The following is a 72,089-nucleotide window of genomic DNA, read 5'->3' as shown; positions in this document are numbered from 1 at the left end:
CTTAAGAAGTTAGATGTAACTACAGGGGTAAAACATTTGGACCCAACTGTACTTACGAGCAATTTGTGAAGGGTCAACACACTGTTGATTGATTATATTCAAAGGACATATAAATATATTTATAATATGAAGAGTGAAACTGTTGGTCTTTGGAGTGATCGACAATTAATGAAGGTTATTTAATTTAATTAAAAAGTTTAATTAATTAATCTCGTATCATTGGAGCTTCAATCTATAGGTCTATAAGGTCTCTTGTTAACTCAATAAGAATTAATGAAAATCAAATTAATTTTGATTAAATTGAATTGTTCAAATTAATTAAAATAAATTAATTGTATATGATACAACTAATATAATGTATATGATATATTATAATATAAAGTTTTAATAGGAAAAATAAATATTTGAATATGATTCAAATATTAGGTATATGAATATGATTCATATAAAAGCTATAAGTTAAAATTAATATGAATATGATTCATATTAATACTATAGGTTATATTGAGAGATTGTAAACTATAGGTTATATTATATATGATATAATAAACTAGGGAAATTTCACAAAATAACCCAAAAACCAAAAACTTTTCTACTACTGACCTTTTGCCCATGCGAAATTCCATTACTCCCAGCTTTAAAAATCCTTCAGACTGTTTGCGCGCCTCTACGAATACTTTACAACGGTAGATCCTTTCATTTCTTTCATTTCCTTCTCAAAGCATTTCTCTTCGAAAAATTTTCTCTCAAATTTGCTCTCGTTTTCTCTCAGAACTTTAGCCTCACGTGTTTCTCTTCAAACTTCAATGCCACCGTCGTAGTGATTCTAAAGGTATGAAACTCTTCTCTTTGAAGAATACATGTTGATATTCAAGGTTTGACTATCTTTTAGGGTTTAATTGTGTATTCGTTCATAATCGATTGTTAAGAGAATACTAAGCGATCAAATAGAGAATACTAAGCGACCGTATAGGGAATATTGAGTGAGCATTTAGATATTACTAAGCGATCGGATAGAGATTACTAAGCGATCGAATAGAGAATACTAAGCGATCATTTAGATATTTATTATGTGATCATTTAGGTTTATATCATGTGATCGTTTAGGTTTATATCATGCGATCATTTAGCTAATTGTTATGCGATCATTTAGATATTTATTGTGTGATCGTTTAGGTTTATATGCGAGCTTAGATATCTGTTATGCGATTGTTTAGTTTCCATTATGCGATCGTTTGGTTTTTTTTGTGTGATCGTTTAGGTTTTCTAGACGATCGTTTAGATTTTCTATACGATCGTTTAGATTTTCTTGTAATGTACACAATTGTCAGATTGGTAAAATGGTGATTGTTTACTAATTCTTGTAATGTACACGATTGTCAGATTGTTAAGATGGCCATCCCTACTGAGAAATATTTCCCTGCTACTGTCGCTTTCCAAGTCCACAAAATTGGCCCTATGATTAAGAATAGGTTGACAAAAGAACATATGAGACTATATAGGAAAACGACCTTTGGTCCACTATTGGATATAGATATTGGTCCAAAGTGAAATCCTGAGTCTGGTTATTAGTAGAAGTCATTAGGGTTTGCTAGGGTCATAAATGTTTAAGTATGTACTCTTGAAATTGACATTAAAAATTAATTGTAATATACAGAGTTGTTATCTGATGAGTTGGTTTAAGGATGGAAAGTAGGTGTCACAAAGGTGGTGTCTACTGTCTTCACATCTCCTTTCGGGTTAAGGTGAACTCGAAAGGGGTGTGACAAGTTGGTATCAGAGTACAAGGTTCTAAAAAACCTTGAAAATATATTTATATATATAATAAATATAGATAAGTTTTTGGCTAACTCATAATAGGCCTAGGAAAGAGGGTTATGGAAAACCCTAGAAATGATAGAAGTGGTTAACGTAGAAATGTAGGGAAAAAATGAAAGTAAAATATAGAGTCATAAAGGAATGACTCAGAATGAGATAAACTAAATAGAACAAATAACCTGAAATGACTTTCGATGTAGGAAGATGTATCCGAGTGGCAGACCTTGGTGCGACAAGAATCCAAAACAAGTGACGCTACCTTCAGTACCGACTCTAGAGGGAATAGAGGAAATATCGAAATTAACAATCCTTACTTTGACATCGATCTGGGACACCAGATCATTAACCTAGGAGTAAGCACACCAGAATCCAATAAGGGATCTAAATGCTCAAGGTGTGGAAAGAATCATAAAAATCCATGTTTACTAGGAACTGGTATATGCGTTGGTGGGCACATTAGGAAAAATTGAGTGTACTTTCAATGAAAGACTAAGGAGAGACAAGAATAAGTTTTGAGAGAAAATCAACTACAACAAGCTGCATCTATAAGCAGCACGAACAAAAGATTTATGCTAGAGACGATGTCGGATAGAGAAAAGAAGAGGACCAATACGTCAGGAAGCTCTGGTCATTTGGTAGGCTCTATTAGACACTCTGAAACTGACGTTCCTCGTAGGACAATAATCAAATTTAAAGGCAAATCTCCATGTGAGGTTTGTGTTAAATACTAAAAAAAATTTTGCCTATTCTACCAACAAACCGGACATGCTCAGGGAGAATGTCCTTGGAGACAAGAAGAAAAACCTGAAACAATTACTAAAGAAGCGGTCTTCAGAAGATTAACTATTAAAGATTAGAAATAAGAAAACATCAGAGGATAAAAGAGGGATCTGAAAAGAGGAATAAGATGTAAATAGTTGTAAATAGATGTAAATAGTTGTAATTAGTGGTAAATAAATAACAAACCTTGTTAATAAATAACATGAATCTTGTATAATCAATGCGTGGTAAAGTAATTGAGTATAGTAGGATTTACATTTAACCAATATTTGGCTACCTTGTAGAAATTATGTTGAGAAGTGGGAAACGTCGGAACCAACCCAACACCGGTGGGTCTGGGGAAGGAAGTGAAGAGGAATCTAGTCATCTCAGGAAAGAACTAGGGAAAAAGGGTGACTATTAGAAAAATTCGTTCATCGGCTACATAAAAGCCTAGGAACCATACAATTTGACCCTGAGAAAAAGTATGGTATAGAACGCTTAAGTGTGGATTAACCAATTAGAAAAATGTTTTAAAGTGATGCGTTGTCTCGAGGATCGAAAGGTGAATCTTGCAACTTTGCTATTACAAAAGAGGGCAGAAGACTGGTGGAAAGTAGTAGAAAATCGAAGAAGGGAAAAATGTGAAACCACTTGGGAAGAATTCGACTAAGCCTTTTATGAGAAATTTTATCCCCAATCGTTATGTGACGTGAAATGAAATGAATTTCTATAGCTCATACAAGGAAATATGACTATAGTAGAATATGAACTAGAGTACACCGAACTCTCTAAGTATGCTTTGAGTATTTGTAGAGGAAGAAAGTGAGTGTTGTAAAAGATTTGAAGTAGGGTTGAGGAAAGAAATTAGGACTTACGTGACAGCAAGCGCTGCATGAGTGGAATTCTAAAAATTAGTAGAAGCAACCATGAGAGTTGAGAGAAGTATGACGATAGACGAACAAGGACCGGAAGGTAAACCATCAGTGAACAAGCTGGATAAAGAAGAAAGCAGAAAGTTTGCTCCAAGGGTAGAAAGTAAAGGATTATTTAAGTGGAAGGGAACCCCAAAGTTAGGATCAAGTTCGGGAGGAGTAAATCACTTGGGAAAGTCTTTCAGAAAAACTTATCCAGAACAACTAAAAGAATCTGTAGCCAGTGCTAATCACAGACCTTGGTGCACAAGTTGTAATAAATATCATTGGGGAAGATGTCCAAAGAAAACACATACTTGTTATAGGTGCGGACATGTAGGACATTTTAAACGAGAGTGTCCCCAACTAGTAGGCATAAAGAAGGGAACATTTTGCAAACTGTCAACCAAGGGGTGAAACTTTCAGGCCTAGGAGGAGGACGTGTTAGTGTGACAAAATAGAAGGAGATAGGAGGACAAAACCAATCTCAAGGAAGCTTGTATGCTTTTAGCCAACCACAAGATGAAGAGATGCCAGATATCACAAAAATTAAGGGCAAGACTCCAGAAGTGTAAATTTGAACCAATCTTGCAACAATTTTTATTTATAAATAAAACTTGTTGTTTATGTATACGTAAGTATTCGTCGAATTTCGAGGCAATTTTTTTTAAGAGGATGGTAATTTTAAACCCTCGAGTTTTGTAAGATAAATCAAGCCAAACTTGGACATTAAGATTAAATAGGTCTAAATTGAGTTAGGACTATAAGAGGGAAGATTGAGAATAATTGAAAAATGGAAAATTACTTTAAGGGTATGAAGCTCACGTGTGAAGGTGTAGTAGGCTTGGTTAAGAAGGAAAAAAAATTGGTTAAGTAAAGAAGCCATATGTTGAAGGTTTGATGAGGTGTGCAGTGGACTAAACATTTAGAGGTTAGTAAGCACAAGTTAGGCATGGAGGTAGGTGTTGGAATGGCTAAGCATTGACCAAGGGAGAGAGGGCTTTGTGTTGAAGCCGTGCGTTGGCCAAGTAAGGCTATACGGCCAAGGGAAGGGTTGTGCATCCGAATGGGGTATGTAGCTAAGTGTGGGTAGATTTTGGGTGAGGTATGCGGCCAAAAAAGGTGGATGTGTTGAGTAGGTAAGCTTGGGGAACAAGTTGGGGTTGACAGCAAATTAGAACATGTGGCTGAACCAAGTGAAGTTTGGGCTAAACCTAGGCTGAGGTAGACGCATGGTAGAACATGCAAGGTTGGGAAGAACACCTAAAAAGGAGGCTATGCATTGGCCTATGCAAAATGACAACACTTCAGCTAACATGCAGGGAGGTGTCAAGGGAGATGCGTTGGCACATACATGCTAAGGGCAATTAGACATGCACGAATGGTGAAGTGTCAAGCATTGGTGATTTTAGGACCACTATAAATAGGGCAGCTAGAGGATGTTAGTTCTGACAACCCACTCGTGCAAATCCAGTAAAGTGAAGTGTTGAGACAGGAGTGTATTAGGAGATCTTAGGCTGCCATTTAATTTGGAGAAATGAGAAGTGGGGAAATTTCGTTGGAAGGCAGATAGGCCTTTTATTTAGAATTATGAGGGCTATTAAGTAGAATATACGACGATTATACTAAGAATTCATGAGAAAACGAGCTTGCGTCGATCGACATTAAGAATCTCGGCTAACCCACTTTTATGCATTATTATGCATTCAATTGTTTACTTTTATAGCAAATGCAGAAATTGATCGCGTGCAGTGGATCTTGCCATCGCAGAGGCATCGCATATGCTTGACGCATGGATGTTATGGCCATCAACTGCATGCATTCATTGAAGGGAGATTGCAGCTACAGAGAAATAACCATAATAGAGGGATGAACGCAAGGGTGGTGGAATGCGTTGACACTTCAGAAACCAAGCATGAATGCATATCTCGAGAGTGTCAAAAGGTGACGTTAACATTTCACCTACCACACCGTTAGCAGCAGAGATTCAGAAAAGAACCATCACGCCGCGAGTATCAGATTCAGAGTAGGTCCATTAATGTTGTCGGCGATCAAGCTCTATAAATAGAAGTCGTAGAGCAGAACTTCAAATTATCCAAGGTTTTCCGCCTGAGGTTCCCTGCCTTAGGGCAGATCTTTGTGATCCATATTAAAGCGTGAGGAGACATTCTTGAGAGTTCTTCATCCCTTCAACCATTCCGAGTGACGACCGAAGCCTTTGTAGGAGCTAGATCTCGAGAGAGTCTACTCTACCGCCCATCCATGGCACCACCGACAACCTTGACACACATCTGATGGAAGCAAGATATGTTTCCATCTGGCCCTTCATTTCTCTTCTATCTTTGTATTGTATTACATTGTGGCTTAAGAGATTAATACATTTTTGTGATCAATGCATTTCTATATTTTCCTTCGATTCCATCTCCATCTTCATTTACTTAGTATCCTTTATTTTCATTGCAACACTAAGTGAGACTGCTAAAGTATCACATACTTAATCATGCGGTATAGGGATATAAAGCATGTAGCAAACCACAGAGAGGTGTGTGTTGCGCGAGTGTTGTGAGAAAATCCTATTTGCTTAATGTGAAGCTGTAGCAACACTTTTCTATAAGCAAACGCAATGATTGTCTATGAGTAGATCAGTAACAACCAACTGCCCGGGAGGGTAAGTAGTTGATCTCATTAAGTAGTGTAAGCGAGTGTTCACTAGAGATAGGAATAATCTTACGTCAACTATGTTCTATGTGATTACCTTGCCTTATGTATGCATCCATCACCCCTTTAAAGCTGCTCAAGAGAAAGTCTAAAGAAAAAACCTAGGCTTGAGAGAGCTAGGTTAGAATCTAGGCTTGAGAAAGCTAGATTAGAATCGTACAAGCAAGAATGGAGACTTAGGAATAAGTTCTGTTTGCTATTACACATCGCATGCGTCTTCATCAAGTGTGTATAGCATGATCGCATAGCTTGCGTTGGCTGGGGTTACCCTTGCAGTCAAGCTTATGGATATGGTGAAGACATCTTCGCCATTTTATCTATTTTTCCATGCATTTTACTACGTGTTAACAGTTGCCGTGTCTCTATCTCTCACAGTCATACTTCCACTGCTTAATCTGTTAGTTAGGAGTAGGAGTAGCGCAGAGCCAGTAGCCCTCGACATTCTTTTATTCTTCACTGCAAACACACTACCGCATAACATTTAGCTACAAGTCCCTGAGTTCGACCTCGGATCACCCGAGAAACTTGCGATCTCGTTATACTTGGCAAAAGCGCAAGAAAACTTGTGATAGGAACGCATGGTCATCGCATATGAGATTAACGCATACTTTCCATTCCAACGCATGACCACCGATGCATGAGAAAAAACGCATAGCCTAAGACATGCATCGCATAAATGCGCTCCCATATTTTCATCATCAAGTTTTTGGCGCCGTTGTTGGGGACGTGGCGCTCCCAAGTGTTATTCTACTTAAAGGTTCTTTTCTTGTTATCTTGTACGCATTATCCTTTTGAAATTCTCTTTTACCCACTTGCCTACCTTTATGATGCATCTATGATGGTACGTATAATTTACTACATCTGCTAATTAAATATCGCAAGGCCCACCTCACTTCTAATAGCTTCTTCAAAATTTGACAATCTAAGTTTCTGCTCAAACATTTGTTATCGCATTCCTGTTGAGTTTGTCTTTAGCTTGTCGGCGAGAGCGCTGCCAGTCTCCAAGTTTGAGGGTGGCAGCAATCCCGGAGAAATGCATTCACTATATTACGATGCTATCCAAAAAAAAAATCATAACGTTGCGATCGGATCCTACTCGTAGTTGGATATCCGCATGACACACGTAGGGGCAAGCCAAAACGAAGGTAGAAATCGTGATCAACGCATAAATAAAATGATTGCAACTCCGCTGCCAAATGGGCATGAGTTTAGACTGAGAAAGCGCGCCTTGCTCGTAGTTGGATGCTCGCATGACACACGTGGGGGCAAGCCAAAACGAAGGCTAGGCACTTGGATCAGTGCAAGGTCATAGAAAGAATATCTAAACTATGCAAGAATAAAAATCATTTGAAAACACCTCAGTTGAAAAAGTTTTTTTATGAAATAAATCATGCGATGCCCTAGAAATAAGTAAAGTATTTTTGAAGGTTAAACTTGCAGTCCCTAAATTTTAGAAATATTTTAAGAAGAGACCTGGATAAGAATTAAGGAGATTTTTGTACATAGGATTTGAATAAGGCACCTTGAGAAATCTAGGAAAGAAGAAGGTGGTAGACTTTTTAGAGAAAATCTTTAGTTTATGCTTGAGGACAAGCATTGTTTTAAATTTGGGGGTGTGATAATGGACAGAAATGCACGTTATTACAATGCAAAGATGTAAAACAATGTAGGATTGTGACGGTAAAAATATGAGTGTCCAAAAGCAATAGGTTGAAAACATTGCGGTCGCATGTGTCCATCGCATTAAAGCAGCTAATTTACGTATTTTGTGCAGGAAAATGCATTGGCGCAAGGCAGAATTGTGATCCAAGGAATTCAGCATCCGAGCGCATTAAGAGATTGCGACCGCAAGGCTATGCGATCATATGCATTCACAAAGATCTGCTCAAGAAGGTGGCCGCATAGAGATGGTGCATCAAGGTGAAAACTTAATAAATCACGATGGGACAGAAAGCTGATGATGGCCGAATCCAAATTTAGTTGACAAGCTGTTAACGACACACTGTAGCAAGTACACTCAACTTTTTTATGACAATTATTCGGCGCATCAGACAGAGATTTAATGACATCCCATCAATGCAATCATTTGAGAGAAAAGCTTCTTCACCTTGATGTCTATAAATAACGAAGGCCACCACCGAAAATGAGCTTAGCCATATAAAGAATTCACCATATAGAAGTTAGTTAGCCGTTGTTCATAATTTTCTTACACTTAGAAGGTGGAGGCGAGCGAAGAGAGAAGACGTTGGAAGATCGTTCCTGGTCAGCTCGAGAGAGTGCCTGGAAGCGTTGAGAATGGAGAGAGGGCCGATTTTTGTGAAAGCAAGAATATTCTTTTGGGCAGAGTAGAGAAAAACAGTGTAAAAGCCTTGGGAAGCAAGAAATTGCTACCAGGCTCCCTATCTTTATTTCCCATTGTCACTCTGTATTTGATTTCATTTATAGAATGGAACTTGCATCTCTACATTTGTTCACTCTCTTTACATTACGCATGAGTAACTAAACTTCCGAATGGGTTGAGAAGTACTTAGCTAGCATGACCTAAGATCTTTATTTTATGCGATCATCTTGTCTTATTTATGCGTCCATCACCCTTTTAGAGCTACTCGAGAGAGTCTAAAGAAAGAACCTAGACTTGAGAGAGCTAGGTTAGAATCTAGGCTTGAGAAAGTTAGATTAAAACTGCATAATCAAAAGATAGAAACTTAGAGATAAGTTCTTTTTGCTAACATGCATCGCATGCACCCTAGAAATAGGTTATGGTAGTATGCAGTCGCCTTGTGTATGTGTGTGTCATTCATCATCGCATAAATCGCATGCGTCCTAAAACTAGGAGCTATAGCATTTGCATTGAGAGATGACTTGCTATTGTATGTGTATAGCATGATCGCATAACATGAACGCAATTTTAGGAAGTGTTAGCTTAATCCCTTCTCAACCCATTCCCCAGCATACTCATTGTAACTTTCGTTGTTATTAACTATTTTCTCAATTCTATTGCATAGAATCTATACCTTAAACAAACATACCAACCCACTCATTGTTTTATTTGTTCATCGCAAAGAAATCTAAAATCACAGTCGCATACTGTCTCCATAGTCCCTATGTTCGACCTTGGGCTACCAGGCAACCTAGTAGGATTTATACTTGGATCTCGCTAGGAAAACTTGCATGCACAACGCATACACCACCATCGCAATATATACCATTATTTCATCATATTCACAACGCATCACTCACCGTAGGGAAAAGACAGATTAGGACAAGAGACTAAGTAACCTTATCCTCTTACAGAAGATCAAATAAAGAAACGTGCAAAATAGCCATCCTATAGGGGGACACTCCTAGGGTGCCACGAGGCGATGCACATAAACTTTATTCAATCCAACGAGGGAGACCGAGGGATATGCTGTCGCACTTCCCGCTCCCACTTACTATGAACACTCTCTCCATCCACTTTGACATTGACCTACCCAAACACCATCCGTTGGGGGACACGCCAAAGGTGCCTCGAGGCTGAGGGTAGATCTCACGGTGTGGACTATGAGGGAGAAACACGAGAGGTGAAAATGAAACATCAAATGCCCCAAAAACCTCCCATTGAATGTTCTACCTAGGGGTTTATTAACCTAGACAATCCGGCTACTGATTATGATCTAAGTCATTTATAAAGTTTGCTAAAAACAACTTTTGTCTTTGAAATAAAAAAATCCAAGTAGTCACATTAAACTCTTTAATGGACTGGCCTTAGTTTTCATGCATCAAATCTATCTATATCACCTTTCCAGGTAGGTTCCCCAGGTAGGGGTGTTTCGTTACCGTCATCTTAAATACCCCAGCCTAGACAGAACCAGCCTTCGACAAAAGGTCTACTATAGATAGAGTTGCTACATATTGATCTTTTACTAATTATTTTAGTTCTAATTTCATTTTATAACCATTTATAAAATAAATAACTAAAACACTCATCCCACGTAATGAAGTATTTATAACACTTATAAATATAACGTAAAAATAAATAAATAAAGCATACATAAATATAACCCTTATATTATATGATGCATGAACATGCATATATGTAAGTTAAAACATGCTTCTCTAAATTATAACACTTATAATAAGGAAAATATGCATGACCTAAGGTGGGGTTAATCTATATGCGTATACCATATGACATATTAAAAACATACATCGCATGTAAAAAATAAAGGATTTATGGACCGGGATGAGCTTTTACAAAACCGGAATGAAATAACCCTATTTATTACATTTTTCATCAAGCAAATCGGTTCACAGGCGAACCGGGTCTTGAACCACCAGGAGGACTCCATCGTGTAGTAAATGCCGTAGGTAGACGATCGTTCAGCGCGCACCAGACGATAGGAGCATAATTAAACGATCGCATAGACGACGACGAGGCTGCGAAGCCTGATCATCTATGCGATCGCGCAGCACGACGACAGGTAAACGATTTACCTTGCGTTACTAAGCGATCGTTTAGTCATTTACTAAACGATGAAGTTTACTGACCTAAACGATGTCCAGTACGCGCGTGCATTAAACAATACACGAGCATCTCATCGTCTAACCGATGCGTGCAACCAGGTAAATGATTTACCTTACGTTATTAAGCGATCGTTTAGTCAGTTACTAAGCGATGAAGCTTGCTGACCAAAACGATCGTCTATGCGATCACTTAACGCGGCGTCAGGTAAGTGATTTATCTTGCATTACTAAACGATCATTTAGTCAGTTACTAAAGTGATGAAGCTTCTTGACCAGAATGATCGTCTATGCGATCACTTAACGCGGTGTTAGATAAACGATTTACCTTACGTTACTAAGCGATAAAGCTTGCTGACTTAAACGATCGACCAGGCGCGTGCGTTAAGCGATACACAAGCATCATTGAAGGAACTCTTATTCAAGAGTACCTACGAGCAAAAGCGAATCTTTCCAATTCATTGTGACAGAATTACCGCATATACATTCAAACATACTTTCATAATGCTAAAGGGATCAAGAAATCATACCAGATGAAGATTTCTTCTTCACAGCGAGTTTGAAGCCCAACCGTCTACCTCGAACAGTCACCACTCGGACAGAAGGAATCAGAGAAGACAACACCACTTAGAGCCCTCAGTATTCTTGGAGTGAGAATCCAAAATGTGGGCTTTGTTCAAATTTGGTAGAGCGAAGGAGGAAGAAAAATTGTATACAACGATCAAACAAGTGGGAGATGCGGTCGTTTATTGCATAGACAATATGCTTGATCGTTTAGGTGAAGTATATGATCGTGTAGTCAAAGTAAGCGATCTTCTATACGATCGTATAGGAAAAGGTAAACGATCGTGTAGGAAAAGGGTGAGCAGTCGTCCAAAGCGATCGCATAGGAAAAACTAAGCGATCGTCTATACGATCGTTTAGTAAATACTGAGAGCTAAACGATCGCTTAGTAAAAAGGTAAACGATCGTTTAGATAATAGTGCATGACGGTGTAATTGCTATGCGGTCGCTTAACAATATCGTATATGTAAGCGATCGTGCAGTCCCTATCATATAGGCACTGATTTTCTAAACAATGACACTATCTTTTTCATAATACCCACGCACCTCGAGATCAACACACCATTTGCTATTTATAATGTACTCATTCGTTATGTTAAACGAAGAGGTGCCTTCCCATTTCCTTTATAACTTCCAATGAATGTGATCTTATCACATCCATAACTTATAAATTAATATCATATATTAATTATAATATTTTTCCTCTACTAGATATAAATCATATTTATACTCAATTTCCTCCAAATTAATGTATCTCATACATAAATTTAATTATATCAGATTTAATTAACTCGTTCAATTATATTATATATAATCGAACTCTCTCTTGTCAATTTGAACATTTCAAATTGACCAAAAAACTTACTCTCAACTTGTATCTAAGCTACCAAGGGGACCTTATGGACCTATGGCTCGAAGCTCCAACGGAACGTGAATAGCTGACTAAACTCCTTAGTCACGATATCCACCATCCGTTAACTGCCAGACATTCCACTAAAGACCGACAGTTGAACTCTTCTTGCCATAGATATATTTCTATGTCCATTGGATATAACCAATCATCAGTACGATGACCCTTCACAGATGCTCGTGATTACAGTAAGTCAATTTACCGTTTTGCCCCTGTAATTACATATTCCTCCTTAAGTACCACTGATCCCTCTAATGAACAATACAACATAGTCCTACTATGTGTGAACATCTCTCGGGACATGAGAATGTGCGTGGTGTCACATTATTCAAGCCCTGGAATCAGCCCTTAAGGGAGCTATCTATCTACTTGCCTCTGCCTCGTGGAAGAAGTGAATTCCAATTTGTGTAGCTGAGTTCCCAGCTCCTAAATCAGACGAATCCCCAAAATGGTAGGTTTGAATTGGCATTCTGGCCACTCGCACCTATGCAAATCAAAGGACCGCCCTCAATGGCAAGAGTTCCCAACTCACTCAGGATTGAGGTCATGTTACCTATGGTCATTCTAGTGAAATGAAGTCTCAGTCATGAACGGTGTTATATAACGAGACGTTAACACTTCGTGGTCAGGTCTTATACAAACTCTTTGTATAGGACGCCCCCGCTCGCATGTCCCCTACACGAATGATTAGGATCAAACCATCTGTAACAAGTCACAAAACTTGTGACCATTCCACAAAGCGAGCCACATCCGTAGCGTTACCAGGATAAGGTTTCCCTCCTATATCCATATACTACAGACCATTTTGGTTATCACTCAAGACATGATCTACTTGTATGTCACCACATACATACTTGAGTCACATATAGATAACCAGGGATTTTATGTTTATTGGTTTGTGGTAAAAATCTAAATGTGCAAAGTCAAGTAGTGAAGTAAATATCATTTATATTATACATCACAAGTGTTCGTACAAAGTTGTTTACAAACTACTGGACACGAGACTTTAGAGCACAAACCCCAACACCCTCGTGCACGAGCTCGCCCACGCATGCCTGTGCGAGGAGTGTCATCCACCTGCGCACAACTTTGCGACCGTCCTGCACACTGACTACCCACACCGCCCATCAGCTTACACAATTCACCTAAAAAGCTGTATTCCTGGAAGTTAAACTTATTTTTGAGTAAGTTAAAGTGGGTAAGTCAAAATATTTAGTTTGAGGATAATTTTTAAAACCAAAATTGATTTATTCGAGAAACTGGGCTTATTTAGAATTTCCTTGAATTAAGTAGAATTCGAGAAAATGAGATCAGGAGCTGTTCGGGAAAACTGTAGGAAAAATCACAACAAAGATTTTGAGTAGTTCCTACTTTTATATTTTATGAATTTTGTTTATGTATGCTATTATGCTTATATATGTAAGGTTTGGAAATGGGCATAATTGGGAAATGTGTCTTCCTAGCTTCTGGGGTATTAATTCCATTATTGATTGGATTATGTTGTTTTGTTAGAATGATTGTTTTACCTTGATAACATGAATTGACAGGAAGTTGAGATTGTACCCATTGTTAGCATGTCTCAAAGCACGTCTAATAGGATATTGTCGACATGTGCACATTCGGCGGGCTAATGGGTACTGGAATTGTTTCCTCGAACTTGTCAATTGTTTTCTCAACTTGCATATTGGATGTAAACGAATTTACTTGGAAAATACATGATCATGTCAGGAGGAGTCAGTTACTAGATTGGGAAGGTTATTTGTTTGTGTTTTGTGATGTTTTCTTGAGTAATTTGTTTTCCAAAAATGAATTTTCAAGCAAACACATGATAATGCCAGGTGGAATTTGTTTTGTGATGTTCATCTTTATTGAGCAGGAATATACAGAGGCTAAAGTCATAGTATTTACAGAATGAATGAAGAAAATTGGTTTTCCAGTCACCATGGAAATTTCTGAATGTTCCTTCTGTGAAACCACCGATAGAAGATAAAGGAAAAACAATCAAACTCAACCTAAGTTCACTCTATACAAAGCAACATGATAGCAAGTTAGAAGCATAAAAATCGACCAAACCAACCGATAAATATGGATCGATTCGATATTCTAAAATTTAAACTTACAGTTGGGTTGAATTGATCAAAATATTGAGCTGAATGAGGGAAAAAAGAAATCGAAGAATATTGGCCCCATTTGTTAATCATTTCATTTTTTGTTTTTGTTTTTTTGAAAATTAAGCCTATTTCTTCCTCATTTCTTATAACGATTTGCATCTTCCTTTAAGTATAATGATTGAATTCTTAGCCAAATTCCAAAAACAAAAACAATTTTTAAAAACTACTTTTTCTAGTATTCAAATTTTGACTTTGTTTTTTAAACCATTGGTAAAAAATAGATAACAAATGAAGAAATTTTGAGGTGGAAATATTGTTATCAGGTTAATTTTCTTTAAAACAAAAATAAAAAATCAAATGGTTACCAAACATGGTCAAAGTTCTATACTGGAGTAATCCTTTTTAAACTTTCAAATTCCCGCATTTACCTTTATTAGTCACTGTTGCTTTCCAAATCAAAGTTCAATCATATTTAATAGTTGGAAATACCGAAGCAACGAATTCCAGAAATAGATAAAGGAACCTGCAGAAGTATAATAAAATTAACATATCCTTTCAATTCTAACGGCTTCTTCTTCAGTTTTCTTATGAATATCGGTTTGTAAGATAGATGGGCTTGCTTAAATTGATGGCTACAAAGTTCAAAATCAAGAAATCAGGTAACAGGAGGAAAAAAATGGCCATATATGATTGAGCAAGGTGAAATTTCTTCTCGACTTCAGGCACATTCCAATGCGACATTTGGTATTCGACCATTTTCTTCACTGCAGCTCCATCTTGGATGTGTGGGATGTGTGGAATTTAGCAAGGTGAATGGGTTTTATTTGGTAAGATCCATCTTATCTTATTTATTTGCTCAACTTCTCCCTCTTATCTTAATTGGGGTCCAGTATTGAAGAACTCTTTCTATGTTATCTTTTCTGGTTATGAACATATGTTAAAAGGAAAACGTTCTGTCAGTAGTCACAGTTTGAATCTAATCCAAACAACAGAAAATTGGAGGCAAATATGATAGAACCCAAAAATATTGAAAGATAAACAATAACAGAATCACAAAATAAATCAAGTGTTTGAGGTATTTGGACCCTCGCAATCTTAAGATACTCTAAAGCCCTAATTCATACTCCAAAATATTGTCTACCTCCCTCCTTATTCTATTTATAACCAACAAGTCTAACAAACTCTTTAACTAATTACTATTATACCTTTAATATCCCTCTAATACCATTCCTATCCCAATACTAATCAGCCTCAAGTGTGGTTTATGAAACTACAGAACTGTTGCCAGCTCTATCTTACTGTTTTGCCTGCATGATTCTTCCTGACATCTTCAAGAATTAGTTCTGGTTGCAAGGGCATCCCATCCTGCCAAAATACATTAATAAAAGAAATGACTAAAAAGATGAGAAAGTATGGTAACATGTAGTTTGCAATTAACTTGCAGATATAAGAACATGAACAAACATTTCATCAATTATGCAAAAGTATTTATAATCAGATGGCCAAAATATTGAATGTTCTAAATGTAATCGCCAACAAAATAATTTTCTTTCCACAACTGTGTATTATATTTATCATGGAGGAAAGTAAACTGAAATTATGGCCAAAATGTGTAAAAGGAATATTGATAGTGAAGGATAACTGTGATAAAATCTAACATGGGACAAGGTATAGCAACCAACATTAATGTCGGTTTAAAACCGACATTAAAGAGTTTTAATGTCGTTGACAACCAACATTAAAGATAGTGTTATAAAAGGTCTTTAATGTCGGTTTTAAACCGATATTGTACACCCTCTTTAATGTTGGTTTAAAACTGATATTAAAGACTTTTTATAACATTATCTTTAATGTTAGTTGCCAACCGACATTAAAACACTTTAATGTCGGTTTTAAACCGACATTGAAGCCCATAATCCATATGTTTTTTTTTCAATTATTGTCCTTTTTAAAATTTCGTTGTCGAATCCATTTTTATTGTCGGTAAAAAAGTTCAAAACAACATTATAATAATTTATCCACAAACAAGAATTGTTTTTATATATTAAGATCTCAACAAACACAAAAATTTAAATCTAAGTCTTGCTCACAAAGTACGAATGATAGTTAGCTCCCACAGAGAATAACAAAATTTATACTTACAAAGCAGTAGTTGGTTGCTTACATATCAAAAAATTCCCAAAATAAAATCTTAATTGCTTTTGTATATACAACTTAACTTTCAACAAACACAAAAAATTAACTAAAGATTGAGAAAGCTGGTTGTCTACTTTGGAGTGTCATTACTATCCCAAAAAATCTGTAAAGAAGACATGCTTGCTTAAGTATATAAAATCAAGAATAATTAAAAAATAAATGAATTATACTAAAAGAAATTACATGAAGTATGACAACTATATTTATACAAACTTACCAAAAGGAATGAATGCAAAACTTGCTATTCTTTTCTCTATTCTATGATGAAATTTGTCAAGTAATAAATTAATAAATATCTCAAGAACTAATATTAGATTCATCTGCTTCCTCGCACAGAACCGTGGGGATTCACACCTGTTTCACCCTCGTAAACCACCCAACTATCGACTAGGCTCAAACTCTATATGTACTATTTTTAATATATTACTAACCAAGAGTTAATTAAAATAGAACTAGAGCATATATATATATAGTACGTACCTTGCGACGGATTGTGAACAGAGGGTTGTCGGCGGCGTCCATAAGAAGGATCTCGCTCTTATTGCCTGCCGAATAGTTGTCCACTCTATAAACCAAATTACTGTCGATGTTAAACACGGTAAACCCCTCGCAGTTCGACAACATAGATTTTTTCCACACTGTGAGGACAATCTCGGTAGCATCGCTGCAAGAGGAAAAGGTGTGAATCCGAACGAGATCGATGGCGAGCAGCTACCAGCGATGTCGAGCTTAAGACGACATGGATGGCGGCAAGCAGCGATTCCTTGTGCAGCGGTCGTCGGTATTGGAGGTGGTCGGAGAGAAAAAGATGAGTAACTGGGTGTAAGGCTATGGAAAACGAAGAAGAAGATTGTGTGGTGGGACTTTGTACGCGTGAGGAAGAAATAAATTTAATTTCTTTTCATTGTAACCCTAATCCTTTCAATATATATAATTAAAAAATATGGATCTTTAATGTCAGTTTTAAACCGACATTGTAGCCTATCTTCAATGTTGGTTTAAAACCGACATTAAAGATTCGCTTTCTTTTAACCGACATTATACATCCGGTTTCACTTTTTCCAACCGATATTAAAGCCCAAAATTCTTGTAGTAAGAAACTCTTTTTTTTGAGATAGCTTCTGTCAACGGTTAAGAGAATATTGTGCGTTTATCCTTACCGTGATTACATATATCGGTTAAGAGAATATTGTGCGTTTATCCTTATCGTGATTATATATATCTTTGGAGCACCGAGTTAGTTATTATAGTCGGTGGTTAATATAGTCTGTAGATTACAATAGTCTATGGAAAAGAGGGGATGGGTAAAAGATAGTAGACACTGTAATAAAGAAAGATTTGAAATCCTAAACATTGAGTGGGTTATAATTACCCACCCACCAACTTTTAAGTTGGGAGCCTAAACAGCCCCTAAGAGTTCCTAATAGACTTGAAATACAAGCCACCAAACTATCACAACAATTGAATTATAGTAATACACAGCAAAACCCCGACAGATTTAAGTGCAAACCTCCTGATATCCAGTGAGTCAAAAATGGAAGGTTTGAAGATCATTGTCATCCTGGAACAACAGGAGATGGTCAGATCAACAGACACCATATAAAAACTTCTTCAGATGAACCCTCTGACTAATACTGTTAATATGACAAGAGGTTATCATATAGAACAGATTCTTCTACAATAGTATAATGTCCAGTAAAGTATATAATTAATTATCAACAAAGGACCTAAGACATTAAAAAATGATCTCACCTGATGCTTATGTCATAAGTTCTTGGGCATATGCTATCTTCAGAATCATGGACTACAAGATGAGTTGATTCCTGAGCTGCCTGTGTATACATATTTAGATGACAATCTCAGATACTTAATAAGCATCCCTTGCATATCAATGGTTGCATTGCAATTACAAACTTACAGGATGGAATTTGATAGATTTTTCCATATATGGATTTTTATCAACACCAAAGTATGAATGAATTACCGTAATAGGATTCTTCGTGTCCAGTTCCAGCAATTCTTTGGTTGAAAGCAAGTTATCTCCATCCTTAGACTCTGTTTATGGAAGGAAAAAAATAGAACAACAATTTTAAAATGTATTTAAGATGGAAAAATTAGAAGAAATCAGCACAGATGTGAAACATGATAAATTTATGTAGCAGAACACTTGGATCCCCATGAATCCGAGCCAATCATCATCCTCACCATCACTACCAGCAATCACATATTCTTCTTCATAAGAGAAAGCCCTTCGCAGACAAGGAACTGAAAAGAAGCACAAGATTAGTGGCCACTCTCTATATAATATTGTTTTTCTTCAGAAAAAAAAACATCTTCAAAATTTAGTGTTCTACTAAGAATTCAAGTTAAGATGAATTAATAGTCTTCTATTTCATCATCTCTAACTCCAGTCACGTTTAAGAAAAGAAAAGGTTCTTGCTAATTCGAATGAAACGGAACAATCTAGCAACCAATAATGAGTTCTTGGCTAGTGTGGATGTAACAACCCGACCCCTTAGGACTTAGGTAAGGCCGTTACTAAAATAAATGCATGCAAAGAATTTAAAACGACGCTCAGTCATTTGAAATAAATGCTAATTAAAATCAAGAGAAGTTCAAAAGACATTTATTAAATGCAAGTGTTAAAAGCAATAATAGGGTACCCATAAATCATAAAGGTTAATAAGTACACATGAAAAACAATTCTTAATAATAAGTTTCAAACATCAAAACTAAACGTTTAGGGAAACAAAAAAAAACAAAAAAAAAAAAAACTTTAAATCTCATGATGCAGAAGCATAAAGACTAGTCCCAGTGGCTCGATCATGAATTCCGCTGCGCCATCGCCGGTGCATCTCTACCCTTACCTGAAACATCAACATAAGAAAGAATGAGTATAAAATACTCAGTAAGTAACCCCACCACTAGGGTCAGGCTAGACATCTATGTCCTCTAGATACCCACATATGGCACATAAATACATGTAACATATAAGAGACTGAGTCCTATCCTATTGTAGTTAAGTATGCCCACAAAACTGGTGAATCCCGAAGGAAACAAAAAACTGGTGAATCCCGAAGGAAACACAAAACTGGTGAATCCCGAAGGAAACACAAACTAGTGAATCCCGAAGGAAACACAAAACTAGTGAGCATCTAACTAATCAATGAGGATATTCACACAGTCCTAACGTGCTAAGATTCAACATTGTACGGTTCTAAAGCATACATAAAATTTTTAATACCATGGTTGCATCACATACCCATAATTCTTAACATATTATACATCATCCATGTATAACTTATATCATAAATCCACAACATACAAGTATGCCTCAACGCCAGCAGATCAGACATCGACATATGAAAACACATACTATCACATACTAACGATCAAGCACTTAGGTGTATATGTACATAAATCAGAATTTGTGCCAAAACATACTTTGACTCAAGTTATACTGTTAATCAACAATGCTAATATTTACCATAACATACACTTATCATGCTAGCATACAACTAGAGCCTGACCCGTGGGCAGTTCCAGTGATAAGATTACTTACCTCGAGTCGATACTCTACAGATAAAAATTTTAGAGCACCAAACTATGACGGCAATCCAAAGTAGCGGTCCTACCAACAAAACAACTCTCAAATTTCAGTTGAAGCCATAATTGTAAGACTTTAGGTCCAAGTCCAAACTATCAAGAACTTACTCAAAGGAAGAAAAACACTTCCACCTTCCACGATGGTGCCTCCTTTGACTTCTAAACTCCCTGACGACTTAAGCTTGAAACGAAATTCAATAAAGACGAGTCATAAAACTGAACACAATAATAATGGCCAAGAGAACGAAACGAACCGACACAACCTTACCCCAATAAATCTGACAAAGACCAAAACAGACCCGACGTGGCAGGGCAACGTCAATCGGTAACGAAACGGCTAGGGTGGCGGACGCAGGGGAGCTGGATCCGAGACGTTGGTCGGAGGCGGCGTGACTTGACCGGTTGGCGAGAACCGTCGTGAGCGAAGGGCGAGGAAAGCAGTGCGGTCAAATCTAAGAATGGGCGGCACACGCGCGGCTAGGTCTAAGACGACGATCAGAGGTGGCGCGGCTTGACCGGTTGGCGAGACGAGAGCGACGGGTGAGGGTTACCGAGAGAGAAAGAGATGCGAGCGGCTGGGATTCGTGACTAGCGGCGGACGAGCGAGGCGACTGTGAGGAGCGGCTGTGAGGAAGATGGGGGGTGCCCTTTTTATTTTTTATTTTTTAAAAACTAATAGTAATAATAATAATAATAGTAATAATAATAATAAAAAAGGAAAATAGTATATTTCTAATTAAATCTTTTCCTTGACCCACTTTATACTATTTAATCACTTTCCTTTTTCCAAAAATAATTAATTCCTGCCATAACTTTTTAAATTGCATTTGAAAATTGAAAAAAATTGTGAATAAATTCCAAGACAACACTTAAATCCTTGCATTCATACTTTACATTCAGAATTTCAAACATGCCCTTCAACTAAGGACAATTATTGAAAAGGGAAAAAGTTTTACATTAATAATAAATAAATAAAAAGGTGTGGGGTGTTACATTCTTCCCCCCTCAAAGAACTTTCGTCCTCGAAAGTTCATCCTTGAAATAGCTCCGGGTACTGGGCCTTCATCTCATCCTCTCGCTCCCAGGTGGCTTCCCTAAACTGGTGGTTCTGCCACAGAACTTTCACAAAAGTAATTTCCCGACAGCACAATGTCTTTACTTCTCTGGCAAGAATCTCTATGGGCCTCTTCTCGTAGCTCAAGTTATCATTTAACTGCAAGGGCTCGTAGTCAACTACATAGGATGGGTCTACCACGTACTTCCTTAGCATCGAAACATGGAAGACATTATGAACTGAAGACAATGTTGAGGGCAAAGTCAAATGGTAAGCTACAGGGCCAACTCGTTCCAGGACCTCGAAAGGTCCAATGAATCTCGGACTCAACTTTCCCTTCCTGCCAAACCTCAGAATACCCTTCATGGGTGCCACCTTTAAGAACACTTTCACCCCGGTCTCAAATTCCAGGTTCTTATGTCTTACATCGGCATAGCTCTTCTGTCTGCTCTGGGCTGTCTGCATACGAGCCCTGATCTTCTGTATGGCCTCATTTGTGGTCTGCACCAATTCAGGTCCTAACAATCTCCTCTCTTCTACCTCATCCCAATACACAGGGGATCTGCAACTCTTCCCATATAGGGCTTCAAAGGGTGACATCCCAATAGTGGACTGGTAGCTGTTATTGTACGCAAACTCCATTAAGTGCAAGTGAGCATCCCAACTTCCGGAAAACTCTATGGCACAGGCACACAACATGTCTTCCAGTATCTGATTCAATCTCTCTGTCTGCCCATCAGTCTGAGGGTGAAACGCTGTACTGAAGTTTAACCGGGTTCTCAATGCAGCCTAGAGACTCTTCCAGAAGTTAGACGTGAAACGAGGGTCTCTTTCCGACATAATGGACACGAGTACTCCATGCAATCTTACCACTTCCTTCATGTATATCTGTGCCCACTTATTCACTGAAAAGGTGGACTTTCCAGGTATGAAATGTGCTAGCTTCGTAAGTCTGTCTACAACGACCCATATCACAGTGAAACCTTTAACTGTTCGAGGCAACCCCACGATGAAGTCCATAGACACATGCTCCCACTTCCATTTTGGTACATTTAACGATTGTAACAAGCCTACTGGCCTCTGCCTCAGGGCTTTCACCTGCTGGCACACCAAACACTTACTGACGAACTCCGCAACCTCTCTTTTCATATCATTCCACCAATAGTAACGTTTCAGATCCTGGTACATCTTGGTGCTGCTGGGGTGGATCGAGAATAGGGAACTATGAGCCTTTGACAACTGCACATCCTTAATGTCACTAACCACCGGCACGCACAAACGCCCCTGATAAAGGAGGCCGCCTTCTGCTAACACAGAGAATTCTCTATCCTGGCCTGACTCCACTCTACGAACTCTCTCCTCCAAGTAAGGGTCGTCTCACTGCGCATCAATAATCTTCTGCCTTAGGCTTGGCTGTACCGACAACTGTGCTAACTGTGTCGCGACCTTCCCCACTACTACTGCAATTTCTGCCCTCTCCAGTTCCCTGGATAGGTGAGTCTGTCCGGTGATGAGAGCTGCAGAATGGGCCACCTTTTTTCTTAAAGCATCTGCCACTACGTTTGCTTTCCCCGAGTGGTACAAAATTTCACAGTCATAATCCTTTACTAGTTCCAACTACCTTCGTTGCCTCATGTTTAGCTCCTTCTGAGTGAAAAGATACTTCAAACTCTTGTGGTCGGTGAAGATCTGTATCTTTTCTCCATACAAGTACTGTCTCCAAAACTTAAGGGCAAAAACCACCGTTGCTAACTCCAAGTCATGCGTGGGATAATTCTGTTCGTGCTTCTTCAGCTGACGTGAAGTGTAAGCAACTACTCTACTCTGCTGCATCAATACGCATCCCAACCCCTTCTTGGATGTATCACTGAAAATGATGAAACCACCTGATCCGTCTGGTACTGTGAGAACTGGGGCTGAAACCAATCTCTGCTTGAGGTCCTGAAAACTGCTTTCACAAGCCTCATTCCAAATAAATGTTGCCCCATTCTGAGTCAACTGAGTTAATGGGGCGGCTATGCGAGAGAAATCCTTCACGAACCATCTGTAGTAGCCTGCTAACCCCAGGAAGCTGTGCACCTCACTGACCGTGGTTGGATGATCCCAACCCATAACTGCCTCCACCTTTGCAGGATCCACTGAGACACCTTCCTTGGATACCACACGTCCTAGAAAGGACACCTGCTTCAACCAAAATTCACATTTAGAAAACTTAGCATATAGCTTATTGGCCCTCAATGTCTCTAAAACTCTCCGCAAATGCTCCCCATGCTCGGCCTCTGTCTTGGAATAAATCAAAATATCATCAATAAAAACAATCACGAAGGTGTCGAGGAATTCCTTGAACACCCTATTCATCAGATCCATGAACACTGTTGGTTCATTCGTTAGGCCGAATGACATCACTATGAACTCATAATGTCCATACCTCGAACGAAAGGCTGTCTTGGGTATGTCACTGTCCTTTATCCTCAGCTGGTGGTACCCTGACCGGAGGTCAATCTTAGAGAATACCGTAGCTCCCTGTAACTGGTCAAGCAAGTCATCGATCCCGGGAAGGGGATATTTGTTCTTGACAGTCACCTTGTTCAGCTCTCTGTAATCGATGCACAGCCGAACAAATAATTCGAAATACTTCGACTTTTTTAGAACAGGTCCGAGTCAAATAGTATTGATTCGAAGCACCTCTTTTTACACTATTTCGGAATAGTGAATCTGCCAAGAAGTGCGTCAGAGACTTGAGACTGCATCATGGACCCCTTCCTTTCTATTGTTGCCAGCGCTTTCCGGGCCATCCCGCCTCTTGACCGAAGCGCCAATCCACCTCACACTCCCCCCTTCTCTAATGCGCATATTGAGACTAAGCAATTCGACGATGAAGGATAATGTGACTGAGGAAACCACTATTGCAGCTTTCAATGTTCACAGCTTGAGAAAAACAGAAGACCCGATACAATATAGGGGCATCGAAAGCGTAACGATCCATCCTTCTTTTTCACAAACAAAACAGGTGCACCTCATGGTGACACACTAGGGCGAATGAAACCCTTGTCCAACAAATTCTGCAATTGGACCTTCAGTTCCTTCAACTCTGCCGGAGCCATCCTGTACGGGGCCCTCGAAATAGGGGTTGTGCCTGGCTCTAATTCAATGGAAAAATCTTTCTCCCGCTACGGGGGCACTCCGGGAAGGTCTTCTGGAAACACATCTGGAAAATCCCTCACTACTGGCTCTAAAGTCAAGGTAACTCCGTTCTCCCTGGTGTCTACCACACTATCCATAAGCCCCAGGCTCCTTGGTCGAATAGCCTACTGGCCTTCAATGCGGATATCACCTTGGGTAAGACTATGGTCTCAACCTCTTTAAACTTAAAACTAGCTCCTGTAGGAGGCTTAAAGATAACCTCCTTACGAGAGAAATCTATGCTGGCATGGTTATCTGCTAACCAATCCATGCCTAATATAACATCAAAATCGCGCATATCTAAAATTATCAGGGTTACATCTAATGCGCGGTTGGTTACCTCTACCTGACCTGCCTTTATCTTTTCTGTAGCTAACATGATCTCTCCTGAGAGAGTGGAAATAGACAATGCAAATGGCAACAGTTCTGAGTCTAACATGGTGTGTCTCACAAATATAGCATATATAAACGAGTGCGAAGAACCAGAGTCAAATAAAACAAGAGCATGGTGTCCCAAAATGGGAAGTGTACCTGTCATCACGATGCCTGACTTCTCGGCCTCATGCCGAATGGTGGAAAATACCTTTCCCTGCTGTTGCTGGCGGTTCAGGCCTCCCTGGAACGATCCTACAGGCTGGCTTTTGTGCTCAGGCGCATTCTTCCTTGGGCATCTATCTGCCATATGTACCTTCTGGCCACAACGAAAACAATTCCTAGAGCCGGCTAAACAACGTCCCTAGTGTTGCTTACCGCAAGTGGTGCATATCTATCCTCCCTGCCATTCCCAGCCTGGGTACTCTGTTGTCCCCACTGACGTGGAGCATGCACTGTGTTCTAACCCCTCTGCTGATGTTCAAGAGTCCTATGCTCAGCCTTCCTTTTCTGCCCTGCAGAGGTCCCAATCCCGAGTGACCTCCTGTATTCCTCTCCTCTCTGGGAGTCGGCATCAATCCTCACAGCGGCTCGCAGTGCTGCGACATAAGTCTGGAGATCCAAGGCATGCACCATCCCTCGCAACCCGCTCCTCAGGCCCTGGATAAATCTTTCGATCCTTGCTGCCTCGGTGGCCACTAGCTTAGGGGCAAACTGAGACAGCTTATCGAATTCTTGCTCGTACTCCTCCACTGACATAACGCCCTGCTTCAGGTTCAAGAATTCTGCCTGCTTGTTGTATCGGGTGTTGGCCGAAAAGTACTTCTCATAAAAACGTTCCTTGAATTGTTCCCAGGTTGCAAGGTCACCTCCAATATCGATCATCTTTTCTGCCGAACGCCACCAGATTGTCGCGTTACCAGTCAGCATGAAGACTGCGCATTGCAGTTTGTGCTCTTCCGGGCACCTCATAAAACGAAAAATTTTCTCAATGGATGACAACCACAGCTCTGCCTTGGTGGGGTCTCCTAACGATCCATCAAAGGGGCGAGGGTCATACTTCCGAAAATCCCTTAAATGTTTGGCCTCGAGAGACAGGCTCTGTGTGTCCTTGTCCTGCGGATAGGTTTGTCGTAACGACTCGGGTGGCACTAGTTCCTTCTGAGCCTGAGTCTGAGCAAGCTGTCCTACCATCGTGCTACGGATCAGTTCCTGCAGCTTCCCCATCAGAGCAGTTGCAACAGCTTCACTAATTCGGGCTTCCATTGCCTTTTCATCCACTTGGGTCGTAGGCGGAATTGACGCCGCCGGAGCAGTTTGATTACTCCCCTCTCTTTCTGCTGGTATTTCTTCTCTAACTGCTTTCCTTGTTCTGCGTTTAGGTGCCATGTCCTATCATAAATTCGTATGTTAGCTAACTATTTCTGGGCCTCTCTCAGACATCATGCGTTTAAAACACTACATCACTATCCTCACATACACATGGAAACTTTCGTTAATAGAACGTACCTGGCGATGACGAGGAATTTGTTACTGGCCACAGAGACTATCTAAACTTACATAGTAAGTCAATCTACAGAACCCAAAACACGGGCTCTGATACCAACTGTAACCAACACGGGCACTATGTTCTGACCCCTCTGCTGATGTTCAAGGGTCCTATGCTCAGCCTTCCTTTTCTGCCCTGCAGAGGTCCCAATCCTGAGTGACCTCTTGTATTCCTCTCCCCCCTGGGAGTCGGCATCAATCCTCACAGCGGCTCGCAGTGCGGCGGCATAAGTCTGGAGATCCAAGGCATGCACCATCCCTCGCAACCCACTCCTTAGGCCCTGGATAAATCTCTCGGTTCTTCCTGCCTCGGTGGCCACTATCTCAGGGGAAAACTGAGACAGCTTATAGAATTCTTGCTCGTACTCCTCCACTGACATAACGCCCTGTTTCAAGTTCAAGAATTCTGCCTGCTTGTTGTATCGGGTGTTGGTCGAAAAGTACTTCTCATAAAAACGTTCCTTGAACTGTTCCCAGGTTGCAAGGTAACCTTCAATATCGATCATCTTTTCTGCCGAACGCCACCAGATTGCCGCGTTACCAGTCAGCATGAAGACTGCGCATTGCAGTTTGTGCTCTTCCGGGCACCTCATAAAACGAAAAATTTTCTCAATGGATGACAACCACAGCTTTGCCTTGGTGGGGTCTCCTAACGATCCATCAAAGGGGCGAGGGTCATACTTCTGGAAATCCCTTAAATGTTTGGCCTCGAGAGACAGGCTCTGTGTGTCCTTGTCCTGCAGACAGGTTTGTCGTAACAGCTCGGGTGGCACTAGTTCCTCCTGAGCCTGAGTCTGGGCAAGCTGTCCTGCCATCGTGCTATGGATCAGTTCCTGCAGCTTCCCCATCAGAGCAGTTGCAACAGCTTCACTAATTCGAGCTTCCATTGCCTTTTCATCCACTTGGGTAGTAGGCGAAATTGACGCCGCCGAAGCAGTTTGATTACTCCCCTCTCTTTCTGCTGGTATTTCTTCTCTAACTACTTTTCTTGTTCTACGTTTAGGTGTCATGTCCTATCATAAATTCGTATGTTAGCTAACTATTTCTGGGCCTCTCTCAGACATCATGCGTTTAAACCACTACATCACTATCCTCGCATACACATGGAAACTTTCGTTAATAGAACGTACCTGGCAATGACGAGGAATTTGTTACTGGCCACAGGGACTATCTAGACTTATATAGTAAGTCAGTCTACAGAACCCAAAACACAGGCTCCGATACCAACTGTAACGACCCGACCCCTTAAGACTTAGGTAAGGGCGTTACTAAAATAAATGCATGCAAAGAATTTAAAACGACGCTCAGTCATCTGAAGGAAACACAAACTGGTGAATCCCGAAGGAAACACAAACTAGTGAATCCCGAAGGAAACACAAAACTAGTGAGCATCTAACTAATCAATGAGGATATTCACACAGTCCTAACGTGCTAAGATTCAACATTGTACGGTTCTAAAGCATACATAAAATTTTTAATACCATGGTTGCATCACATACCCATAATTCTTAACATATTATACATCATCCATGTATAACTTATATCATAAATCCACAACATACAAGTATGCCTCAACGCCAGCAGATCAGACATCGACATATGAAAACACATACTATCACATACTAACGATCAAGCACTTAGGTGTATATGTACATAAATCAGAATTTGTGCCAAAACATACTTTGACTCAAGTTATACTGTTAATCAACAATGCTAATATTTACCATAACATACACTTATCATGCTAGCATACAACTAGAGCCTGACCCGTGGGCAGTTCCAGTGATAAGATTACTTACCTCGAGTCGATACTCTACAGATAAAAATTTTAGAGCACCAAACTATGACGGCAATCCAAAGTAGCGGTCCTACCAACAAAACAACTCTCAAATTTCAGTTGAAGCCATAATTGTAAGACTTCAGGTCCAAGTCCAAACTATCAAGAACTTACTCAAAAGAAGAAAAACATTTCCACCTTCCACGAGGTGCCTCCTTTGACTTCCAAACTCCCTGACGACTTAAGCTTGAAACGAAATTCGATAAAGACGAGTCATAACACTGAACACAATAATAATGGCTAAGAGAACGAAACGAACCGACACAACCTTACCCCAATAGATTTGACGAAGACCAAAACGGACTCGACGTGGCAGGGCGACGTCAGTTGGTAGCGAAGCGGCTAGAGTGGCGGACGCGGGAGAGCTGGATCCGAGATGTCGGTCGGAGGCGGCGTGACTTAACCGGTTGGCGAGAACCGTCATGAGCGAAGGGTGAGGGAAGCAGTATAGTCAAATCTGAGAACGGGCGGCACGTGCGTGGCTAGGTCTGAGACGGCGATCGGAGGTGGCGCGGCTTGACCGATTGGCGAGACGGGAGCAACGGGCAAGGGTTGCCTAGAGAGAAAGAGATGCGAGCGGCTGGGATTCGTTACTGGCAGCGGACGAACGAGGCGGCTGTGAGGAAGATGGGGGGTGCCCTTTTTATTTTTTTAAAAAAAAACTAATAATAATAAAAAAAAAAAAAGGAAAATAGTATATTTCTAATTAAATCCTTTCGTTGACCTACTTTATACTATTTAATCCCTTTCCTTTTTCCAAAAATAATTAATTCCTACCATAACTTTTTAAATTACATTTGAAAATTGAAAAAAATTGTGAATAAATTCCACGACAACACTTAAATCCTTGCATTCATACTTTACATTCAGAATTTCAAACATGTTCTTCAACTAAGGACAATTACTGAAAAGAGAAAAAATTTTACTTTAATAATAAATAATTAAAAAGGTGTGGGGGTGTTACAGTGATGCAACTTATGGGAAGTATTTCAATTTTAGTAACAACGAGGTGGGTTTCTGTTGATTCTTGAAGAATTAAAGAATATACTATTACGCAAGATAACTTCATTTTGTCACCAATTACCGAGGCTAATCACAAGTATAACCCTAATACAAAACTTTTGATCTTTAAATACTGTAAGTGCGATTCAAAACCATTAAATTGGGAACATCACCCAGTTTGACCGAAATGGATAGAACAGCAAAAAAGATAATCCAACCGACCATTTCTAAAAGAAAAAGAAAAAGAAAAAAAAACTGTTTGTTAGATGGTTGTTGGAGGAGAAATTTCGGACCAACCACGGAGCGCTACATCATTTGCTAAATTAATGACGGAATTCTTTAAATTTGTGACGTGTTTTGGTTGCATACGTAGTAAAATTAATTTTAACCAATTTGATGTTATAATTTGAATATTAGCCCAAAATAGGTATAAGTCCAATTAATTGGATTTAAAGACCAGACTCAAGTCCAATTAATTATGCTCAAAGGCCCAAGTCCTGCTTCTAAACAACATCAAGCAAACGTACACATTCAACCGAGAGAGAATCAGAGATCAAGTAGTAGAGATCGAACCACATCGCATCAAAAGTCGATCTTCAAAATCAACGAGCCCAAAGGTTGATCACCTAAGAAGATCAACATTGTTCAAGAAAATCAACCAGCTTAAGATTATAATTTATTTTGAAAATATCAAAATACTATATATTAAAAATTGTATCCACTTTCCACAAAATTAATACAAATACAAAGTTTAAATTCCACGAAATAACTTTCTATTGAAATCTCCTATGAGCAATGGTAAATACGACTTCTGTTTGATCAAATCACCAGATTCCCTAAAAATCGAATGAACCAGTGTTCAGAAAGTTTCGTTGAAAAAAGAAACTATAATAGACAGAATCACGTTGTTCGTAAGAAGTTGTAGGGAAACATATAAGAAACGCAAGAATACGAAGACCAAGAGCATTTTGCGACAAGAAAATCGCCGGCGGTAACGAAATCGGAGACGGTGAAGATGATGATTCTCTCTTTGAATTGAGCAGGCCAGCAATTGAACCAATGAAACATCGTTCTCTCTTTCTCTCGGCTCTCTGTAGCGATTGGGAAAGTGGAAATGGCGGGAAAGAGAAGAACCTCAAACGGTCTATGCAAATTGCAAAGAGTTTTACGGATGAAAAATATATATTTTTTAAAAAATATATAAAATGCATATGTATTAGTTTTAAGTATTTTCTTGAGAAAAAATTTCACAATCTTAGATACTTAAATATTTTATTTATTTATTTATTATTTTATGTCACGTCGGGTAGAGACAAGCATGCCAAAACAAGCATAGCTTAACTGGAATACAATATATATGAGCTACCGATCAAGAGAGCCGTGATTCAAATTCTCCCACTCCTATTGTATTAAAAAAAAATGTTAGAGACGAGCATTTAACAAATATATATACACACACATACATACTTACTTACATACATCCATACATATATATCCTCGTGCTTCGCCAAAAGAACTTAGATTACGTATCAGTAAAGTAACGTTGTGATTCTTGCTCAAAAAACAGATTGAAGGCATTTGAGTTATTGGCTCATCCAACCCAGTAGCATTCATGAGTCGCTTATTCAACTATCTCTCGAAGACTACAATAGACCAACATAAAAGGGCCAATATAACTAGACATTTTAGAAATTAATGAACTAAAATAGACATGTTAAAAGTCCAAAGACTAAAATAGATATTTAATGATATCGGAGAGAGTGGCTATTATGAGCCAACTAGTCCTAATACAAGAATGAAACATTATTACCATTTCAAATATCGATGGTTTAATACTTCATGATTCTAGAGATAAGATATCATTCTAGAATCCAACAAATTCTTTCAATGGGGTTCCAACAATTTTCCCATAATTATGTTCCCTAAACGCCCTATATTCTTTAGTTGAAAATGGCTTATAAAGCCTTGTATTTCCTTCTCCAACAACCTCACTTGGGGCATATATTTCCCTATCATCATCCCCAAATGTCCAAAAGAAAGCCAAAGAAAATCTCTTCACATTTTGCTTCAAAACAACACTATGTTCGGCTGATCTCAACCCCTCACTACTTCAAGCTTGCATAAAATCCCCAATATTTACCAAAAGAGCATCCTCCAGAGGTTTTACATCTATCCACTCATCTCCTTGTTTCGATTTCATTTGAAGCCCCCCGATTTCGTCTTGGAATAGAATCGTCACACAGTCGATGTCGGTATGCTTTCCACATGCTTCGATTTCTTCGCTAGAGTTTCGAGGAGTGTATCTATTTATCCTTATATACTGAACTCAGGTTCATAGAATTTGTTCTCAAAATTATCTCCCATGATCTTTAGTAATAGCTTTCCTTGATAGTTCTATCATTATAATCCCATTATTCATCATGTAGATTGCTGCAAATAAAGATATTAGTTTATTAGGAAATAAGAAAATAGAACAATTCAAACGTTTTAGTAAGTTCTTATACTTTCATTTAGTTGTATCGTATAATAAATTTACAAACTAACTTACGAATTTGTATTTAATAATCTTTCATTTATTTTAGAACTTACAAAGTTAGAATGTAATTGGCCAAATTAATTTTAAATTCTTTTTACTAGATAACTTTGATTTAACTTTTTTGTAGAGGTTAACTTTGTTGATTGTTCAATGACTTGTGAATGAAGTGCATATTTATAAATATTTAATTTGTAAAATATTTTTTTGTATTTAATCACTAGTTAGATTTTAGATTATTTTTAATTTGTCATCTTAATTATTTTAATATAGTTATATAGTTAAACTTAAAATAAACCAAACAAATTTAGAAGAATATTTTTTTTAAAAAAAAATTGAAATAGAGATTTTGACTAAAATTATAATTTTATTTAATCTATTGTTTTAATAATTTGATATTTTAATATTACTAGATTTTGAAATACAATTTTTTTAGACTTTTATCAATATAACTAATTGGAAAATGTTCATTTTTTTTACTATAATATGCTAACTTAAAATTGAAATAAACTAGTATTTTAATATTAAATTCATTAATTGAAAAATTATATATTTTTTTTTATCAAATTATATTTGAGGAACAAAAAATCTTTGAGTTTTAGTTCTTATTTGGTCGCTAAGTTATTTTAAACATTTTAAACCTTTACGTTTAGACAATGATACTAAGTTTTCGAGCTAGTTAACTTGACCAACAAAAAAAAATCAAAATGTTATTAAATTAAATTAAGGCTTTCTATACACCTATAACCTAAATAAATATATTTCTACACATATAGCCTAAATAAATATAATTATACATGTTTGGAATGATTTAGGAAAAAGTATATTTTAAAAATTCATTTTTATTTAAACACCTTTGAAAAAAACTCATTAAAATAAAAAAACACACATGTATTGTAATGTTTTTATATACAAATTTATCTAATTTGTTACATATTAAGAGTGTTTTTACTGATGTTTTTCGGTTGGAGTTGGCCGGTGGCAGTCGGAAGTGGGCCGACAACGATCGCCGAGGTGGCGACCGGAGTTGACCGGTAGCAGTCGTCGAAGGGAGACAACCGAAGTTGGTAGTGGTCATTGAATGTAGTGTCCGACATATTTCCTAGATTAAATTAGAAAAAAAAATGGTAGGTAACCCACGAGTCAAACCCATGAGAAAAATGTAGGAAGCCAATGCTTCCTGAATCCATGTCTCAGATAAGGATTGAGCTTAAGGTGCCTAACTCATCCGATCCCAATCCAAAACAAACAACCCCTAGAAGTTTTATAATCAAATTCTAATTATAAACCATCAACTAAATTATTTCGGGTAAATTTACAATTTAACCTTAATTCTTTACCTAAAAACAATATGTAAAAGCAAAACCACTAATTCTTATCTTAAAAATGAACATAATTTATGATTTGAAATCGTTCCAAATAGAGTTAAGGACCATAAAGTTGACCTACCTGAGTTGAGTGACGCGGTGACCGAAGACTTGTTCCGTAAACCCTAAATCGAAGGCAGAAGCAGAGAAATTTGGTCCCAAAAACTTGAAGCTCTCAATGTAAGGCGACAATATAAATCTTGGAGTATACCAAGAAACTCCTACTTTCAGTTTCCCCTCTTTCCTCTCTTCCGTCAACAGTTCATCGGTGACGGCTCTCAATTTCAGGTAAAGCTCCTTCGAAACGCCATGGTTTCTGATGTAGAAATGCCCCCATTCATTGCACGCCTTGTACAGACACGATCGACTCGATTCGCTCAGATCATCGCAACAATCCATGTCCATTACTGGTAATTCCTCATACATCTCAATTGATTCTTCAGACATTTCTGCAAACCCTAGAATTTGGGGATGTTTGTATGCGATATGTGTATTAAATCGATTCTGATTTTGAAGATATATAATGCTGATCTGAAACTGTACGACATTTGATTGATGGTTGGGTTTTCTTTTTATCTTTTTAACTTCAACAATTGCGGCCGTGAAGCTCGACCACTAATGGTGGGTTAAAACTTTAAAAATACTTTGTATTTAGAAGCAAACTAACAATTTAGTCCAGGTACATTAGGCCCATGCGATTTTTTGTTTTTTTTTAAAAAAATTAAGTTTATAAACATATTTTTAAAAAATTAAGTTTATGGATATCATTTCCACTTCCAAATTTCTTCATTTGTTATCTACTTTTAAAAAGTTGTTTTTGTTTTTATAATTTAGCTAAAAATTCAACCATGTTACTTGAGAAAACATAAATCATAATAAGAAATGTATGATGAAATAATCTTAATTTTAAAAAACAAAAAAACAAATGTTTACTAAACGGGGTCTAAATTTGTTGTTTTGTTATCTACTTTTTATCTATATTTTCAAAAACTAAGCTAAATTTTGAAAATTAAAAAAAAAAAGTATGTTTTTGTTTCTAAAATTTGGTTAAGAATTCAATTATTGTACTTTGAAAGACGAAAATCATTCTAAGAAAATTAGATGAAATATACTTAATTTTTATAAACAAAAAACGGAAACAAAATGGTCATGAGACGGGCTTTAATGATTTATAACAATTTACTTTTTGAACTTTAATAAATAACAATGGTTTAAATATTACTCTTTGGTCTCTATACTTTTGATTTTGTTTATTTTGATCATTGTACTTTCTAAATGTTTGTTTTGGTGTTTATACTTTTAACTTTGGTTTATTTTGGTATTTAATCCCTTAAAAATGAGAGCGAATGAACCAAAATGTTATTTTTTCAATGTAAATCAAAATGAACAAAAGTTAATTACATGAAACAACCAAAGTAGTATTTAAATCAGTAATAACTTTGACTCTATAATTTACATTTTGTGATGATTTAATGAAATTTATTACAGATCAATAAATTGTTCAATAATAAGTTTTTATATATATATAAATTATGAAAATTAAGTCTTTTATGTTGTGAAATTTGACACTTAATTTTGAAAAAAGAAAAATCACACAACAGAGACTAAATTATTATAAATTTCAAAGTATAAAAACTAAATTATTACTTCTATAATTCTATACAAGTTTAGAACCAAAAGTAAAGTTAGTATAGAAAATATATCCTTATAATCTAAAGTTCAAAAACTAAATTGTTAATTTTATATAAGTTTAGAATCAAAAGTGGCTTTAACCAACTTTAGGACTTGTTTGGATTGAATAAAGAAATTTTTTTTTAATCATATTTATTTAAACTCTTTTGATAAAAATTCTTTAAAATACACTCTCAAAAGTTATTTTGGGTAGTTGCCGAATAGTTCAATTCTTTTCAAAATAACTTATTTCCAAAATTAGGAATTTGAAAAATTAAATCAAATACACCTTTAATTTGTAAAGATATTATATTTAGTTAACTTACCCATTTAATTTCTAAACATTGATTTGTAATGATTTGATGTCTTACATGATAACCATTTTTTCTTAAGAATTAAATCTACAAACACTAATTTATTTTGTTTGGATGAGTTTTCAAAAATTGATATGAATTTGACACTTAATAGGCTCACATTCCCGGTGTAGTATGATTTTTTCAAGTCTAGTATACTTTTTAGAGTCTTATGATCGAGTCACAAAAAATGAAGATGCACTAGTTAGTATAAGTAGTAAATAATAATTCTTTTAGCAAAAATGAGCATATCTTTAGCAATCCTTTAAAATTTGTTAGGTTAAATATTTCTAAATAAAGATTAGGTAACCTCCAATGAAAAGATTACTTAGTTGAATTGTACACGGTACTAACTTAGATATCAAAGTCAGTTAGGCTCGACACCACAACTGTACAATGATTTTTTATGCAGGTTGACTTGAAAAATGAAATAAGACTAGGAGAAGGGAGAGTCAATCCCTCGACAATCTTGCAGCGACGAGAAATGCATGTGAAATCCAAGCACCAACACAATTATTAGTATAACCCCATAGTTGATATTTGTCTGTCTTTCTTTCTTTTTTCCACCCAAACTAACTAAAACAACACACCTTACTCTCGTGAGTGACTAAAAAAATCAAAGGCCCCGTCACCAAATTTCAACATTCAAAGTAACTACATTACTTTTCCAAATGTTATGAATAAAATATAATAGTAACTTTCATTGACTAATATATTGATGTTGATATTTGAAAATACAAGTCAATAGAGGCAGCTAAAAGCTTATCATCAACATCTTCTTATATTTATTAATTCTATATATATAGTTTCTTTTTTTTTTCTTCCTTTGAAAAATTCTAACAATGGCAGGTGGTGGATTTGTGGAGGGCAGAGGTGGTCATGAGGATTATAAGGGCAAGGTGACCTTATTTGTGGTGCTCTCTTGTATGGTGGCTGCCATGGGAGGCCTTATTTTTGGCTATGATATTGGAATTTCAGGTCTCTCCTTTCATTTTTTTTCCTTTTCCTTTTTTTTATTTATTATTTATTTATTTTAAGTAGGATAGATTGTTTGGGAGTGATTTTCAAATGATTAAAATCATATCTATCATGTTCAAAATCATTCTAAAACACACTTTTAATCACTCAAAATTAATTTGATATTTAATTTTACACTTTTAAATACATTTTTCATATTATCAAAATTAGTTTTGAACAATTAAAACATATTTAAGAGTAATTTTGAAAATGATAAAAGTGATTTTAGTCATTTCATAATCACTTCCAAACATGCTCTTAATCGTTAATATATGTCAATTGAATTATGCTCGTTTTAGCATCTTATCATAAGAAGTTCTTTGTGTAGTAGTTTTGAATAATATAAGTTTGGATAATTGTTCTTAAAAGTTAAGTGCTTATTTCGTAAAAAAATCCAAATTCTATTTTATGTTTTTAGATTTATTATGTTTAGCAAATATATGTTTGGCAGATAATCCAGATTTTGTTTCTGAAAACCGTTTTTGGATTCCATGATCTAAATAGGCAAAATTTGAATATATTTTCACTGTATCTAGATTTTTAATTTTAAATTTTAAAATGCATAATTATACTAAATACAAATAAAGCAGGTAAAAATACAATATGTCATCTAATAAACTCAATTCATTTTTAAAAAATATAATATGTATTGTGTAATGTATTATAAATTAGAGAAATTTTCAAAAATAGAAAAATAAGAGAAACTATTTATACAAAATAAAAAATTTTAATTTTCTTTGATAAAGACCGATAGAGGCTAATAGAAGTTTATCACTAAGTCTATTCTATCAGTGTTATAAACTAATAGAAATCTATTATTGATACTATGTGATAGATGTTGATAGATATTGATAGAAGTCTATCGATGTCTAATTTTTTTTTTTGCTATTTCTGTAAATAGTTTAACATTTTTTCTATATGTGAAAATTTTCCTATAAATTATATAATATTATAAAATAATAAATACACAATTTTTTTTAAAACATAAATCATATTCATAAATAAATTTATAATTTGTTTTTTGTCAACTAAAAATCAGTGGGTAACTACAACTAGTTTTATAATTTATAAATATACAATATCAAATATATTTTAAATAATTGTTTAAATTAAAATAAAAAATTTGAATCTGCTATAAAATATATATCTAAAAACATGAAATAAAACTCTATTTTCATTGAATCTATTGTTTTCAAATTCTAAGTTTTAAATTTCTTTTCAACTTAGGTATACGAAATTTTAAATTTTAAAATTTCGTAAAAGATTGTGCTAATAGAATCTCACAAGATGGGTTTAAAAGCTATCATGCATGACAAACAACTATGTATGCATTATGGCTAATAATAAATTATCTATGTGGATATTTTTCTCTTCTGCTGAGTTTAACAATATGTACGTAGGAATAGAATATCGAATCTCTGATATTTTGACGTATATCTCTTACTTTAACTAATTAAGTTAAGATCAAGTTGATTACACACATATTTGATTCCTAAGGTTTCAAAATATACGTTTGTAATTCTTGAATATTTTATAATAAGTTCAAAAAGTCATTGAATAACATTTTGTACCTTATTTTAAATGTTGACATGTTATTTTAAATTAAAAATAATAATTAAAGAAGAAGATGGATCACAGAGTGGGAGGGACAAGAGAGAAAAGAAAAATACATTTTTAAAGTTAAAATGTGATGTAAACATTTAAAAAAATAAAAAAAAAGAAGTTACACAGACGTTTAAACCCATTTTTTAAAACCGGAAAACTTATATTTTAAAACTTGAGGTAGCAAACACATTAATTATTGAAAATTCATTAACTGAAAATGTAAATTCAAGTTCCAACACGAGCATAACATAGTTTGTACTATCGATGGTTAGAGATTCGATTCTCCATCCCACACTTTAATTATAATACCTTTTCAAAAAAAAAAAAAATGTAAATTCAAGTACTCAAAAAAAAAAAAAAAAACATTGTTACGAACATGAATATAATTCAAATGACCAAAATATGACTACAATTTGAGATTAGAGGTTTAACTCTCTCGTCACCATGGTATTAAATTTTCCTTGACATCTCTACATTTTCACATTCTATGAGTTTGATATTATCATGAGGGGTGAATCGATATTTCTATTATATTGTAAAAAATCCATGAAACATAAAAAACAATCAACAAAATGTCAGCAATGTGAATATTATAAATAATAAATATTTTAATTGATTTAAAAAATATAAAATGTTTATTTATTAAATTAAATCATTCATTTATTTTTTTTGTTAATCCATATTTTTATCATCATTCCATAAAATTGAGATCTAGAGAGCGTGATTGCCATTTTAAATCTTACCCACCACACATATAATAATAATAATAATAATAATAATAATAATAATAGTTGTGGGTACATTCATTGTTTTAACTATATTATTTCCTCATTAACTGGATTTACCATTTCCCACAATTTTCATAATTTTCCTGGCATCACGTGTTTCATACTCTTTTACTCATGTCACATGTTTCATATTTGTCACATCCACGAACAATTGGTATCATATAATATTCTTATAATAAGTGGGGTTACAAAATTTGTCCAAGTAATCCACTATTTGATCAAGATATTTACGGAGGATGATATGAAAGTAGAATTTAGGCCACGTTTATACCGAGTGGATGGTAATTCATCCATAATAATGTAAAAAATGACCTTTAGATTATTTTTTTTATTCATATGTAATGAATTGTGGGACCTGTCTCGAAATTTATAATCAAATCTTTCGATCTAATTGAAGAATGGAGAGTGATGGGACCGTAGTTGAAAATAATGGAGGAATCAGTACCTTTACCATTATTGTTAATATGAAAATTATGAATTTGTCCCATTTATCTTATATTTATTGTTACTTTAGAATCAAGTAGTAATGGTAACAAAGCATTCATAATTTTAGATAAATGTAATTTAAAACAATCTAATTATTTATTTCAATTGATCAATAAAAATTTGTTCGGATTATACTAATTTTGATTAGAGTGAGTAAAGAAAAACAACATTGTAGGAATGAAAAAAAAAAAAAAACACAAATTATTTCCGAGTTTCACACAAAATTTGTCTGTGATGAACAAACCTATTTCATGAAGGTGGAGTGACATCAATGGAGCCATTTCTGAAGAAGTTTTTCCCGGAAGTAAACAGAAAGATGAAAGAAGATACAGAAATAAGCAACTACTGCAAATTCGACAGCCAACTCTTGACTTCCTTCACATCTTCCCTTTACATCGCCGGCCTTCTTTTCACCTTCTTTGCTTCCTCCGTCACCAGAGCCTTCGGAAGAAAGCCCTCCATTCTCGCCGGCGGCGCCGCCTTTCTCGCCGGTGCTGCCTTGGGCGGGGCGGCCGCCAACGTCTACATGCTTCTTCTCGGCCGTATATTCCTCGGAATCGGCGTTGGTTTTACTAATCAGGTTTCTTTTATATCTCTGGTTGCTACTTCTCAAGTGGTTTGTTTGAGAATAACAATTGGAACTATGATGATTTTTTTTTCACTAGGCGATTCCACTGTATCTTTCGGAAATGTCACCACATAAATGCAGGGGAGCAATCAACAATGGCTTCCAACTCTGCGTTGGAATTGGCGTTCTTTCGGCTAATCTCATCAATTACGGAACCGAGAAGCTCAAGAACAGCTCGGGTTGGCGAATTTCCTTGGCTTTGGCTGGGGTTCCCGCCTCGCTTTTGACCTTTGGTTCCATTTTCTTACCCGAGACACCCAATAGCCTGATTCAACGCTGTGATGAACATCTAAAGGCTAAGAAGATGCTGCAGCGGATCCGTGGAATAGATGATGTTGACGCGGAATTTGAAGATCTTGTGAAAGCAAATGCAATATCGAAGACAATGAAGAAACCGTTTGTGAAAATTACTCGACGGAAGTATAGGCCTCAACTTGTGATGGCAATAGTGATTCAGTTTTTCCAACAATTAACTGGTATCAATGTCGTTTCATTCTATGCACCGATTCTTTTTAGAACCGTTGGTTTAAATGAGAATGCTTCACTGTTGTCGTCTGTCGTGACTGGGGTTGTGGGTACTATAGCGACGTTCATTTCAATGCTTTTAGTTGACAAGTTTGGCCGAAGAGTTTTGTTCACTATTGGGGGAGTTCAAATGTTTATCTCGCAGATTGTAATTGGAAGTGTAATGGCTGCTAAACTAGGTGATCATGGTGGGCTGAGCAAAGGGTATGCGTATTTGGTTCTTGTTTTGATATGCATATATGTTGCTGGTTTTGCGTGGTCTTGGGGTCCTCTTGGTTGGTTGGTTCCAAGTGAGATTTTTCAGTTGGAGATTAGATCTGCTGGACAGAGTATTACTGTGGCTGCCAATTTTCTTTTTACTTTTGCCATAGCTCAGAGTTTTCTATCTATGCTTTGTCACTTGGAAAGTGGCACTTTCTTCTTCTTTGGTGGGTGGGTTTTGATTATGACTGTCTTTGTGTTGCTTTTCCTACCGGAGACTAAGAATATTCCCATTGAGCAGATGGATAGAATTTGGATAGAGCATTGGTTTTGGAAGAGAATTGTAGTGGAACCGGGTCGAGAGATGACCTTCAACAACGAGGCACAGTGATGTACTAAATTAGAAAAAGAAAAGAAACATATAGAATAAGATAATTCGGTTTGTTAGGTATATCAGCATCTATATTAAAGCATTTTTTCACTTATGATAGATGAACTAATTACATAGTACCTGGCTGCTGAAGCATGATGTTAAATTCTGGTGATTGAGTTAGTTTTCCTTTCGGTGTGGAAAAGCAAAACATTCTGCTAGACGTACCGGTGGAACAAAGTTGTATGGCCTCATAATATCTCCCTAGTTTTGACTTGATTCATCATGTGAGCAATAGAACTGCAGAAACTCCCAACATTCATAAACTTGACATGGAACGAGCTAGACAATAACTAGATGCCTCAGCTCCTCCTGCCTTTGGGCTTCTCCGGTCTTCATATTGTTTGGTTATGACATTGGAGTTCCGGGTTTTGTTTTCTTGCTAAACAGCCTCATAGGAGCATGAATAGATGATGTCATCAGAAAGATAACAAACAATGTGGATAAAGATTGGATACTTTCTGGAATCTCTTTACAGTTAGAAAATCCTACAACGTTGCTACATCTATTGCTGGTGAAAGGTTTTAATCTGTACAGTCGGATATTGCTTGGAGATGGGGTTGGTTTTACAAACCAGGTATAAACTAAAACTAACTTGATCATCTCTATCTCCACTTCTATATTTTCTTTGATACGTTTTTCTTTTTCAGTCTGTCTTTTCCGTTAAGGTACATATGCTAGTGCTATAGGAATGATGTTTTATTTCTTGTCTGTAGCTTTCTTCAATATTAATGGTGGTTCAGTGTGATTCTGCTCATCTTTTTGTGAATCCCAGATTTGAGTTTTCAATGTCTAATTAAAATTTTGAGATAAACAAGAATATCAAACCATGGAAATTGGAAGGTAATAATGCCTGAAAGCATGAGGTCTGTCAACAGCAAACTACTGATAGTCAATATGTATAGTGAACAACAAGGCTAGCATACGATTGGTATCGCTTTTTGTCTGTGCTTTCTAGACAACTCGCAATCCTCATTACCCCAAAGCATCATGTGCCTACCAGCTTTTGCTTGGTTCTAATTCATTTGGAGATGGATGATGTATGAGTCATGCCAAGAAAAATTCTTGCTTTTAACACAAAGGAACTTAGAGGTAGCCATGGTGTCTATTTATTGTTATTGAACGATTAGATATACTGTACAATTCAAAGCTCACAGAAAGCTACTCATTAGAATTATGTATGAAATTCACTAAATTTCACTAATTAGTAATGTGATACGTATCCAGTCATGTAAATGCTTATATTTTCTATTTATCTAACTGCTTCCATATCATATTCGTTAATCAATTAACAATTACTAGCTTCCTGTAGTACTAATTTGCAAAACTCCTTGTGTGTGAGTGAAATTATAGAATAAGGAGATACTTATTTCTATGCTAAATCAGAGATAGACAACCAAAATAATGATCATTTGAAAAACAAAGGAAATTATCTTTTTCTACTACATATACTGCAAGAGATCATTTTTCTACGGAATTTTCCCACTATAGTTCGTCAGAAAACACAAAAAGGATTAAAAAAAAAAAATGGTGCAAGATGCAATCTTTTACCGAAATCTCATTCTTTTTCAATCTCATCACTGCCTTTTGCGTCCTGCTCAATTTGTAATGTTATGCCATGTGATAAAGACGACCAAACATGAGTCCCAACCCATCAACTTCCTATATTCAACCATAATTTTCTTTTGAATATTCTTTCACAATGAGTCGATGATTCTTCCACTCATTTATCGTACGAAAGTTAGCTATCAAAATAAATGCTGATCTAGATTAGTTTAGGAAGACATCTTTAGATTTGAATTCTTGACTCTTTCTTTTCCTATATGGCACTGACGCTTTTTATCACATTAAGAAACACTCTAATGAAATTGAACTCTCCACCATTACGAGTAGGATTTTAAAGCCTTGCCTATATATAAAGCTTCCTCTAGAACTTGGGCTTTGTACCTGATCAACAGCCATGGCGGTGGGTCTAGTTATAGCAAGTGAAGGTGTTTGTTACATAAACTATAAAGGACTAGTTTGCTGGGGTCTGTGCTGTGATGTGAGATATTTGGGAGAGAGGAGCAATGAAGTGTTCAGAGGTATGGATAAAAGCTCTAGTTTAGATTTGGTGCTCAGTGAGGTTTCTGGTTTCATGTTTTGCTTTGGACTTAGGTGTCGAAGTTTTTTTGTAATTATTCTCTAGGTAACATCTTACTTAGTTGGAAACCCTTTCTTTGGGGGTGTTTTTATGAGCTGTTTTTGTTTTGTTTTATTTTGTTTTTAGAACAAATAGGCTTGTTTTTGTGTATGCCCTTGTATTCTTCGATTTTTTCTTAATGAAAATGATCAATTCTATATATGTGTAAAGGACTAGTTATATCAAAATAAATACTGCGTCGCCTGTTATTTCACTCCTTGATCAATTAAGGGGGGAAAATAATCTTATCTTTTACCATTTTGGTACATTATTTTGTTAATTCCAAGTTACTATGAACTTTGTTTTAGGGTAATTTTGCTTTTTGGAAGCAGGTGAAGGTGACGAATACAATGGCAGAATGACCCATTTTGTCGTTCTATCTTGCACGATGGCTACCATGGGGGGGTGTTATCTTCGGCTATGACATCGGAAATTCAGGTATTGTCGACCAAAATTATGGAACATGGCGTCTTATGATTATATTGCAAATATAATTTCTCTTATTCCTTCAAGAAAGTTATGACGATTATGCAGAAAACTTCAGCTCTCTGTAATCAGAATATACAAGTAATATGAAGCCATTGATTTTAGTTTGATGCTTCATTAGCTTTCTTCAACAATTCAATATTGTTCCGGCGGTGTAAATTTGATGGAGCCATTCTTGAATAAATTCTTTCTAGAGGTAGACGATTAGATTATTGTCTGCAATAGATACCATGATTAGTCTCGGAACATGGTGGATGCAAAGCTTCATCTCGAAAACATGAACAACCATATCCTGATGGACTAAGAACTCCTTATCGCTAGCACTTTCTCTGAAAACATTTTAAAAAACAAAGAGTACAAAAATACTCCACAAGAAATTTTCGCAAGAAATTCATAATACATTCTCTTCAAAACAAAAACATGCCGCAAACAAGCAAAACATTTGCTTTCTCTTTATCCAATGTTGGACAAAAGTTAAACTCCCACTAGGATAGTCTTTCAATCACACTTTTTTTGTTTCAAAGTAGGAAAGATGCATGGCTGAAGTAGTCCAACATATATGGTTATCTGTCTTACACCAGTCATTCATTTAGTTAGAGATGTCTATTAACAATCAACACACAAATCTTCATTCCAAAGAATGTCAAACCACAAAAATGTATCTTCTCACAGAAAAAACCTTCAATCAGATCATATACCATAAATTCCAAATTTGACTACAACAAAATAGCATACAATCCCCAAAATACAGAAATTGACATATCCGAATAGCTTCAATCAAATCATTCAAAAATATTTAAAACAAAACATGAAGTTTCAAATAACAATTTCAGGGAAAAAAAAATCATCAAATCAAACCATTCAAAATTTTCAATAATTTTCAGAAGTAACAAAACTAAAATAAAAACACTTCCAATTTGATAAGTCCAGGAACATGATGGATGTAAAGCTTCATCTTGAACACGAACATCTGCATCAACAGACTTTCCATCCAATATTTTTGCCGAAGCTGAAACCAAAGAAAATACAACAAAAAAAACCTATGGAAGATGGAGCAAGTGAACATATATGATATTGGATGGAAGATCAGAGGAAAAATCTGTTGCACAGTCATCAGAAATCAAATTTTACAGTACTCAAAAGAAGAAAAAAAGTCAAAATTTACGTGTTAAACTTAAACAATAAGGATAATTGAAAATACGGAACGTAACCTTCCATTTTGTTAATACCAATGTTTTTGAATGCTATTGGTAGAATATTAATTAGAAATAAATGCTTTGGTGGAATGTTGGTGTTGTATTGAATACACATTGAATGGTTGAAGGAAGAAGATGGAAGACTTTGGTCTGAAGGATTTTTAAAATTGAGGGTAATTTTGGAATTTCACATGGACAAAAGGTTAGTGGCAGAAAATTTTTTAGGAGAGGTCATTGGTAGAAAAGTTTTTGGTCTTTGGGTCATTTTGTGAAATTTTCCAATAAACTATAGGTTATATATTATATGAGATATAATATATAGTTTACTTATATTAATTGGTTAATATTATTAAAATTGTTTTTGAATTTTGAATTTAAAAATAATAACTCCTTAGGGAATTATTTTGATTGAGTGGGGAGTTATTTCCCTTATCTCTCATAAATGTGGCAAAGGGGTTGGAGGAAATGAGAACCTGAAATCATTTTTCTTGGACAGAAGAGTTCTCTCCATCCTAGATCTCCTTCTCCTCTACAAGTTTCTCTCAAGGAAAATAAAATCTCCCTCCCTTATTCCAAAATTAAACACAGAAGCCCACACCCTTTATGTGATTTTCACATTGAGAATAACGAGGAAGACGTTGTGATGGTGTCCTCATTGTTTTTGTTGTGTTCGTGGATTTGTCGAGTTTGAGAGAAGCAGTGGAGATTTTCTCATGTTCGTGTTGTCGGAGAGGAATCGTGAAGAAGTGTTACTTCAAGGGTTAGTATCATTATCCCTTTCCTCTCTGTGTAGATTCCAGTAGAAGCATGCTTAGGACTCTATTATGTTTATCCTGTTGTTTCCGTCACTTTGTGTTTTAAAGTTATGTAAAAACAAAATTAGAGGCACAAATGCATTCAAATGCTTTCGCTTCGGGAATTCCATCCCTTTAGGAGTATGACCAGTGTCCAGATTTGAATTTATAGAAAATCATTGCTTGGAATTTGAATTGGATAGGTTGCCTAAGAGGAATAGATCTATTGGAAACAAAGATCTCGAGAGGATTGGCTTTGATAAGGAGATCATAATTGTAAGCCCTTGTTCTTTTTCCTATGGTAGTTTAGGATCAACTTAAAAATTAAGTCTAGAATTTAGATAATAAATCATTTGGATTACATGACCTATGTATGTTTTGTTGCTAAGTGTTGAAGTTGGTAGTTATACAAGTGCAAGTTCCTTTTTATTTATTTAGTAATTTAGCAACAACTTTGTTGAGTGTTGGAGTAATTGATTATGAGCAGATAATTGGCTAAGTGTTAGGAAAAGAAGGAAAAAAAATTTACAAGTGAAAGAAAGGGGACCTGAAAGAGTGTGAGTTTGTGGAGGAGAATAAATCGTTTTGTTGAAAAATAATTTTGGATTAATTATCTAAAACTAAAAATTAATTAACTTTATAAAGTTGTTTAGGGACGAAGAAGATAAAGAAAAAGGAGAAAAATCCTCATAAATAAGCAAGCAAGAAGCTAGTTGGCTGAATATGATTGGAGGAAGAAAAGATAGATTTTGGTTGGGCATGAAGGGTATTTTTGGAAGGTTGATTCTTCCAATTTACCCGTGCAAATTTCGTGATTTTTGAACCAAATGAAAGCTGAGTGAGTGTACAAAACACCTAAGGCTGCCAGAGTGATTGGAGATTAGAAAAGTTGAGAACACTTGAAGAAAACCGAAGTTGTTCGGAAATCAGGTAAGAAGGATTTCTCAAGGGACTTTGGGGAGGATTTAGGTGCCTAAAATTCTTGGAAAGCTAGTTGGAAGGTCCCTATTGAGTTCCATAAAAGTTATTTGAAGTTTATTTGAATATAAATTGTCACGCCCCCTCCCGAGCTTATATCTTAAACCCAGAAAGAGACGCGAAGGCATTAGACATTACCTTTTTGTAACATCTACTGTCAGACTTGTTTTCCCGTTATAACTCATAGTTAAGCTATCTCATTACAAAATATTTTATACAAGACATTACTGTTAAACAAATACTAAATTACACTCTTACAAAGTTTTCACAAAATCCTATTACATCTGCAATCATTCTGTTGACTGGTTCTAAGCATATCCCATTGTCCTCTTCCTGATACCTGGGGTGGGGGGAATTAAAAAAAAAACATTTGGAAACGTGAGCTGGAAGGCACAGTAAGTGGTAAGTTTGAATTAAAAATAATATTTACTTTTGAAAATATTTTTGGGAAAACAATATCACAACATATGCAATCATAGAATGTATGCTCTCAGTTTGGTAACTGAGACGAAGTTGGCATGATCATATGTTTCTCCAAATATAAAATCATCCATAACTCGGTTTGAGGAAACAATTTCCAGTACCCCAAACAACCCGCCGAATGTGCACATGTCGACAAATCTCGCTAGACATACTCGGGTACGCTGACAATACCAGCTAGATACCTTGACCATCCCAGTCATACGTCCACAAGGTATGCTAACAATAACCCTAGTACAATTTTCAGTTTCCAATTAAACCAAGCATCCAAACAATAAAAAATCAAAACAATCATCTAGATAATGAATGGTAAACCAATAATTATAATCCAAGAAAACATATTTTCAGATCATGCCAAGTTTTCAAAACTATATATATATATATATATATATATATATATATTATTGCTTATGTATAAATACATTCAAACAATCAAAATAAACCACTCACAGTCAACTAGCTTTCCCTTCGAATTTCTCATTCCTTGGATTCTTGATAGTCTTGAAATTTAATTAATAATCTCCTAATTGTTCTCCAAACAACTGTAATCCAATTTATTTGAAAATTGATCTTCAATCATAATCAATTGCGCTTAAATTTCCCCAAACCCCTAATTTGATCTATTGTAGGGTTTACCTTTTAATTTGGTCCTTTAAGTACTTTAAAATTAACCGAAGATCCCAAAATCAATATCCAATAAGAACTAATTCCACTTCAAATTTCTTTGAGCCTTAGTCTTGACCATTTTAGGGTTTTCCTCAATTTTTACCTTAATTTCACTTAATTTTGTGTTTACTCACAATTAAGTCCCTTTAATTATTTAAATTATTTTAATTCCCCCAAATTAACCCAATTTAAGCCTAAAATATCTTAATGATACCAATTAGGACTTAAAACAAACTTGAATAGATTTAATTTTTTCCAAATCCTAATACCATCCAATTTTAGGATTTCACCTTATACCTTAGTTTTAAGTTACCTTGGAATTAACTTAAGATCCCAAATTAATTCAATTTCAACGTACCATCTTATTGAAATTCATGGAAACTTAAATTAAGCTTAGGAATATCTTAATTAAACTTAATTTTGTTCAATAACCCTAATTTTGGGTTTACTTAACAAATTAATCCCTTAATTAACTTCAAAATTAACTTAGGATTCTAATTTCTTCTAATTCCATATTCGAGGCATCATATTAATACTAATTGGACCACTGATCATGCAAAATAGCACCTTGAATTTTCCAGCTTTTAGTGACGGACAATAGATGTCAGATAGAAGTCAAACCTATAAAAGTCAACTCTTTCTTCAACATATAGCCCAAAGTTTTCCAGATTTCGACCAACTTTTCTGGTGAGCCTCCAGCGATCGATTTCTCTCATTCCAGCCATACCACTCTAATTAACTAATACAAACCTCTTACCCATCATCTAAAATATCTTACCTCAAAGTTTGAAGGTCCGTTTTGCCCCAGAACGTCCGGAATCGATCAAACTTCCCACGGGTACCTATTTTCTAGCGAGAAGTTTCAAAATTTAATTTCTTCAATTCCAGCTTATAATAATCAAATTAAAGACCATAGAACTTTCGAAGAACCTTATAAGCATCTTACCTTTGAATTTGGAGCCTCGATTCACCCTTTAAGTCACGAATTAATCCAAAAAACCGAACAACACCCCTAATTTTTTGTTAACTCCGACTAGCTGCGATTTTCTTCTTTTTCTTGCTTGCCCGACAACAATTCCTCAATGAAACTCTCCCAATTTCTTTCCTAACAACTCCTCAAATGTTTAACTTACTTTCCTCTCAAAGAATTGCTCTAAATGAGCTTGTTTCAACTAATTTTCTATCTTCCCCTTTTATATGACTAGAATCTCAAATCCCACAATTCCACCTTCAATTTCCAGCTGACAACTCCTATTTCCGATTAGCCACGACTCCTAGCTGATACATCTCCCACCTTTTGTCCCTCAAATCACAAATTTGCAACTCAATTCCTTGAATTTCTCAAGCTTCATCAAAATCCCCTTTTCCTTCTCATCCTTCTTGGTTTTCCCCCTTTCTCCCTAATTCTTTTACAATTTTTGGTTCAAATGGAACTAGTAGTTACTGAATTTTCCAAAATTTCACTCAAAACCATCAATTTTTCAAAATTTATAAATGTTGACTTTTGATCTTTGCCTGTTGACCATTGACTTTTTATTTGACTTTGACCCGAGCATCTCTAATTCATCCATGAGTGTCCTTTATGAGCTTCACTAAGTTTGTTACCTTTAAATTATCTCGAGTCATCTCGGTGAATCCATTGTTGGTCTATTTTTCCTCCGATTCACCCATTATCTAGATGTTCTAGTCTTAATTTCAAGCTTTCGAGCTCAATATCAACTCATAATTCCCCTTAATAATTTCTCTGAAGGAGTAACTGAAGAGGGAACTTCACAGAAATAGTGTTTTTAAGCTTTGAAAAATTGGGTTGAAGCAGCCAAAACGCTGGCCGAGGACAGCAGCTTAGCCACCCCCACGCACGCCCATCCTGTTGTTCAGTGTCACTCAGGTCGCGTGCGCGTCAACGGCGCATTAGTTGCCCAGTGTCACAATTGCTCTTTCGGAAGCTTCCCTTAGCGATTGTGCGGCACTTGTTCCCGCTCACGAACAAGTCAGCCAACTCGAATACGGACTGCCGGTGACACACCAAGTGCCTCTCGCAACCTCCACCCCCGTTTTAGGGAAAACGGTTTTAGAAAACGGGTTTGGAGAAAAGGTTTTCGGAAGAAGTTTTTTGTGAGTGTGAATAAAGAAAGAAAGATTGTAGTAGACTAGAAAGCAATAAGCAACAACAACAGCTTTATAGAGTACTACTCCGGGTATGAGGAAGTGATGGTTAGTCTTATCCCCATATAGTGCATTCTGAACAAAAAGCCAACTGGCGCCCTTGCATATGCAAAAGGGCGAGTGGTCACTTACAATGAAAATGTAAAGAAAGCAAGCTAACTAAGCTAATACAATACAAGATATGAAAGTATGCTAGAAGGGGGTTGGATTGGGCATGCGGCCATGGGCAACAGGCCCTGGACAAGCATGACCGTGACATTCTCCCCCACTTAATTGGTTGACGTCCCCGTCAACTGACCTTGTTCAAAACCTGCGATGGCTGGAGCTGCATTCTTCAAATCTTCGGCCCGCTCCCAACTGATCTCTTCGTCGGGGAGATCCTTCCATTTCACTAAGAACTCTGTCAGTTCTCGTCTGGGTCTTCCAATACGGCGCGTACGTTTATCCAGGATTTGTGCAACTTCTTTCTCAGCAGAACTCTTCATCGTGACCGGTGGGCGCCTTAGCATGTTTCACTGTTCATCCTCGGGATCGGGATGATAAGGCTTCAGGATACTCACATGGATGACAGGATGAATCTTCATCCATGAGGGTAATTGAACCCTATATGAGGTTCTCCCGACCTTCTCAATTACCTCCACTGGACCTTCATATTTCCTTACTAGCCGTTGGTCTCTCTGGCCTCGGAAACGAAACTGTTCCGGTCGTAGCTTGATCAGGACCTTGTCCCCAGCTTGAAACTCGAGGGCCCTCCGCTTCTTATCAGCCCACTTCTTCATCCTTCTCGATGCTCTTTCTAGGTAGGCGCGAGCTATCTCAGAGGTTTTGCTCCACTCTTTAGTGAAGTTATGTGCCTGAGGACTTTTGCCTGCATAAGGGTGGTCTACCAAGTGTGGCATGAGTGGCTGTCTACCGCACACCACTTCGAAGGGCGTTTTTCCGGTCGTGGAACTCTGCTGGCTATTGAAGCTGAACTGAGCCACATCTAACAACTGGACCCAGTCCTTCTGCCTAGCGTCGATAAAGTGACGCAGATATTCCTCGAGCATACTGTTGAAGAGTTCCGTCTAGCTGTCAGTTTGGGGATGATAGCTAGAGGAGATATTCAGTGTTGACCCCAATGTTTTGAACAGTTCTGTCTAGAATGTCCCAGTGAATCTTTCGTCTCGATCGCTAACAATGCTCGCGGGGACGCCCCATAATTTCACGATGTGTTTGAAGAACAGATGAGCAGTCATCACGGCTGTGCACATTTTCGGCGTTGGGACGAAAGTGGCATATTTTGAGAACCGGTCGATGATAACAAGGATCGATTCGAACTCTCCCACCTTGGGCAAATGGGTGATGAAGTCGAGAGACACGCTCTCCCATGGTCTAGAGGGCACAGGTAGGGGTTCCAGCAGACCCACGAATTTCGCCCTTTCGACCTTATCTTGTTGGCAGACAAGGCAAGTCTTGGTAAATTGCATGACATCGTCTCGAAGGCTTGGCTAATAGTAGCCTTGTTTCAGAAGGGCATAAGTCCTCTGCCAACCATTATGTCCTGCCCACGGTGTGTCGTGACACTCCTTCATTAGCGACCTTCGTAACTCCCCGGATCTGGGGATGTAGAGGCGATTGCCTTTGGTGTATAGTAGATCATCTTCCACCCAGAACTGGCGTGTCTTCCTCTCTCTGGCCAACTGTAGGATGGCCTGCGCCGCTGTGTCATTTGTCAAGTGAGTTTTGACAGTTTCTCGTATTGTTGCACTCAACGTACTTGCTTATAGGCGGGTGAACATGCACAGGGCCGCATGTTTGCTCTTTCGGCTAAGAGCATCAGCCACTTGGTTACTTTTCCTCGGTCTATGTTCGAATTGGAAGTCGAACTCCGCTAGACACTCCTGCCACCGTGCCTGTTTCGACGACAACTTCGGTTGGTTGAAGTAGTGACAAATGGAGTTGTTGTCGGTCTTGACCACGAACTTGGCCCCCAAGAGATATTGTCTCCAGGCCCTCAAGCAGTGAACTACTGCTAACATCTCTTTCTCGGAGGCGGCATACCTCCGTTCGGCATCATTTAGTTTCCTACTCTCATACGCGATGGGGTGTCCGTCTTGGAGGAGGACACCGCCCAACGCGAAGTCAGAAGCATCAGTCTCTACTTCAAATGGCTTGGTCACGTCGGCAATTCCGAGGATCAGCCCTTCAATCATCACTTTCTTTAAGCCCTCAAAGGCGGCTTGACATTCAGGAGTCCAGCTCCACTGGCTATCCTTCTTTAACAGTTCGGTTAATAGCCCTGTTCTTCTCGAGAATCCTTCTACGAACTGCCTATAGTAGTTGGCTAGTCCAAGGAAGGATTGTAGTTCGGTCATGGATGATGGTACCCTCCAATCTCTAATCGCGGCCACCTTGCCCTCTTCCATACCAATCCGACCACACTCAATCACGTGGCCGAGGAAATTTATGCGCTCTTGGGCAAAGGAGCACTTCTCTCTCTTTACGTACAATTGATTTTTCCTCAGCTTTTCGAAGACGAGTTGGAGGTGATGTCGATGGTCCTCCAGCGAGACACTATAGACCACAATGTCATCAAGATATACTACGACGAATTTGCCGAGGTATTCGTGAAACACTTGGTTCATTAAGGTACAGAAAGTTGCTGGAGCATTGGTGAGGCCAAAGGGCATCACGAGGAATTCGAAGGCCCCATATCTCGTGACACAGGTCGTCTTAGGTTCGTCTCCTTCAGCAATTCGGACCTAATAATATCCAGACCGTAGGTCTAGCTTCGAGAAATACTTAGCACCGTGAAGCTGATCAAATAAGTCAGTAATGATAGGAAGGGGATATTTGTTGCAGACTGTGAGCTTATTCAAAGCCCGATAGTCGATGCACAACCGGAGGCTCCCATCCTTCTTCTTCTGGAACAGTACTGGGGCTCCATAAGGGGCCCTCGCCGATCTGATAAATCCTGCATCTAACAACTCGTCTAACTGTTTTCGGAGTTCGGCCAATTCTGGCGGGGCCATCCGATATGCATTCTTGGCAGGCGGCTTTGCCCCTGGTAACAACTCAATCTCATGGTCAATCTCCCTTCGTGGGGGTAAGGACTTGGGCAAGCTTTTCGGCATGACATCCCGATACTCTTCCAAGACAAATAGAACGTCTTGGGGGATCTCCTCTTTAGTGGACTCAATTGATTCTATCAGGATGGCCAAGAACGTGGGTTCGTCGTGGGCCAGGCCTCTCTTCAATTGGAGGGCTGAGATTATTCTCACCCCATTTGGCTGCTTGATACTGGCTTGGACCACGGTGGGTGTAGATCCGGTAATGACTAAACATTTGGCGAGGGGCATTGGTACGACTTTATGTTCAAGTAGAAATTCCATCCCCAATACCACATCGAAATCATCCATCTTGACAATCACGAAGTCAACGAAGCCCTTCCAGTCTCCTAACATCACCGGAGTTCTCTTCGCTATCCTCGTAATCGGTAGGGCTGCGGAATTCACAGCTTTCATCTTCCCTGCATCTCTTTCCCAAGTCAAGTTCAGGCGGCGAGCTTCCGTTTCAGCCATGAAGTTATGGGTAGCCCCAGAGTCAACCATAGTGTTTTTGGCCGATCTTTGGTTGACCCAAGCGTCCACATACATGAGTCCTCTCTCTAGTGGCTTCGTCGCCTTTCCCATTTTCTTCTGGAGCGCAGATAAGAATTTCAATGCCCCCATCCTGGGATTCTCAATTTCTGCAGCTGGCTCGGTTACCGTCTCCTCCAGTTTAGTCTTGTCTTTGGAGGTAGAGGCTAACGTGGCTTGAAAAGCATTGAACGCGGTTCGATTTGGACATTTGCCTGCCCTATGTGGCCCTCTACATATGAAACAAGACAGGGGGCGATTGTAATTGTTATGCTGTTGCGGCGGCCCCCGCCAGTTGTTTCCTGATCTCGGTTGGGATGATTTACGGTCCCCCCCTGTGTTCTTGTCTCCTCCCCCAGGTCTGGGAGGACTAGAACGGTTGTTTTTGTTTCCCCCATTTGAGGAAGTTGACTGCTTCCTCACATCTTGTGAGTCAGTGCTAAGATCGTATAGCCGTTCAGCTACCGCATAGGCAGAGGGGAGATCCTGTACTTTCTGTTCATATAGTTTTAATTTCGCCCACGGTTTCAGCCCTTCAACAAAGCAAAAGACCTTGTCTTTTTCAGACATATCTCGTATGTCCAACATAAGTCCTGCAAACTGTTTTACGTAGTCCCTGATGTTACCTGTTTGCTTCAGCTCTCGGATTTTTCGCCGAGCCAAGATCTCGACATTTTCAGGGAAGAACTGTGAGCGAAGTTCTTATTTCAATCTATCCTAAGTATCAATAGTGCATCATCCTTCCTGTATGTCTGTAAACCGTGATCTCCACCACAGTTTTGCATCTTCAGCTAGATGCATCGTTGCTAGTGTGACTTTCGACTCTTCAGTCACTGTGTTCGTTGCCTTGAAGTATTGCTTAAGGTCGAAGATAAAATTTTCCAGGGCTTTCGCTTCTCGCACCCCACAGAAGGGTTTCGGTTCTAGGATTTTTATTCTACTTACTGCCATTACTCCCCCAGATGGGGCTTGGTTCCCTACCGCTCGGATGGTGAGATTCACCCTAGCACTCACATCCGCTATCTCGGCTCTGACGACGTCAAGGGCCGACCGAAAGTCTTCAGACAAATCGGTTACCATCTGAAGTATTGCTTTTTGGGAGCTGTCCAGCTCTTTGACACGCTCCTCTATGTGGGCAACACAGCCCGATGAGCTATCGCCTCGTTCAAAGCTACCGGACCGTGCTGTTTTGGTCTCGAAGGTCTCTACCCTCATCATCAATTCTCTGACGGGTAATCCGTCTAAGCGGCCTACTACCGCATCAATTCCATCGGCTTTCTCAGCAACTTCTTGTAGCCAAGTCTCTAGGAAACGGACATTATCCGGGACCTCTCTCAGGTAGAGCATTTGCTCTTCCATCTCTACCAATCTATCTACTTGGGACTTGTTCAGGTTCTTCGTCGCCGACATGATCACTGACCTTCCCTCTGTAAGCCAACCTGGCTCTGATACCAACTGTCACAATCGCTCTTTCGGAAGCTTCCCTTAGCGATTGTGCGACACTTGTTCCCACTCACGAACAAGTCAGCCAACTCGAATACGGACTGCCGGTGGCACACCGAGTGCCTCTCGCAACCTCCACCCCCGTTTTAGGGAAAACGGTTTTAGAAAACGGGTTTGGAGAAAAGGTTTTCGGAAGAAGTTTTTTGTGAGTGTGAATAAAGAAAGAAAGATTGTAGTAGACTAGAAAGCAATAAGCAACAACAACAGCTTTATAGAGTACTACTCCGGGTATGAGGAAGTGATGGTTAGTCTTATCCCCATATAGTGCATTCTGAACAAAAAGCCAACTGGCGCCCTTGCATATGCAAAAGGGCGAGTGGTCACTTACAATGAAAATGTAAAGAAAGCAAGCTAACTAAGCTAATACAATACAAGATATGAAAGTATGCTAGAAGGGGGTTGGATTGGGCATGCGGCCATGGGCAACAGGCCCTGGACAAGCATGACCGTGACACCCAACGTGCACATCTCACGCCCACCAGCCCCAGCTGGCGCGCATGCGTCCTGCTATGTCCATCGCCTCCTATATGCCCTAACAGCCTTACCCACACCTATTTTTCCTGCCCATTGGCCTTACAACAACCATTTTCGGTGTTGATGAGCATTTTTGAAACACAATAAAGATTTTTTTTTGATATTTTGATCCTAAAATTAATAATTTTAGATTTTAATGTAATTTTTGGGCTATTTTGGATATTTAAAGAAAAATGTGCTTAAGGTGGAAAATGTGAAGGTGTAGGGCTTAAATTGAGTTCAAGTGGTCTTATGGAATAATTAAGGGTCGTTTAGCGTTACTTTAACCTTTCATGAGTGTCTAGTAATCCTGGGACCTCGTTTTAGGTCAAATTGAGATTGGGTCATGCCTGTGATTGTGAGTGATTTTATTTTAAATATTTGATATGAAAAGTGTATAAGTATAGTAGTATGCTATGACTTGTGAAATGTGTTGGCACGATTTATTTTACTTGGCTATTATTTCAAATAATGCATTGAATCATGATTTCTGAGTTATCATTGGTTTTCTATGAATTGGATTTATGAAAATTTGGTTTGGAATCTGAATTGATTTTACCTTGACTTGAATGATTTGTGAAAGTGGTTTCAAACTACTTATTCTTGTACCCAAGAGATGATTATCTTCTCATGCTATTTGAATATGTTTTTGTAGCACTGCTCAGACGATCGGGGGGCTACCGGAGTTAGATGTGGTCAGAGTATACCTAGAAGTTCAGAGGAACCTGTGCTTGTAGTGTCATGGATCAGAGGGCTACCGGGGTCAGATGTGGCCAGAGTATACCGGAAAGTCCAATGGAACCTGAGGCTGCGATGTGTATATTTAGTCTTGAGGCAGCTCTGCATACACGTATGACCTTGTTATTTGGTTTATCACCGCGGGGGACATTTGATGTGTGGTATATCTAGGACAACCATATATCCTTGTCTAGAGTAACTCTCCGTTATAAACGAGTATTTGGGTATAGAGTTGGTGTGATTTTCTGATAACTCATGAATGCTTTATAATGTGTTTTATATGAGTTATGATCATGGGAATATTTTATTAGCACGTGTTTAACATATTACTAAATCTTTTATACTTTGCCAATAATTACTAAATGATTTGAAATCTCCATTGATGTTTTAGCAAGAGGAAACTTACCATTCACTGGGCTTTAGCTCATGCTTTCAATGTTTTATGTTTTCCTCCTCACCAGTAGCGATCAAGTTTCAGGAACAAACTTCGTTGTCCATTGCCACACGATGAGAGTCTCCTGCTACATTGTAGGTTTACATATTTTAAAGTCTTGTTGTGAATAGACTGCATACTAGAAACTACATGTAAATGAGTTTAGGGAACATAGGACATAAAATAGTGGTTTGGTTGTGCAGTTGTAAAAGTGTTTCTAATGTACATAAACTCTGTTGATGGTCTGTATGTATATATATTTGCTATTGAATAATGTGCTTGAATATAGATTTAGTAAAATAGGAGATGGAGAAAGTTATGAAATGTGTTTATGAATGTCATAAAATTGATTATGTCGAACGGAAATTGAATATGTTAAGTGTGTTGGGGTTTGTGCCGTAAAGTCTCATATCCAGTAGTTTGTAAATAACTTTATACGAATGCGGAGGGAAACCTTATCTTGGTAACGCTACAGATGCGGCCCGCTTTGTGGAATGGTCACAAGTGTTGTGACTTGTCACAGATGCTATGATCCTGATCATTTGTGTATGGGACATGTGAGCGGGGGCGTCTTAATACAAATAGTTTGTATAAGACCAGACCACGAAGTGTTAATGTCTCGTTATATAACACCGTTCATAACTGAGACTTCACTTCACTAGGATGATCATAGGTAACATGACCTCAATCTTCAGTGAGTTGGGAACTCCTGCCATTGAGGGCGGTTCTTTGATTTGCATGGGTGCGAGTGGCCAGAACGCCGACTCAAACCTACCATTTTGTGGATTCGTCTGATTTGGGAGCTGGGAACTCAGCTACACAAGATAGAATTCACTCATTCCCCAAAGTAGGGTGATAACTTGTAGAAATACAAGTTATTTATACCATTTTTATTTAGATTATGCGGCAAAAAGAAGGAAAAATTGCGTCGATAGTATAAAAATTGGCTTAGAAATACGAAAATTGTAAAGTGTCGTGAGCATACCCGCTAACCCCATTGCGATGACAAAATGGAATGTCCAAGTCCTTGTTTTGTAGGAAATAGGTCACCGGATGCGATAATCGCTCGAGGACAAAAAAATAAACAATGCATCCACATTGCATGCGACAATCAACCGAGAACGAAAAAAGAACAACGCAATTGTAGTGCATACGACGATTGGTCATGGACTCAAACGACCAACGCATTTCCACCGCATGCGACAATCGATAAGAGATAAAAACAATTACACCGCATGCGACGATCGATCGAAGATGTGAAGAGCAACGCATTCACAAGGACTTCTGACATTGTACAACTTTTCTGTTGTACGATTCTGAAAAATCAATCGTGGAGCAGAGCGGACGTTTCCACTAAGCCATGGCAGGAATTATCAGATTTTCAAAGCGGGAACACTAATACAGAAGGAGCCAAGGTCTATAAATAGCTTCCTCAAATTCAATGAAAAAGAGGATGGTCTGAAGAGACAATCCAGAGAAAATCCGGGAGAACGAAGAGACAAGATTGAGAGGTAAGTCTTTGAGCAAGCAATTATTTCCATTCCTGAAGAAGAAGCTCTGTGCGAAAGGACATTTCTACCTGGAATTCAAGCCTGAAAGGGAAGCTTTCCACTCCATTTCTTCCACACGCCAGAAAGCACATCGTCTCCGATCAGGATCTGTGTCAAGACATTGATAGTCTTTCCATATTTGTTCTTATTTTCCATTCATCTACTGTGTTCATCTATCTTTAATCTTTCATTCACTATCTGTAACAAATGCTGATCTCTAGATTTAAATATCATTATCGTATTCCTCATCATCTCTCTATTCTTTTCCGTACATTCATCATACATTTTCTGCATCATGTGTAACTAATCCCCAGGGTAAGGGAAAGGATTAAGCGAGTGAGTTAATCCTTGTTAAGGAAATCGGTTGAGTTTAGCTAAAGCATGCTCGACGACATCTTCACCTATGAGAGCAGAAGTGAAGATGTTATTCCGCCTATCGAAAGAAGGCTTGAAGAATGCGTTAACTAAAGCGAGAGTATTTCCAGAGATGGAAAGAACCTTGCGTTCATCACGTTCATCTTTGTTTCACCATAGACATATGGGAACGTGGCCGATCATGAAAGGTGTAAGCCAAGGGAAAACGGAACCTTAGTTGCGTCCTCATCAAGATTGATGAACTTGCGATGTCCTTTCCCTGAACCCATTCTCTTTCTGATTCATTTCACAAGACTTTCCACCGCATTCACCAGACATTTTTGCACATCTTCACAGCCAGTCCTCAAACTGTATATTAATAGTTTATTCATTTCGTTTGTCACTGCAATTTACCTATCACCGCAATTTACTCTTTATTGCATTTTACGTTTCTGTAACCCAATTCATTATTCTTTATGTTAACTGGTCGCATATACCACATTAGTATCACATTAATTCTCACAATCCCCATGTTTGACCTCAGATCACTCTGAGAAACTTGCGTTGGAATTATACTTGGTTCCAGCGTAAAAAAACTTGTGACACGCACTACACGAATGCATACTACGAGAGCATTTAAGCATCATCGCATACATTTAGAACATAGTATCGCATAATATCATAAGTCATAGCGCATCATCAAATCATCAAAATTTTTATTCATTACAAATTTTTGGTGCCGTTGCCGGGGACGAAAACTTGAGTTATAGCGCAACATAAATTTATTGAAACAAGTTTTTTGGCGCCGTTTCCGGGGACGAAAAATTAAGTTAGCTAATCATCATAGATCATTCATTTTTTAATTCTTTACAAGTTTTTGGCGCCGTTGCCGGGGATTGGCAATTTTTTTAGTGTTGAATACTTTTGTGGTATTTTGCAGGACAGATCTCTATTGTACTGTCTGTTTAACGCGGAGAGCAGGCTGACGGTTTATGTGTATTGGGACTGAACCAAAATTTGAAGCTCGACCTAGAGATCGAGCGTAATTTTCGCGCACAAGCACACCAGAACCAAACAAGGCGAAGGAGAAACATGGCTAACAAAGATAGGCCCGAGGGGAATCAAGGGGTAAATCGGCCGGCATAAGATCCAGTTTTTCTGGCTGCCGACCGCTATATCTCAATGAGAAACTATGCGACACCTAACTTATATGACTTCTCGCCCGAAATTGCAAGACCCACGGTAGAGGAGAATACACGATTTGAGATAAAGCTGCTCATGCTTCAAATGATCCAAAATGCGGGGCCGTTTGGAGGACAACAAGGTGAAGTCCCGCACACACATTTGACCAGCTTCGTAGAAATGTGCAACACATTTTCCATACCTGGCGTGACTCCGGAAGGAATTAGACTTTATCTCTTCCCGTATACACTTCGGGATGAGGCAAAGATGTGGGCTCATTCATTGGAGCCAAATGAAATTAATTCTTGGGACCAGTTGGTTGAGCGATTCATGAAGAAATTTTTCCCGCTTGCCATCAACGCAAGAAGACAAAGGGCGTGTTAAATTTTGAACAGATGGAAAATGAAACTCTAAGCACCGCCTGGGTGCGATTCAGAAGATTAGTGAAGAATTGGCCGCACATCGGGATTCCCGATTGCGTTATGATGGAAACCTTTTATAATGGCTTGGATAGATCAACCCAAGTAGTTGCTGACGCCTTCGCGGCAGGAGGGTTTATGGATAAGACGTATACGGAAGTGAAGGTCATCTTAGATCACATTTCGCGAAATACAGATGATTGGATGGATGACGGGTATGGGGGAAGAGGCCCGGAGCGAAGAAGAACAGAAAGTGCCATTGTACCAGCTGATACAATGACCACCTTGGCCGCCTAGATGGCCGCAGTTACCTCACTCCTCCAGACTATGGCTATTAATCAAGGACATCTCTCTCAAAGTGCAGCGCTGACGCAAGTGGCAACAGTAAGCTGCATCCAATGCGGAGAGGGGCACTAGGTGGAAGTCTGCCTGTCAAATCCACAATCTGTATACTCTATTCACAATAACCCGTTCAACAACACATATAACCTGGGTTGGCAAAATCAATCCAACTTCAGTTGGGGAGGTAACAACGACCAGAGAGGCCAAAGGAATCTGCAGAACAATTTCGGGAGTCGAGGAATCCTTCCATCTTTTCATCAAGGTCTAAATCAGAGTCACCACCAAAGTAGGCAATCACACAACCAACCTTCCTTATCCAACACCTCTACAAATTCATCGTCCTTGGAAGCTCTGCTGAAGTAGTATATAGAGAAAAATGATGCGGTCATGCAATCGCAAGCATCTTCCATAAGGAATTTGGAGGTCCAGGTAGCGCAACTGGCAGCCGAGCTTAGAAATAAAACACTAGGAATGCTGCCTAGTAATTCAGAAGCCCTCGGATCTAATGGGAAGGAACAATGTCAGTAGTGACATTGTGCAAGTAAGTCTGACCGCCTGCGGGGATGCGGTTGCGGTAACCATGAAAACTCTTTTCAATCAGCATCCCTAACACTATCTTTATCGCTTTCTTTACTACTTTCTTTACTTCTTTATCATTGCGTTATTTAATTCAGTTTATTGCTTTCTTAAATTAGTTTTACTGCTTACTAGAATTTACTTCTACTTCAATTCCAGTTTGCGTTAATTTTATGCTTAGTCCAATTTATTTCCATTCCAACCTTAGTTTGCTTTGATCTCAAAATTTTTGTGAATGAACATTAAAAAAAATGAACACCGTAACGTCTTATCAATTTGGTTTTAGGATAAGCATTGCGATGTTGGTGATACCATAAATAACATCTAGTATGCATTGTGACGGCGGGTGTATCTTGCGCTGATAGATACATTTTGTGTCCGTCTTTCAAAAATGCATTGCATTGACGGATGAGTTGCACGTGTATGTACATTGCGCTCGTCCTCAGCAAAAATGCACTATGTTGATGGTTGTGTTGCACTGGTAGAAATACCGTGTGCCCGTCCTCTAGAAATGCGTTGCGTTGAGGGGTGTGTTGCGCTAATGCATACGTTGTGCCCATCCTCAGCAAATATGCATTTACGGTAACGAATGCATTACGTTGATCACTTAACATTGTGCCTGTCCGATTAAATAATAATAATAATAAATGATAAAATCTTCACGAAGAGGGTAGTTGAATCGCTTCAGCTTCCCTTTTTGCTAAATCATAATGGGAGGGGCGCGGCGGTAAGCCTTTTGGAGTACCGAGGTCTGCCACACAGCGATTGCGTTGGGCCCATCAAGGCCCAACCTATAAATCACACCCCCTTCAACTGAGGAACTCATTTGCATCTCTTCGTGAAAGAAAAACCCTAAAGCAATTCTCTCTGTATACCATCCCTTTCCGAGCTTTCTTCCGAAAGAAAGAAATTTCCAACTTCTTTCACTTCACCAACAAAAATGGCCAGACAATCTTCCCACTCATCCTCTTAGCCATCATCCTCTTCCCAAGCCCCTGTCACCACACGGGAGGTGGCTTTCCTTGCTGCCAGTCACCGCCTCGCCGCCCAGCCTAAGCCTTCCCCAAGAATCTCCAGAAAACCTCGGCGAAAAATCTCTATAGCCGAAAAACCACCCACCAACCAAGAGGGGCCAAGCACGGAGAGTGCCCCTGCCACCAAACCTGAGGTGGCACTCCCAGTACCTTCGACTGAAAGAGAACTGAAGCAAAGGGAGACAAGGAGGTATTTGGGAGTATTTTGAGCAATTTAGAAAGAGAGGGGGGTTTACCCGAGGCAAGAGTAGTGAACCAGCCCCTGCCATCAAAGAAGGAGTTGGCATTGGCTTCGCGGAGAATGGCCCTGGTCACTTTGGATCCTAAGAAGACTATCCCAACAGACTCCAATGAGGGACCCGTTAAGGCTGTTTTGGAGGTTGTAGAGGCGAAGAAGTAGCCAGGGACGATTGAAGAGAAGGAGAAGAGAAGAAGTACAGAAAAATGAGCGGAAGACGATGAAGTCGCCTGGCTAAAAAAGGAGAAGAAAGAAAAGAAGAAGAGTGAAAGAAAAAAACACAGGTGAGAAAAGAAATGCCTGAAGAAAGAGAAGAAAAAAAAGAGGATGGAAAGTCTAGATTTTGACGGAGAATCAACCACCGCAAGGGTGGAAGAGAGGATGTCAGCGCAAGCTAGAGCATCAGCGTAACCACAAGTTTCACTGCATACCAGATTGGTTGCATTTGAAGACAGAGAAGACCTTGACATCACCCCTCTCATGCGGCGTTGTAAGGAGAATGCACCGCAAGGGTCCACAAGTGACCCATTGTTTTTTCAACACATAACAGAGAAGGAGGAGAAAAGAAAAGGAGAAGAAAGAAAGGATGTCATGTGCATGCCAAATCATAGCAACAGGAGATTTGGATAGAAAACTTCACGACGAGGAGGTCCGTCGTGACAACGCAAGAGCGGCAAAAGAAGAAAGAAGAAGGCTCGAGGATGAGCAACGCATTATGCTTGCCTCGGAGCAATTTGAAAGAAAATGAGAGAAGAAGAAGAAAAAGAAAAGAAGGAAAAAGAGGAGAAGGAAAGACGCCGCAAAGAAAATGTGCAGCGTGTCAGAGAAGGTAAGAGAAAAGAAGTGGAGGAGGAATGGAAAAGGGAAAAAGAAGAGCAACGCAAGGTGAGAGAATGCACCCAAAGACAGAAATGCCGCCTTGCGTCTGCTCAAGAAAAGGGCAAAGCTAAAGTTTAGAGCAGCGAGCTTGCGTCGACCAGGAGGCACCCAACAACCAAGAAATGATGATCTATGGATAGAAATGGGCTTCTTCCCTGCGTCGGCGCCACTACCGGATCTTATCACCAGTGTTGTGGTGGAGCATGGGTGGGAAAATTTTTTTCCAATGTCCATCCATCATTATTCCTGTGGTAGTGAGGGCCTTCTGGCCAGCTCCATGACACTAAAGATGTGGTGATCATTGAAGGGAGGGTAGTGTCATTCAGCACAAAGGACATCAATGAGCTCTATCAGTTAAAGACTCTCCCGGAAGCACCGGGTAACAAGCTAATTGATGATCATGAAGAAGAGCATATGGAGGATGCGCTGAAGGTATTAACGCAACCAGGAACTAAGTGGTTGGTGTCATTAACAGGCATAAGAACCCTCGCCTCCAAAAGGTTGTTGCCAGAAGCGTAACTTTGGGTTTATTTGGTGAAACGACGACTCATCCCAACAACGCATGACAAAAAAATTTCAAGGGATCGAGTTATGGCTGCATACTGTATAGCACGCGACATTCCGATCGATGTGGGCCAGCTCATTGTGAAGCAGATTCGAGGTTTTGTTGGCCGTGTGAGAGGTCAATACTTCTTCCTGTGAACAATTTGGAGCCCGTGCCTTTCTGTGGGCATAGGTATTGACGAAGAGCCCATGCCTGAAGTTCACGGCATCATCCACATGAAGATCCTGAGAATGCTTCTCAAAGATTCACACCACATTGCCCCGAGCTTCCAACAAAAAGGCCCCTCATTAATCTAAATGCGCCGCAACCACTCAAACCAAAGAAATAGCGCCACAATGATAAAGGAAAGGAAATCGTCCAAGGTAGTTCACCGCAGAAGCAAACCAGTTTAACCTTGGACCCTTTGCCTTTAATCATTTCCCACCAAGCCCTCCAATCGAACCCCTTTCCTCTCTTCTCGAACAATTCACAAACCTCCTCCTTGCCCCTGATTCCAACCCCGCATCTCCAGCAGTGTCCCCCAGCCATCTATCTCCACCTTACTTTTCACCCCCATTGCCGCATGTTGATGATCCACATGGTTTGTAAGCAGGCCCTTCCGCTCAACCTCAAATCGATGCTGATGAAACATCGACGATGCAACCCACCACTGCATCCCTTGTTATTGCCTTAGCCGATATGCGGGTCTTCTTATCTCAACAGCTTACCTTCTTTCACCATGCATTAACGGAGTTGCAGGAGAGCAACGCAGAGTTGCAAGACAGCAACATAATGTTGCGACAGACGATGGTCAATATTCAACGTAACATCTTTACCATTCGCCTGAACCAAAGACAGATGGCTGAGCGCAACCATGAGTACTTCAATTTCTTAATGGCATATCTACATGGTCCCATGGTGCCTCAACATCTACAACAACCTCTGCAATTTTGAAGAAGCACCACAACGAGCTCTTCCACAACATCTTCCTCGCCAAGAACACCCCCGCAACTCTAAATTTGGGGGTGTACCACCTTCTCCACAATTTTGCATTTTTTATTTGCGACCATTCAATTTTTATAGATAGCTATACCTTGTATTCTTTTGTACATACTTACAATTTTGTGTTGTGATATTTATAATTCTTTGTGTACTTAGACAAATTTTATACAATTGAGTAATCATTCTTTTCTTATGCGTTGGCCTCTTTACTTTTATCATTCTTTGTCAATTTATTGCGGGTATTCTTTTATTTTCTTTTGCGTTGTTTATTTGCGCTGCCATGATGAGTAGTATGCATACCCTTAGAAAAATTTCTTTATATATTGTGTTTTTTGCCTAACACTTAGACAATTCATCGCAATAGCTTTACTTTACCTTCTCTATTACAAGACTCTGCTCAAACCTTTTTTTCAAAATTTTGACTAAGTGTTTTATCTTTTATGTCCAAAATAACGCAATGAGGACCTTGCGCATCTCTAAATTTGGGGGTGGGGAAGGTTTGAACAGATGCGATCAAGCGGATGCGGTCATACCAGGCAAATGCATTCATCATCATCAAAAAAAAAAAAAAAAAAAAAAGAAAACTCCATTGTCAGCGCAAGGGAAAATCGCAACCTGATAAGAGTTAAGTCGTGAAAGGAACCTGCTCGTAGTTGGATGCTCGCATGACACTTGTAGGAGCAAGCCAAAACGAAGTTAGGTTACTAGGATTGACGCAATACAAAAAAAAAAAAAAAAGAGAGAAAATAAGGATAAAAGAGACAACTCCTCTGACCAGCAAAAGTAAAACTTGGCTGAGGATCAAGAGTTGAAGTTGAACTTGGTACACAACCGAAGTTGGATGCTCGCATGACACCCATGGGAGCAAGCCAAAACGAAGGGTATAACTATGATCAACATTCTCTATAGGATGACGCAAACCAGGCCACCGCATAAAAGATGCACTTTGTTGTTTTCGCAAGAAGAAGTAAAACATTCTTTTTAAAACTAGAAGGGAACTTTGGCCAGAGGTTTGTCTTAGATAAGAATAAAGTAGAGTACGTCAAAGAAATGTTGAAGGATAGAAGGAACTTGTAGGTTGAGAAATTATGTAGAGGTGGAGCATTCGGAGTAGCCGATCGACGCAAAGTTAGGATAGAAGTTGAGCTGAATTGCCTTAGTCGAGGATCTACTTGAGGACAAACATATATCTAAATTTAGGGTGTGATAACTTGTAGAAATACAAGTTATTTATACCGTTCTTATTTACATTATGCAGCAAAAAGAAGGAAAAGTTTTGTTGACAATATAGAAATTGGCTTAGAAATACGAAAATTGTAAAGTGTTATGAGCACACCCGCTAACCCCATTGCGATGGCAAAATGGAATGCCCAAGTCTTTGTTTTGCAAGAAACAAGTCATCGGATACGATAATCACTCGAGGACAAAAAATGAACAACGCATCCACATTGCATGTGGTAATCAATCGAGAACGAAAAAAGAACAATGCAATTGCAGCGCATGCGACGATCGATCATGGACTCAAACGACCAATGCATTTCCACCGCATGCGAAAATCGATAAGAGATCAAAACTGAAGAGCAACGCATTCGTAAGGACTTCTGACATTGTAAAACTTTTCTGTTATACGATTCTGACAAATCAATTGTGAAGCAGAGCGGACATTTCCACTAAGCCATGGCAGGAATTATCAGATTTTCAAAGCGGGACCACTAATACAGAAGGAGCCAAGGTCTATAAATAGCTTCCTCAAATTCAATGAAAAAGAGGCTGGTCTGAAGAGACAATCCAGAGAAAATCTGGGAGAACGACGAGACAAGACTGAGAGGTAAGTCTCAGAGCAAGCAATTATTTCCATTCCCGAAGAAGAAGCTTTATGCGAAAGGTCACTTCTACCTGGAATTCAAGCCTGAAAGGGAAGCTTTCCACTCCAGTTCTTCCACACGTCGGCAAGCACATTGTCTCCGATCGAGATCTGTGTCAAGACATTGACACTCTTTCCATATTTGTTCTTATTTTCCATTCATCTACTATGTTCATCTATCTTTAATCTTTCATTCACTATCTGTAAAAAACGTCGATCTCTACATTTAAATATCATTATCGTATTCATCATCATCTCTCTATTCTTTTCCATACATTCATCATACATTTTCTGCATCATGTGTAACTAATCCCCAGGGTAAGGGGAAGGATTAAGCAAGTGAGTTAATCCTTGTTAAGGAAATCGGCTGAGTTTAGCTAAAGCATGCTTGACAGCATCTTGACTTGTGAGAGCAGAAGTGAAGATGTTATTCCGCCTATCGAAAGAAGGCTGGAAGAATGCGTTAACTAAAGCGAGAAGTATTTCCAGAGATGGAAAGAACCTTGTGTTCATCACGTTCATCTCTGTTTCACCATAGACATATGGGAACACGACCAATCACTGAAAGGTGTAAGCTAAGGGAAAACGGAACCTTAGTTGCGTCCTCAGCAAGATTGACGAACTTGGGATGTCCTTTCCCTCAACCCATTCTCTTTCTGATTCATTTCACAAGACTTCCCACCGTATTCACCAGACATTTTTGCACATCTTCACAAGCAGTCCTCAATCTGTATATTAATAGTTTATTCATTTTTTTTGTCATCGCAATTTACTTATCACCGAAATTTACTTTACCGTAATTTATTTACCATCGTATTTTACTCTTTACCACAATTTATTCTTTACCGCATTTTACGTTTCTGTAACCCAATTCATTATTCTTTATGTTAACCGGTCGCATATACCACATTAGTATCGCATTAATACTCACAATCCCCATGTTTGACCTCAGATCACTCTGAGAAACTTGCGTTAGAATTATACTTGGTTCCAGCGTAAGAAAACTTGTGACACGCACTACACGAATGCATACTACGAGAGCATTTAAGCATCATCGCATATGTTAGAACGTAGTATCACATAATATCATAAGTCATAGCGCATCATCAAATCATCAAAATTTTTATTCATTACAAGTTTTTGGTGCCGTTGCCGGGGACGAAAACTTGAGTTATAGCTCAACATAAATTTATTATAACAAGTTTTTGGTGCTATTGCCAGGGACGAAAACTTCAGTCTTAGATTATCATTAAATTTTATTATTACAGTTATCGTACTGTTGATTGGTTATATCTGATGGACACAGAAATATATCTGTGGTGAGAATAGTATAGCTGTCGGTCTTTAATGGAATGCCTAGTAGTCAAGGGATGGTGGATCTCGTGGCTAAAGAGTTTAATCAGCTATTCACATACCGTTGTAGCTTCGAGCCATAGGTCCATAAGGTCCCCTTGGTACCTCAATGGATTCAAGTTGAGAATCAGTTTTTGGGTCGGTTTGAAGTGTTCAAATTGATAAGAAGGAGTTCGATTATATATGATATGATTGAACTGGTCAATTATATATGATATAGTTGACATGATGTATGAGATACATTAATTGGAGGAAAAAGATATAAATAAGATTTATATCTAGTGGAGGAGAAAAGGACAATGGTTCATATGTTGCATATGATGTGATATTAAACCATTGGTTATAAATATAATATGATTATATTTATTTTTTAACTAAGCAATTATAAGATAATTGTTGGCGGTTTTTTCTCCATAACTGAATGAGATAGTGGGAGGTTGCAATAAGTTTTCGTAACTAAAGGATAAAATGAAAATAGTTTTCATTTTGCAAAGAGATCGAATAATTGTTTCAAGATTGAGTACACTGCCCATCGCCTAACAAACCAATAGCATACATGATAGCTCAAAGTTTACTAAACGATCATGTACACGTGCACTTTACCTAAACGATCAACTAGCTTGTACTAAACGATCCCACGTGTGGAATGAATTTACTAAACGATCGTCTAAACGATCAACCCAGCTTACTACACGATCGTGTACCTTTTGTTAAATGATCAAGCACTCGTCTGTCGATAGATTTTTTATATCACCCACTTCTTGGTCGTTGTAAATGATTGGTGTTGCCTCCTTCCCTCTACCAAATACGACAGAGCCCACACCTCCTGGATTCTCACTCCAAGAATACCGAGGTTTTCGAGTGGTTGTGTCCTTCTTTACTGCCTGTTTGTGAGAAGTCCATTCGGTGGTAGACGACAGCGAGATTTGGTGGACGATAGGTTTGACGATCTCAGCGACAACGAGATTTGTTGGATTGATGAGAGCAAGAGTTCAAAGAAGAAAAGTTCTTCAACTTGTATGTCTCTTGCTCCTTTGTTTTTTAAGTTTCAAAGCATGCCGTACTTTTTTGTTGAATGTATAACTTATATGTTTGTTTGTGAATGCAGTGTTTCTGTCACAATGAATTTGGAACGATCTTGCTTCCGCTTAGACGTACTCTTTGATAAGAGTTCCTTCAATAACTTTTCTCTGGTTTTAATGAGAAGTTAAATAAAATATTTGGTTCTCATTTCATGAGAAAGACTAAATGAGATGTATTATGTTAAAGAGTTCTCTGGTTTACATTGAGATAAGTAAGAACTCGATGTTTTATGCAGAGATTATGTTTTCAATGATTTCCTAAAAATAATTGAATGCAGCTTCTGTAATGCTTTATGTTAAGATCTGGTTTTATTGATCTTAATTATTGAATGTAATTTCAAAAGGAATATCCAAAGTTAGCTTATGTATTATAAATTATGCCACTCATTGGGTTTTCCAGCTCACGCTTTGAAATGTTTTGTTCCCCCTACCCCAAGTAGCATGAAGAGTTCTTGGGTTCCAAGGTTGCAGGGTTCTTGTCAGATAAGGTTCTGTCTGCCATCATCTCAAAGTATTTTATAGATTGTATCAATGTCATAGTTATGGTTCGTATTTGGTAAGCCTCTACGGAAGTCGAGTAAGAGATTGGTATGTAAATAAGTTCGTGTTCAGGGTTATAATGTTGTGATTGGAGTTTATGGTGGTGATATGTTAAGATATATCTTGTGTTGGTTATGTCATTATACAGGTTTACAACTTAAAATTGAAACAAAACATGTTCAAATTCTAAGCTTGACAGGTTAAGTTCGCAGTAGATGTCATAGGAGGGTTGACATCTACTGTCTTCACATCTTCTCTTGAGTGAAAGAGGTAAGCTCGGGAGGTGATGTGAGACTATGTCATATAAATCTGTTCTTACAATTCTCCATGTAAGAAGATCTCATTAAACTCCTTCTCTCTGTGTGAATCCTCAAGCTTTATATTTAATGCCCTTTGAAGATGATATTCCCTCCTTTTTCTTGAAGACCCATACAAGTGACTATTTTTCTCTCCTGAAGCGGTTTCACTAATCCTAAGTCTAATTTTTGTCAAGAGATTCCATCTCATCCCTCATAGCAAGAAGCCATTGAGTAGGCTCACTACGTGACACAGTTTCTCTATAGGTGGATGGCTCATGGTAATCAACCTCTTCAACAATCTATAGTGCAAAACTAACCATATCCCAAAACAATACATCTTATGAGGTCCAACACTAACTCTTCTAGCTCTTTCACGAGTTATACTCAGTTGATCTACTTGTGAACTAGAAATCTCAGGCAGAATAACTTCTGATGTTTCAGTCACATCAATTTTTGATAGCATGACAGTTTCTGTAATAATATGTTGATCTTCTCCACCTTGGTGTTGTAATTTATTCATAGCTGTAACACCCAAGTCCTCATGGGATTCCTTAAGTTGATAGAAGAATTTGGAATTAAAAGCCTTAAAGGAAAAAAATTGGCTAAATACCTAAACTATGCCTTGGCGGAAGGATAAATTTTCGATAGCGTGACAATTTGTATGTTTTGAGGGCTTATTGAGTGGGATTGTGTAACTTTAATTTGGATGTTTCAAGCTCTCACTATTAGAAATCAAAGTTCACGTGCTTTTTTAATTGGTTCTTCAATTATTTCTCATGAATTTTCAGTTTGAGAAAATCTTTTGATCAAAGTTCCTCAATTTTTTCATATCATTATCATCGCTGGGGAGCTAATTTCTCAATAAAAAAATGCCAATCTCTTGGAGGTTGAGATTTTGGCAAAGAAGTTATCACTTATTTCTCAAGATTTTTACAATTTTCATTAGGAGTAATGTTGTGCCAAAGGCGTATCTCATGATTAATTAGGTTGGATTATAGAACAATGGTCTAATTTATGTTTAATCTGGTCAAATATTTGTAATTTGTGTCTTTAAGTTGTCAAATGATATATTTTTTTAAAAAAAGCTGTCACGATAAAAGTAAACAAAATTTTAGACATTTGAGAATAGAAAGAATAAACACTGATTTTTCTTTATTCAAATAATCATATTTATTCTAGAATTGGATTCCTCACAAAGTTACTAAGAGATTATACACACATTGTAAAGAAGGTAAGAACAACTTTCCATTTAGGAGCCAAAGCAATATGGACGATTTTTGAATGAAATCACATTTGGCATGTTCACTAACTGAAGAAACTGCATGAATATTGAATATTGATTGATAGATTAGGAGGCTTTTATTTTTGTTGTGGCGCTTCCAATATAGCATTGGATTGACAAATTTGAATGGAAGGTTATGTGAGCTTTATTGAGAAAAAAAAGTAATTGATTACTTCTTCTAGCTTGTGTCGTGGAGTTTGGATTCTTAGTTTGAACATTCTTTCATTTTTTCAAGTTTTAAAACATTACATAACAAAAGAAAAAGTTAACAAGTAAGAAAAGACATAAGTACTTTTTCTAAACTTAATGAAGTTATTCTTGTAACGATGAGTTGTGATCTCTTTCATATATGTTTGTTGGCACTGATTATTTATTTTGGTAGACTTAAGTACTTTTGCTAATGTGAAAATCTCTTTCAATTATTTGTTGGCATTAATTTATTTTTGTAGACTTAAATTCCTTTTCAATTGATGAGAATCTCTTTTAAATGCTTGTTGACATTGATTTATTTTAGTAGGCGTACTTTCAAATTTTTAGTCAAGTTAAAGCAGCCCTAGTTACAATATAAAGGACTCCAAAAGTAAAGGCAATTATTATGGTGTTTTCTACCTCACCCTTTGGTCATGGTTAAGAGTGGTAAGTTCTTCAATTCTCATGGGAGATTTAGTGTATAGAAAAAGTATAATAGGATTGTGTCTCTATGATTAATTATAATGTTGCCTAGACTATTTTTTGCAATCTTTCATTATTTACCATCTTTTCCTCTTTTAGTGAGTGCTTGATTCTTTTGTTTGTTGATTCTATTAATAAATATTCGTATAATTGTTTTTTCCATTGAAAATGTTTTGCTTGAATCAATTTTTTCTCTAAGGATAATTTGTTTGGAAGATTATAACTCATTGTTTAAAGTCTCCAACTCATATTTCAACTTGTGATAGGTAAACTTCCCTTCCAAAGAAGAGCTAGTTTTTTTTTTCTTTAATTATTTTGTGAATTAATTTGCTTATAATTAATTAGATGACTTTATAACATTGTTGTGATCTTCTGATCTTCTGCAAATAGAAGGGACCAACTGGAATAATTTCTTTTGTGTAA

At 37.9% G+C, this 72,089-nt stretch overlaps 3 protein-coding genes and 1 pseudogene across 7 annotated transcripts; 1 reads left to right on the top strand and 3 right to left on the bottom strand.

Annotated features, from left to right (window-relative positions):
- Positions 1–21,129: 21,129 nt before the first annotated feature.
- On the bottom strand, positions 21,130–27,266 carry LOC150038616 (uncharacterized). The gene is given in 9 exon segments (XM_090313838.1): positions 21,130–21,361; positions 21,503–21,942; positions 22,024–22,437; positions 22,556–22,670; positions 22,775–23,769; positions 24,129–24,445; positions 24,448–25,011; positions 25,176–26,100; positions 26,316–27,266. Coding segments are annotated over 9 exon segments (4,953 nt in total).
- A 3,541-nt stretch (positions 27,267–30,807) lies between these two features.
- On the bottom strand, positions 30,808–31,474 carry LOC150038615 (gibberellin 20-oxidase-like protein pseudogene; annotated as a pseudogene).
- Positions 30,808–35,892, bottom strand: LOC120069185 (gibberellin 20-oxidase-like protein). The gene is made up of 2 exons (XM_039020870.2): positions 33,078–35,892; positions 30,808–31,525 (listed from the first exon to the last, which is right to left on the bottom strand). Exons 1-2 carry the CDS (start codon positions 33,440–33,442, stop codon positions 31,507–31,509), a joined length of 384 nt encoding a protein of 127 aa, XP_038876798.1. The 5' UTR covers positions 33,443–35,892; the 3' UTR covers positions 30,808–31,506.
- Positions 33,268–56,331, top strand: LOC120069183 (hexose carrier protein HEX6-like). Of its 5 annotated transcripts, XM_039020861.2 has the most exons (7): positions 33,268–33,405; positions 35,869–35,997; positions 39,173–39,495; positions 39,581–41,276; positions 43,214–43,319; positions 45,060–45,323; positions 55,949–56,331. In XM_039020861.2, exons 1-4 carry the CDS (start codon positions 33,393–33,395, stop codon positions 40,658–40,660), a joined length of 1,545 nt encoding a protein of 514 aa, XP_038876789.1. In that variant the 5' UTR covers positions 33,268–33,392; the 3' UTR covers positions 40,661–41,276; positions 43,214–43,319; positions 45,060–45,323; positions 55,949–56,331. The 5 variants fall into 5 exon arrangements, with proteins under 5 accessions (XP_038876789.1, XP_038876794.1, XP_038876790.1 ...); XM_039020866.2 differs by lacking the exon at positions 45,060–45,323; XM_039020862.2 differs by lacking the exon at positions 45,060–45,323 and having other exon boundaries at positions 55,939–56,331.
- The last annotated feature ends 15,758 nt before the right edge of the window (positions 56,332–72,089 follow it).

The sequence above is a fragment of the Benincasa hispida genome, chromosome 1, assembly GCF_027475165.1.
Source record: "Benincasa hispida cultivar pf3 chromosome 1, pf3_genome.v1.1, whole genome shotgun sequence".
Taxonomy (NCBI): domain Eukaryota; kingdom Viridiplantae; phylum Streptophyta; class Magnoliopsida; order Cucurbitales; family Cucurbitaceae; genus Benincasa; species Benincasa hispida.
The sequence above is the reverse complement of the archived record's forward strand: the minus strand, read 5'-3'. Positions and strand labels throughout refer to the sequence as shown.

Coding starts and splice junctions, on each gene's coding strand:
- LOC120069183 (XM_039020866.2), top strand. Junction 35,998..39,172: donor CTATGATATTGGAATTTCAG/GTCTCTCCTTTC, acceptor TATTTCATGAAG/GTGGAGTGACATCAATGGAG. Junction 39,496..39,580: donor GCGTTGGTTTTACTAATCAG/GTTTCTTTTATA, acceptor TTTTTTCACTAG/GCGATTCCACTGTATCTTTC.
- LOC120069185 (XM_039020870.2), bottom strand. CDS start 33,442: ATGTCTGAAGAATCAATTGAGATGTATGAGGAATTACCAGTAATGGAC.